Here is a 72,089-nt window from a genome sequence, read left to right on the forward strand (position 1 = left end):
GCATATGGAATAGATTAAAGAATGAAAAGGAACGAATGATGAATCTATCGTCCAGAAACCGTCCCAATCATAGTCCAAAATCATTTTCCCTTTGTAATTTTTCTTCACACCTTCAACTGGAATCAAAATCTTCTATTTGTAGAATGATCACAACATTGCAATGCTGCAAAGAGTGTTGTGATGCTCTTATCGAATCAGACCTCAAACGACGAAGGAGGGGCACAATGTTGATCTGATGATGTGTTGCGCACGTGCAGAAGCCACGTCCATTAAAGTTCGTAACATTATAACGTCCTGCTAAACGGCGCAACATTGCCCTGTTCGCTCACTTCTATTTGATAGCGTCGAGCTAAAGCATTGGCATGGCGTTGTGACGCTAACTGCTTGTCCCAAAATCGATACTTATTGACTGTAACGACCCAACTCCCTAGGATTCAAGCTAGGCCGTTACTATAAGCATGCATGCATGAAATTCAAAACGAGACATTTTCATAGCTTAACAAAAATCTAGTAAAAGGCGTAAATTAAATAATTTCATTAAAACTAAATAATTGAAATCCAAGTCATCACAAAATCATAAACCAATCTAGAAAACATCCTTAAAAGTAAAAAAAAATGCAAATAACAAAACTGTGAGTTTTAAATGTCAACACAAGAAACTAAAATATAGAAAAATCTTGAAAAACATAAGCGGAAGCATATGACTAGTCCCAATAGCTCGATCACGGTTTCGCTTGTCATTTGTCGGCGCATCTTTACCCTTGAAGAAAATCTTAATCGAGATCCAATGAGCGGAAGTGGATCGTTTCAAATCCCATTAAGAAATAATACAACAATTACAGTCCACACAGAAACGATTATGCATAATCAGAAATTATAGCATGCTACTTAATATAAAGATACAAGGGATAGAGTATGCAAACCTTTGAAGAACCATTCTTTAAGTGTCCCTCAATCGTTCAGCAAATCGTTCAATCAGCACAAACTTGAACTCAACAAATAGAACTCGATCTCAATGAACGTCTGTATGAACCTCAATCCCAATTGAGTCCAACTCGATTCTCGAACGGAACTAAAACACCACCATAATGGTTACCTTGGTATTCTCAGTATAAGAATCTAGGAGTTGTGGGCTCTATATGATTTTGGATTGAGGAAAGCAGGATGTAGACGATCGAGTAAGTGGGAGATGAACGTTGTCTATCGTATAGACGAAATACTCGATCGTTTAGTAAATGGAAGCCTATCGTATAAACTTTACTACTCAATTGTTTAGCAACAAGTAACTATCGTATAGTTAGCTCGATCGTGTATGCTCTCTATGCCATCACTTAGTAAAACCTTTTTACTTGATAGCCTTTTTGTGAGATTAATCCGAGTGAAAAATCAACTTACCAATTTTGGAAAACCAAAATCCTTTAATCTCACAGTTACCATAACTTCTAATAACCTCCCACTCAATTCGGTTATTAGAGAAAAAGAATAATTAATTATAATATAATTAATATGTTATAAATAAATATAATAACCAACTTATCATATTCTATTTATAACCTATAGTTTTAATATTTCATCATATGAAACATATAAACCATAGTTCTTTTTATATTGTATGATGTTTAATATAAATCATATTTATATTAATTTCTCGAATTAATGTATCTAATACATCATATCAATTATATCACGTATAATTGAATTTTCTCTTGTTAATTTGAACACTTCAAATTAACCCAAAATCTAATTCTCAACTTGAACTCATTAAGCTACCAAGGGGACCTTATGGACCTGTAGTTTGAAGCTCCAACGGTACGCGAATAGCTGACTAAACTCTTTAATCACGAGATCTACCATCTGTAAACTGTTGGTCACTCCACTAAAGACCGACAGCTGCACTCTTCGCACTACAGATATATTTCTGTGTCCATATAACCAATCAACTGTGCGATGACCCTTCACAAATCGCTCGTAAGTACAATTTGGCCAATTCACCATTTTGCCCTGTATAGTTACATCTAACTCCTTAAGTACCACTGATTCCTCTAATGAACAATAAGTCATAGTCCGACTATGACTAAGTTCTCTCGAGCCAAGAGAGGGTGTGACCACTATTTTTTAAGACCCGGAATCAGTTCTTAAGGGAGCAATATATCTACTTACCCCTAATTCGGGGAAGGAGTGAATTTCGTCTTGTGTAGCTGAGTTCCTACCTCCCCAATCAGAGGAATCCCCAAAATGGTAGACTTGTTGAGTTGGCAATTTGGCCACTCTCACCATACAAATCAAAGGACAACCCTCTTAGCCAGGAGTTTCCAACTCACTCAGGATTAAGGTTATGTCACCTATGGTTATTTTAGTTAAATGTAAGTCTCAATTATCAACAGCATTATATAAAGAGACTAGTGTTCTGATCTTATACAAACTCTTTGTATAGAATACCCACGCTCGCATGTCTCCACATGAATGGTCAGGATTAAAGCATTTGTAGCACTTTACAACACTTGTAACATGTACAAAGCAGGTCATATTCGTAGTGTCATCAAGATATGGTATCCCTCATTTATCCATCTACTACATACCATTTAGGTTATTACTTAAGGCATGATCCACTTGTATGTCTCACATACATGCTTAAGTTACATAAAATAACCACGGATGTTATTTTATTGGATTTGAGTAAATTCTTATAAAATAACATTTATTTTATTAATAACAATATGTTTTACAAAATGTTTACAAACTACGAGACTACTAGGAGAATTAGGACAACAATCCCAACAACCCTTACCTAAAAAATAAACATGAGAAAGGATGAGTATAAAATACTCAGTAAGTAACCCCATTAACGTAGTCAGGCTAGGCATTTATGTCCTCTAGATGCCATCCTCTATTGGGACGTACATAATCCTCTAGTTTTCGTGGAACATAAATAAATGAATATCTGAACTCAACCTACCATAGTTTAAAAGTACCCACAACCTCTAGCGAATCCCAAAGGAAACACAACCTCTAATGAATCCTAAAGGAAATACAACCTCTGATGAATCCTGAAGGAAATACCACCTCTAGTGAATCCTGAAGGAAACACAACCTCTGGTGAACTCTGAAGGAGGTCACCACCTCTAGTGTGTATCTAACTATCAGTAAAGATAACTAATACTATCGTAAACATCACATGCGTCATGACATAGTCCCATAACACGTAAATACCTCTCATCATACTCATAGGTCAATCAAAAGCTCATATAAATAACAATGTTGAAGTTCATGTTGGCATTCATAACATCTCACCATACTCATAGGTCAATCAAAAGCTCATATACATAACAATACTAAAGTTCATGCTAGCATTCATAACATCTCATCATACATAATCAAAACAACTTACTTACCCTCACGAAATTCCATACAACAACCTCAGAGTCTCGAATAAAAACTTAAATTTTGTTGCCTGGCACTTAGGTAGTTCCAGTAGTAAGATTACTTACCTCCAATCGCAAACTCTAGAAACTAGAAAGCTTAGCCTCTTCCTTGCCCAACAAAACCTTGAATCAAACCAAAGTAACAAACAAAAAAATATAACTTTTAATCTCTAAGCACAGTTTTAAAACCACTAATCTTAAACCAAAAGTTTCTCAACAACTCATTGAAAACCCACGAGATCACACTTAAATCACTCAAATGAAAGCACCAAGAAATCTCAAGATCCAAACATCAAGGAAATTTATATTGGGTTGCAGCCCTTGGTTCAGTCAAACTTAAACCGAGTAATCCATAAAACATACAACATACATAACAACCCAAACAAGTTTAGAGCCTTACCCTTCACAAAAATTCGTTGACTACACCTTTAATTGGCTAGACAACAACTTCAACAACCTGAAAATTTTGCCCTAACATCCAAAATTCGACGAGTACCAACAAATTAGGGCCAAGACTTTAATGATTGCTCAAAATCCTCAAGAAAACCCAATAAAAAATAATTAGAACTTACCTAAATACAAGATTCCGAGGAAACAGTGGCAAAAAAAAATCGTGGGGCAAATCGGCAGCAGTGAACAAGCGACGCGTGGGTCTGTAAAGCTGGGTGGATAAGCTTTAATACGGTGAGTACCAACAAATCAGGGCCAAGAATTTAGTGATTGTTAATGAAAGAGCACACTTAGCCAATAGTGCCTAAAACTCATCGATTTTACCTAGAGGGATAGCTTTCACACTCGACCGTCGGGAACCTAACCACTCTTTTCTTGCGGGCTCTAACTAGACACGCCACTATTATAGGCAAGCTAGCTTTTGCCTTTTTTTTTTTTCCAAATGATATATGTTTACATTATTTTTGCAACTCCTCTTTTCTTTTTCTTTAATAACACACTAGATCATTATTTTCTCATTGTCAAATTTAGCTCCCAGGCACTAAAAGTTACTTCAAATCTAAAAGTGAGCCTTTCGAGGTGACAACGAAAATCCAAGAGGGATAACACGTTTCTAAGACTCTTAGGATTTATAAAGAAGAATTTTTCGACCTAGGTTCATTATGCATGGGTTTTCATGAAAATATTGTTTAAAAAATAGCTCAAAATCATGAAAGATTTTCTTTTCTTGAAAGCATAAACTAATGCAAACACCAAACAATCTTTCAGCACAGAGGTTCTTATTCCATTTGACAGCAATAAATGAAAAATATTCATATCATAAAAAGCCAAGCTCGGATGCTCAAGTCTAACCAGAGATCACATGTATAAAAGAATCAATTCAATCTTCAAAAAGAATTCAGCAACTGTGCTTCAACTATACCAAGTATACCAAGTATTTAAATATCCCTAAAAAAACGTATATGATATACACAAAATCAGAAAATAAGAAACATGCTTCGCGCCCACCACAAACTTTAAAAATATGCATTGTCCTTGATATATTGCAAAGTTAAAATTCATGTAAAAGGAAAAAGAGAAGAAGTTAGGGGAATAGAAAACTCCCCTGGATTTGGACACGAGCATGAATTTCAGGAAAGCTTCACGATGAAGAGCCAAAAATAAAACTTCCTATAAAGAGAGAGAATTATCAACATTCTTTCAGTTATTGCTTTTGTTTTTTTCTTTTATTGTTCAAAAATAAAAGAAAGAAATAGAAGAATTAAAGAAAAAAAATGAAAGCAGATAAATTTGATGCTTGGCTGCCTCTAGGAATCGCAAATTTTTATCGTTGTTTGCTCGACGTTGGGTGAGGATGAGCTTAAATGAATGAGGGTGAAGTCAAAACCAAGCTCGAGAGAGCAAGTTTACTTCCCGTTCATTGAAAATCTTGAGACAGTGCCCATTCACCTTGAATTCGTTTCCGGTCTTCAAGCTTCTAATTTCAATTGCACCATAGGGAAAAAGATTAATAACTTTAAATGGACCAAGCCACTTGGACTTAAGCTTACCTGGCATGAGTTGGATGCACAAATTGAAAAGCAACACCTTTTAACCGACCTTTAAGTCCTTCCTCATGAGATTCTTATCATGAATCAGTTTGGTTTTTTCCTTGTACTGTCTAGAGTTCTCATAGGCTTCAAATTTTAACTCTTTCAACTCTTGCAAATCTAGAAGCCTTTCTTCATTGGTTTGGGCTAAACTCATGTTGCATTGTTTCACCGACCAGTAGGCTTTATGCTCGATCTCTAGTCGATGAATGGCACGCCTTGCCATAGACAAGCTCGAAGGGCATCGTCCAATGGGAGTTTTGTAAGCTGTCTTATACACACAAAGAGTATCATCGAGGCATGTGTTCTAATCTTTTCTTTTGGGGTTGATGATTTTTTCAAGGATGATCTTTACCTCTCGATTATATATCTCAACTTGGTCATTTTTCTACGGATGATAAGGAGAGGCAACTCGATGATGGACTCCATATTTCCTCAGAAGTGGGAACCTTGATCACTGATTATAGCGCATGGGATACCAAAACTTGGAAATATGTTAGCTTTCAAAAATCCTAATACAACAACAACATTGTTAGTTCTAGTGGGGATAACCTCAACCCACTTCGACAAATAATTGACGGCTAAAAAAATATACAAATATCCATAAGAAAAGGGAAAGGGCCCCATACAATCCATGCCCCATATGTCAAAAACCTCACAGACAATAATTGAGTTAAGTGTCATTTCATTCCTCCTAGAAAGAGACTCTGACCTCTGACATCTCTCACAAGATTTACACAATGCATAACAGTTAACAAATAAAGAGTTTTAGATCAAACCACTATCAAAGACCTTCCTAGTAGTTCTCTTAGGGCTAAAATGCCCACCACATGCCAGCTTATGACAGAATGTCAGCTCATGACGAGATGTTAACACTTTGTGGTCAGGTCTTATACAAACTCTTTGTATAGGACGCCCTCGCTCGCATGTCCCCAACACGAATGATCAGAATCAGACCATCTGTGACAAGTCACAACACTTGTGACCATTCCACAAAGCGGGCCGCATCCGTAGCGTTACCAGGATAAAGTTTCCCTCCTATATCCATATACTACAAACCATTTTGGTTATCATTCAAGACATGATCCACTTGTATGTCACCACATACATGCAGTCACATACAGATAACCAGGGATTTTATGCTTATTGGTTTGTGGTAAAGCAAATAAAACAAGTAACCAAGCAAAAATACAAGATGTGAAGTAAATATCATATATTAACAACACAAGTGTTCGTACAAACTGTTTACAAACTACAGGACACGAGACTTTAGGGCATTAACCCCAACACATCTTTTAAAATTTTTCTATTTATGCCCACGAATTTCCGCGAAAATAGGTGTCTTTTCCCAAAACTGAGTCAATCTGTCATCATTTATAAAATGTCAATTGTCATCTAAAGCCAAAATTATTGAAGTACGAAGAGTTTTTCACACAGAGAGAGTAAGTTAATTTTTTTTTTTTTACTTTAAAAAATCTAACTCATCAAATATGCAGACACACTGCAATTAAAGAAGATGAGGGAAATTGTAACTTCCCTCTCCACTCCCCTATAAAATGCAGGAGAGCTAACTTAATTTAATTTAATTTAAAAATATATATTTTAAATGACAAACTACTTAAAATATTTACAAATAATAGCAAAATATCACAGTCTATCTGTGATGGACCACGATAGACTACTATATATGTCTATCATGACACAGATTAGCACAGATAGTAGTCTTCACAAACTATCGCGATCTATCATAGATAGACAGTGAAATTTCGCTATATTTGTAAAAAAAAATTGATTCATTTTCCTATATTTGAAAACCTTAATTTAATGTAATTTAATCAATAAAATTAACTAATTAACTAAGTATTCGAATCATATTCAAATGAAAATTTCTCTCATAACCTATAGTTTTAGTATGAATCCAAATTATATTAATTTAATATTTGAATCTCATTCAAATATCAATACCCTCATATTATATAGTTTAAATTTGAATCTTATTCAAAAACAACTTTATAATATAAATTATATGTATACATTATATTAACTACATCATATACAATTAACATAAATTCCCTTAATCAATTTGAACATTGCAAATTATTTCAACATTAATGATCCTTGTTTTACCCATTGTGTGCTAGAAGGGGAACCTAATGAACCTTCAGTAATAAGCTACAATGATCCGAGATTAATTCATTAAACTCTTTAATTAAATTAATCGGTAGCCATTAACTATTATGAACTTCATTAAAGACCCATAGTTGCACTCTCATAAACTATACGATATTTTGTGTCGTTGATATAACAATTATAAGTAAGTCGATCCTTCACGAGTTGTTCGTAATTACAGTTGGGTCAAATTATTGTTTACCCATGTAATTACCTCTTGCTCCTTAAGTATCACTATCCTCTAATGACAATCTATTTATGGTTCAACCATAAACTAAGTCCCTTTCAGGTCAATGAGAGGGTGGGGCCCAATCTTTCAAGTCTGGAATTAGCACTTAAGCGAACAACTTATCCACTAAGCCTAGAGGCTAGAAGAAGTGAATTTCATCTTGTGTAGCTATGTTTCCTGATCTCCACTCAGTCTCGTCCCCAAAATGGTAGGCATATTGAGTCGGAAACTTGGGCTACTCTCACTCATACAAATCAAAGGATGATTCCTCATAGGCAGGAGCCTATAACTCACTCAATATTGAAATCGAGTTACATATGGTCATTATTTGAAATATTAATCTCTTCAGACAACGGTATTACAAAGAGAGATTATATATTTTGTGGTTCGATCTTATACAAACTCATTGTATAAGATACCCCTACTCGTATGTATTTACATGAACGATTTGGATCAAATCGATTGTAACATTTACAAAGTGGGTCATATTCATAGTGTTACCAAGATAAGATAAGGTACCAAACCCTATTTGTATATCATAGACCTTTTAGGTTATCACTTAAACATAATCCACTTGTATGTAAACCACATACTGTTCAAGTTACATTAAATAACCTTGGACCTTAATTTATTGGATTAAGTTATGCAAGTCTAAATGTCAAAGTAAATAACCCCTATAATTTATTTAAATAAATAGTTTGTTTACAAGTACAAACCACAAATTTATGGCACAAACCCCAACACAACTCAAAATTCATTAAAATATTTTTCTATAAGAATAATAAATTATATATTCTTGATTGTTACATGACCTAGGTAATTTGAAAAGTTCTCAAGTCTACAAATCTTCGATTTTTATAAAAAAAAAAAAATACTTTGGAACATCCTAACTTATCTTCATCTTTCAATTTTGTATTTAAAATGTCATCTACCTACTCAATTTAAAAATGTTGAATGTGAAGGAATCGATGAAGATTCAAAGCAAAAGCGGAGAATGGACCCAAATCCCAATTTTACAGAACGATACAAATTTACAAAATCATACAAAAACATTATGCACCAAAATAAAATTTTACAGCATACTAATTATGAATAAAGAAAAAGGAGAAGAACATACTAACCCTTGAAGATCAAATCTTCTCGTATGATTCCTCCTTTCCAAAAGGTCACGAACTCGAAACCCTAATTTGGCCACCACTATGAAAGCTTCCCCTGTATTCTCTAGGATTAGAATCCAAGGAGTTGTGGACTCTTGATATTATGGAAGAGAGGGATAGAGTTTGTGAGAGGAAGAGGGGAAGTACAGAGAACTAATTTCTCAGAGAATTTTTCTGTGAGTCTCTATAAAACTCAAGAAGAGGATGATTGTTACAACCTTCTGCACAACTCCCCACTTTCACATTCCAATTCATATAATTAATATTTGAATCATACTCAAATATTTATTTTCTCTCAAATAAACTTTATATTATGATGTATCAAATACATTATAGCAATTATATCATATATAATTAAATTAAATTAATTATATCACATATAATCAATTCCCTGAATTAATTTGAACAATTCAAATTAATCCAAAATCGATTCTCATTTAATCCCTATTGAGCTACAAAAGGAACCTCATGGATCTGTAGCTTGAAGTTCCAATGGTATTTGAATAATTAATTAAACACCTTTAATTATATCATTCAACATCCATTAACTATCGAGCACTCCACTAAAGATCGAGAGCTGCACTCTTCGCACTATATATATATTTCTATGTTTATTAGATATAATCAATCAACAGTGCGATGATACTTCACAAATTGATCGTAAGTACAGCTAGGCCAAAATTACCGTTTTGCCCCTATAGTTATATCTAACTCCTTAAGTACCACTGATCCCTCTAATGAACAATAAATCATAGTCCAACTATGACCAAACCCACCTCGGGCCAGAAGTGGGTGTGGCACCACATTGTTCAAGCCTTGAAATCAGCCCTTAAAGGAGCCATTTATTTACTTACCCCGAGATTGGGGAATGAGTGAATTCTGTCTTGTGTAATTGTGTTCCCAACTCTCCAATCAAACGAATCCCTAAAATGGTAAACTTATTGAGTTGGCTATCTGGCCACTCTCACCCATACAAATCAAAGGACCGCCTTCATAGGCAGGAGTTCACAACTCATTCAGAATCCAAGTTATGTCACTTATGGTCATTTGATGAAATGTAAGTCTCTATTATGAACGCGTTATATAATAAGACTAGTTATTTCGTTGTTCGATCTTATACAAACTCCTTTATATATAATACCCTCACTCACATGTCTCCACATGAATAATCAGTGTCATATTATTTGAAGTAATTTACTACAATTGTAACACCTACAAAGCGGGTCGTACTCGTAGTTTCACCAGGATAAGGTATCCAACCTTATCCATCTACAACAAACTATTTAGGTTATCACTTAAACATGATCCACTTGTATGTCTCTACATACATGTTTAAGCTACAAAAGATAATCTTGGATGTTAGTTTATTGATTTGTGGGTTTAATGCTACTAAATGTCAAATAAAACATCTCATATTTTATTAAATAAATAAAATGATTTTACAATACAATTACAAACTATAGAACTCTAAGAGATTTTGAGCACCAACCCCAACAATGAATATGCTAACAATTTAGTAGACACATAGAAAGTCCATATAACTATTAGACATTTTAAAAAAAAATGAAACATAACTTATTAAGCACAAAATTTTAGGCCTCGTTTGATAACATTTTCATTTTTCGTTTCTCATTTCTCATTTCTTGTTTTTTAAGAACTAGAAATAGAAATATGTTTGATAACTGTTTTTGTTTCTTGTTTCATGAAAAAAAAAAATAAACAAAATAAAAAACTAATTTGATAACTATTTTTTATTTCTCGTTTCTTGTATTTTTTTTCCTTACCTTCCTCTTATTTTATAGATTAAATATAATTTACTTATGTAACAAAAAAATATATAACGTGCATTAAAATATAAAAAAATAATTACAAAACATTTACATTATCTAATACAAATAAGTTTCAATGCGAAATTAACAACAATAATACAGTTATTGTTTTTATCTTTCAAATGTTGCTCAAATTTGATAGGCAATATTATTTTCACTCGAGTCATTCGTCTTAAATGATGTCGAGTCAAATCCAACTAATTATATTATTATGTAAACATCATGGTCGTAAAATATTAAATCTAAGCTAAATGGATGTGTCTTAGTCGGTAAAATTTCTATATTATAAAATTTTAAAAATATTAGAATTAAAATAATATACCAACATGTATATTGCAAAATTTAATACTCAAAATTTGAAATATGTAAAAATGAATATATATATTGAAAATTAAAATAATATATAAATCTAAATATTGGAAAATTTTAAAATTCAAAATTAAAATAATTATGCTATAATAGGAAAATTATTTTAGATAAAAAAAAATTTCTAGAAATGTTCACAAATAATAGTAAAATATAACAGTTTTACCTACGATAGACTGCGATGGACTATGATAAACTACTCTTTGTGTCTATCATGACACATTTAGACACAGATAGTAGTCTAACACGGTCTATCGCGGTCTATCACAGATAAAAATGAAAATTTGCTATATTTGTAAGTATTTTTGTTTGTTTTCCTATATTTGAAAACATCCCCTAATTTAATTTAATTTAATTAGTAAAATTAATTATCTAACTGATTTAATTAATTAAGCATTTTAATCATATTGAAATACACATTTCTCTTCTAATCTATAGTTTTAATATGAATCTCATCCATATTTATTATAACTTATAATTTTGATATTAATTTAATATTTGAATCTCATTCAAGTAATAATACTATCATATTATATAATCTAAATTTGAGTCTCTTTAAGAAAAAATAACTTTATATTTTAAAGTATCTCTATAAATTATATTAATTATATCAAATCATATACATTATATTAAGTATATATATACAATTATATATACCTCTTGGTTGGGTAGATATGTACATAGTTGGATACTTTTATTTTATTCTATTTTTGGTTTTATATTTATTTCCATCTTTTTTAATTTTTATTTATTTTCTTTATTGATTTTGCTATTTACAAAAATAATTCCGATATATATATCAAAAGAATTATCAATCACGCACCATAATTAATTAATTTTGAATATATTTGTTGTATATGTGGGCAGGATTTGACACTGGCTAAGGCCTTACTGAGGCCTCATCCTCTGCTTGGAAACAATAATTATGCAAATTTTGTGTTCACAAGACAAAGATATGGACTTGTGAAAAGAGCAATTACTTACAAATAATGCAAATAAAATTGATGTCATATAAACTATTGTCGTTAAGAAATCATTAAACTTAACAAAGCAAGTTTAAGATGATAAAAGATCAAATAGTAATCAAGTAGGACTGTAAAAATATGAATGAATAAAGGACATTCAAAATCCTAATCCAAAATTTTTAAATTGTATGTTTTTCGTCTCTAAAATTTTAAAAATATGTTTAAAAGCTCCCTCATACAATTTTTTGCAATTATTTTAACTTATTCTATAACATCATAAATTAGAAAATTAATTTTAAAAATTTATCTCTTCTTTCTGAAATTTTCTTTAAAAATATTTTTCCAATTTAAGTATCATATATATGATTATTTCCAAGAATTTAAAATCTATTCTTAAAAACTCAACGATTAAAAAAATACATCTTTAAAATTTAGAGACCAAATACACATATTCTTCAAAATTTGGAAACTAAAAGAATTTCGTTGATATTTTATGTCAATTGAATTATACTCATGTGAGTAATAATGATCTTATATTCAAATAAATTGATTTGGTTGAAAATTCAAGTCCATTTAATTTTCTTTAAAAAAAAGAAGAAGAAGAAACTCCTTTGGTATCTAATAATCTACAATTAAAAAGTCGTTTGATAATCAATTATACTTTCTATTTTTATTTTTAAAAAACGTTTTTAAAATTATGAGTAAATTTAAGGGAAAAAAAAAGTAGTTTTCGAAAACAGATTTTTGTTTTTCAAAAACTTATTTATCTTCTAACGCTCATATTTTCCCTATTTGATATCTTTCTAATAATTCTTTCCAACTTTTTCTCTCTCTAACCTTTCTCATTTATGTCACTCTTTTTACATTAATAAAGTTTCTCTCTCTCATTTTCCATCGCTTTTATTTATTTATTTATTTTGACAAAATTTACTTTTTGGTCTTTGAAATTTGAGATAAGCATCTATTTTATCTTTAATTTCAAAAAATAATATAAAATTTATGAAAATTTTTACCTCATTTAAAATGTGACAACAAAACATGTTACATCATTTTTTCGTTAGTCAACTAACAGTCAAATTAACTCAGCAACCATTGAAAAGTATTTTCAAAACCTCAACACGACTAAAGTAATCTTTTAAAATTTCAGAGACCAAATAGCTACTAACCGATGTAGATGTGTTTTGGTCTAATTTTTTTTTCTCTCTCTCTAAGGTACAAAAATTATATATTTTCCTAAATTATTGTCTCTCTAACTTGTTTATTTCTAACTTTTATCTATCTAGTAAACAAATCTCTTCTCTCTAAATTTTCTCTCACTATCAATTTTTTTTTATTTTTCTCATTCTGACCTATTTATCTAACGTATCATTTACTCCTAACTTGTCTCTCTCTAAAATTTCTCTGTTTTTAACTTTATTTCCCTAAAATTTATCTCTTTCCCTCAAACATTTTATTTGTTTCTCTAACTAAAATTTTTATATTTTTATGAAGTTCACTAATATTTTCTTTCAAAAACACGAATGTATCTAATATATATTCTTTCATGTCTCTAAATTTACAAATGTTTTATTTCTCTCTAAAACATTTATATATATGTCTCTAAATTTATATTTACATATCTTTACACATTTTTCTCTCTCTAAAACTTTAAAAAAACAAAAAAAATTAAAGACAAGAAAAACCAAACATCAGAAAATGAAATTAAATAGTTAAATAGTTATCAAAAGAAATTTATTAAGCCTGAAGGGTAAGAAAAGAGTTTACATCCTTCTTAACAAACAGAGGGAAAATCTGAATCCTAAAAACCATATAGGACTTTGTCTCTAACATGTTTGCAATACAATCCGCAAGCTCATTACAATTCCTACTAATATGTGCGAAAGATACATCATGAAAACTTTCGAGCTCCCTCAAAAATAATTTTGTTCATCTTTTTGATCAAATTGATGGCTTGCAAGCAGATTCTAAGGTTACTTTGCTATTAGGTAATGTATGTGAGGCCTAATCTTTAATTAGTTTATTGAACCCCTATTACACGACAGAGTTTAAAGAGCTTAAATTAATTTTGCAAGTTGCAATTAATCTTTTGCTTATTTATTGAGCAATAAAAGAATTCAATAAACTTTTACCATATCCGGAATTATCTCAACCATTGCATAGATTCTCATATTCTAGTAGTTGTTGCAACAAAATCAACACAACAATTAGAATAAAAGCTTTGGTCCAAAAGAAAAAGATTGAAAGAATTATGCCTTAAGAAAACCCTATCCCTATCTAAACGCCTATTCAATTCAATATTCATTCACAGAACCAATAACTACATACCATTTTAAATCACCATTACATCATACCCAACTATAATACTTCTTTTGTTACAACTTCTTATGGATCCAAAAATAAATATTTGCATAGTTATTAATTTAACTATCCAACTCATTTTTCATAGATTACAATGGTATGATATTCTCCACTTTACGTATAAAGTCCTTGTGAGTTTGTTTTTTTGTTTTACCTAAAATGTCTCATACCATTTAAGAGAATTGTATTTCCTTATAAACTCGTGATTTTTCCTTTATCTAAGCTAACGTGGAGTTGTGGTCACATACCCAACAATGAGGATAAGTAAGTTAATAAATATATTCTCACCAAAATTTGCGTTGAATTAAATAAATAAAATTTAGTTTAGTGCATTCCCTTTCAAGTACCAAACTCTTCATGACTTAAACCCTAATCTCCAAAGCTGTTAAGACTTAATTGTCCCCTTTTTAACAACCATTTACAACTCTAAGCAACAATCTAACTCCTTAAATCACATTAATTAAAGTATTAAAAAAATCATCCACACCCTTGGATCATGGATTAATCAGAGTTTTGACCGCGGTGATTTACCAATCATTTTCATCTTATCGTTAAATTTTATTTATATTCAAAAGCTTTCATCAACTCAAAATCACTTTATTCTTTTGTGGACTCTCATTTGCTTCATTTTCAATTGCATCATAAGTCAATCAGCTTCCTTGGGTAAGTATTGATGAGGATTTTGATGAATTGAGAGGACATTGTTCCTTTCATTTTATAATTTGAAATGATAGATTAAATTTAGGATAAATTTGATCAACTTTAATTAGTTCCTATCATTTTAGATTAGGTTAAGTTCGAATAACCCATTATTTGTAAGGTTAATCTGTACTTTATAGATGAAATTTTTTAGAATGTATAATGTAGAATCAGTTGAGATTTGAGTAAGAAAATCTAGTTAATTCTATTGATCATTCTAATTGATTTTATTGATTTGAATATATCTCAATATTTATTTTTCACAATCTTATTATTATTAGTTTGATGTTTACATTTTGGCATTTTGTTACTATATATTTTAATAAACTATTGCACCATAGAAAGTAAGAAACTATAAAACAAAATTGTCACAACGAAATAGGTATTGGTAACGAAGAAATCTGTGGTTTAAATTCCTCCAATCCAATTACATCCAAAACAAAATTCGAACAAAATTTTATTTGGACTCAAATTTATGACCTCATTGATTGGGATATAATCACTCAATTAGTTAAACTATGCTTATTTAATTTTTGTTTAAAAAGAAATAATACATGTGACAATTGAACTATGTTCATTTTGATAAAACTATGTTAAACTTAAACTTAATTAGATGAGAATGCACATAATTTAAAATGAAATTCAAATAACTATAGATCGACTAACGTAAAATTTGTACTATCGACTATAAAGTCAAATGTTTGATTTCCTTTCCTCACATATTATTTATTAAAAAATAATTTAAAAAACACTATATTCTCAAAAATAAAAAAGGAAAACTTGTAACACAAACACAGCTAAGAATGGACAAAAAGAAATCCCTCGGTTACGAGATTGGACAATCTTCAGTATTAAATTTTCTAAATTACTTTTTAAGTTTTATTCAAATATAACATAAAATAACTCACACAAAGCTGGTGATTTTATATAGAAATATTCCTAAGTTATATATATTTTATGAACCTGAATGATATTTCAATCAGAGATATGTTTCAATTAAATTAGATAGGTTAATTGAAGATTTGAATCCAACAAACTTATAGATTATATGATTTATGCTCTAAAATTTATATTTTATTATTATTGAACTTCATTTTCTTGTTCAAAATTATATCAGTATTCTTATTTTAAAGAAAAAAGTACAATGTGTGTTCAGACTTCATATCACAATAATAGAAGAAAAATTAATTGCAAATTAGTTAAAAAAAAACATATAAAAGTTGGATTCTTTCAGAGATAGAGATTAAATGACCTGCCTGTCACCCACAGCTAGTCACCATCCAATGGAATCTGCCTGCTTGTCAAGGTTCCCTGCCCTTGATAAATAAAAATTACTATTCCCAAAGTGAAATTAATAGTTTTATTTTAGCGCATACAAAAAATAGAAGATTTTAATTAATGGTTTTTTATATTGTTCGACTCAATAGTCATAGCAGATCTATCTTTTTACATAACTATCGAAGAGAATGAAGATAGGAATTTAAGCCACGTTTATCCGATCTAATATTAATAAATCAATGATAATTTAAAAAGTAAATCTTATTTGATTATATTTAGTGTTATTTGATACATGGCCTTACATCCAAATCTATAAATAAAAATACAAATCAATTGACGAGCGGCAGATGATGAATTTGATTGTGTCCAAAAGTTATTACCGTTATTGCTACAATTTATAGTTATGATTATAGTTACCATTATTGTTACTGTTTCAGAGAAAAACATATTTATTGTTACCATTATCATTAGTGTTACCATTACGGTTTGGCCTTCAAAGATAAAAGTAACCATAATGGTAATAGTAAATTTGAAAAAAATGATAATTTTAGGTACATGCGATCAAAGGTAATCCAATCACATTTGCGATTGTTGTCCATTACGATTGGTCTATAAATGAAATTTCGTTTAAATTACACAAATTTTCATTATGAATTAGTAAACGTGGCCTTAATGTGATTTTTTAAAATTGCAAATGACATAGTTGCCCATTCAACTATATTTACATTATTAAACTATAATATTTTAGTGTCTATATTTTTAATTGTTCAATTTTAGTCCATGTACTTTTAATAAATATTAAATTTACTTCTTTAAAGTTAATTTTTACTTAAATTTATTAAGTATTAATTTTAATTTCAATGCAAACAAATATAATCTGTAACTTTGTTTTCAAAATTTATATTAAAAATACTAATATATAAGTTTAAAAAATTGAAAAACAAAAAACAAAAATAGAGTAAGATTAGAACTAAAATTAAGATTTATTAAATAGAAATATAAGTATTAAAATTGAATAAAACTTTCAAATTATAGAAACCGAAAATAATATTCTAAGTTTCCAATAAATAGATATTTGTTTCTTCTCTTGGATGCTTTCTTGAAATGTCGGCAAAAAATATATTTCCAGCTTAGCTGTCATCGGAAAACAATCTAAGTGACTGGTTGACGTGGCAAACTTTTATTGGATGTGGGAACTTTCCAGTCAGCTTCCCCGGAAGTCTGACCAACACGACAGTTCTCCGGCAGTATAAAACCCTCCACTTCCATTCCAATCAACAACTTACACTCTGTTTTTTGTCGGCACAAAAATCCACTCCACTCCCTCCCATTTCACTCATCACATTATTCATTTTTTCCCTCTTCTTAAACCAACAAATCCCACTTTCAAAATTCCTCCCAAACGAAAAAAGAAAAAACCGCCATCGCCGCCGTCCGTGGAGGCCGGAAAATGATGAAGAGAAGGTCCAATCACAATCACAATGTGCTATATGGTAAAGCCACCGACACCTCCTCCTCAACCACGTCGTCTTGTTCTTCTTCCTCCACCCCCGCTGGCGATGAGCCAGTGGAATGGGAAATGAGGCCCGGCGGAATGCTGGTTCAGAAGCGGACAGATGTATCAGAGTCTCCGGCGCCGGTTCTCCTTCTTCGAGTCGCATTTGGGGCCGTCCGATTAGAGATCTCCATCAGCTCCAAAGCCACATTCGGTAAATCAAAGTTCAAAAAAAAAATGTGGTTTATGATTATTTTGGTAAAAAGAAAAAATCTTGCTTTAAATTAACACGAAATAACAAGTGGGGTCGAACAAAGATGGGTAAATTTGGTTGTTTTTGGGTACAGGGGAGCTGAAGAGGGTGTTGACGGCGGAGACAGGGCTGGAGGTGGCGGCACAGAAGGTGATATACAGAGGAAGAGAAAGGGAAAACGGGGAGTATTTGGAGGGATGTGGAGTGAAAAACAGATCGAAAATGGAGTTGGTTGAGGATCCGGCCAGCATTGAAAGAAGATACATTGAGACCAAAAGAAACGCTAAAATACAGACCGCACATCGCGCCATTTCCGACGTCTCCATGGACATTGATAAGCTCGCCGATCAGGTCAGTCCCACTTTTCTTTTCTTCCCACAATTATAAATCTTTACTTAGAGTAGAAATCCACCCGTCGTATGGAAATTAGAAACTCAGTATACCAAGAAGTAGAGTTGTTTAACCTATAGTGTATTGAGTTTTTCTTTTCTTTTCTTTTCTTTTTTTTTTTTTTTTTTTTTTGATAAAAATCAATTCATTGATTCAAATGCAAAAGCCCAATTTCATCCTTACCTCTTAATTAGGGGTGTTTAAATAACTCGACAACCCGAACAATTCAAATTACTCAACCCAAAACATAAAGGTTGGGTTTGGTTAATTTTGTTTTTGGGTTGGTTAGAGTTAAACTTTTTTTATTTTTGTTGGATTCGAATTGGGTTGTGAGTTGACTAAAAAAATTTGGGTTTATCCAATCTAACTCAAATTTTATATATATTTCTCTTAGTTTAAATTTGATTATTAATTTTTGAATCTTAAATATTTTTCTTTTAAAATTGTTATGATATTTGTCTTTATTTAAAGTCTGCAATAAATATCTTAGATATTTGGTATTTAACATTTGAATTTTATGAGATTTTAGTTATTAGTTATGTGTTATATATAAATTTATATATTTTTTATTAAAAAAAAATCAGTTATAACCGACAACCCAACCCAACCCAACCCAACTCGAATTTTAAGGGTTGGGTTAATTCATGGTGGGTTGAATTGGGTTAAAGATTTTATTTGGGTTCTTTAGGTTATCAAACCAATCAACCTGAATTTTCGGATTAGTCCAAAAAATACCCTCAACCCATGTACACCACTACTTCCAACAAGACGGTCAAACCAAGATGGAAAGAAATGTGTCCATCTACAAGAAACCAGCGTGTTAGGCTACCCTATTACAACATCTAGAGGCAAATATGAATCTTTAAAATTGATTTTTTTAGTCGTGAGCTTTATAAACTATTTGGACTAAATAAGGGTGGACTGTAGAGTTAGTAACACCACTCTCTGAACTCCTACTCCTTGGGCGCTCAATTTTGGTTAAATTTAGTGTTAGTTTATATATAATTCCTACTTCATTTTAACTTTAATGGGTTTTATATAAAATTTATTTATGGGGGAATAAATCAAATTTTAAAATAAAATATATTTTATATACTAAATCATTTGAACAATATTCAAAGTAAACCTTTTCAGAGTTAATTTGGTCTTACTTTTAAAAGTTTTTATCTTTATTATTGACCATGCTATTCGAACTACTAAATATTTTGGTTGCAACTTTAAAGTGAGATAAATTGAGAACTTCCTTTTTTACTATTAAAATTATTTTTAAAAATAATCTAAACTTTAGGCTTGTCAAACTCTAATTTATACTATTTGAATATCTATTATATAATAGAATGAATGTTGTTAAAGTATTGATATAATTAAATTTACCCTAATTTAATAATCAAAGCTTTAGATTCATCGATAAAATCAACAAATATGGATTCATTTCAAACATTGATAATAGTTTGTCATGGTATGTTTTTGTTACCTCATCTCACTAAGCAACATAAATGTTAGGTTAGCTAATTAAATGATGGAGACCATAATTATGAAAGGAAAAAAGTTAGGGGAAAAAGACCTTGGGACCTTGTAAACATATAAATGAAAAGGATATGAAAAACTAAAGCATGGGTTCAATCAAACAATAGTGGCCATATAGCTATAGTTATAATGTCAACTGTGATGAAACAGTTGACTCATGAAATTAGTTGAAATAATATGATAACGAATTGAATTGTGAACAGGTTTCTGTTATGGAAGAATCAATCTCAAATGGAATCAAGGTTCCTGACATTCAAATCACCACACTGATTGAGATGTTGATGATGCAAGCCGTCAAGCTTGACAACATTGTTGCTGAAGGAGATGCTTCTACTCAGAAAATTTTGCAGGTAAACTCTCTCTCTTTCCCGAATCCAACGTCCAGAGTCCGCCTTGTTCTATAGGAATGAAAAGGGATTATTACCAACCCCGAGTTGTCATAAAATGATGCCTACCATTAACTTAACCCAATCATTCAACCGAACGATGTTTCACCAATCTCACATATGACCAATCTTTTAACCCTTTTGGTGCCTCTGCAATCTGTATTATCTGATATTTTCTTTGATCATAAACTGATTTTTTCCTCTATTTGTGGACGTATGTTAACACATCATTAGTAAACCACGTAAATCTCTGTATCAATCTTTATTGTTTATGTGTTCTTGTTTTCTTTATTCGTTGATTTCATAACACATGTATTTTTTTATTTTTTATTTTTTTTTTTTTTTTTGTTCTATGATTGTAGGGGAAGAGAGTGCAGAAATGTGTTGAAATACTTGATGTGTTGAAGGTTACAAATGCAAGAGTGAAAGTTGCAAAGCCTGTCATTGTTACAACCAAATGGGAGACTTTTGATCCTCATCCTTCCACCAACAATCACTGGACCTCTCTCATTGATCTTTAATACTTTTTTCCTCTCTCATTCTCATCATATTTGTATGTAAAAATAGCTTGGAGGACAAAATTGAGCTACTCTTCTTTTCATGCCATTATACTTCCTTTGGAGTTCTTTCTACTCTGATATAATTGGTTTCCAAAATTACATGAACCATGATGTCTTCTTTCGAGTTTTTGGCATGTAACGTGACAATGTTTGGTTTGTCGTCGAATCACTTTGAAATTGGTTGTGGTGTTTTTGTAAGATAGAAGAAAAAGTGAATGAAGGGAAGTAGTTTAATTAGAAGTTCCTGCTGAATTATTGAATAGTACAAGGTTCAAACAGTACATTAAAACTAGAGCAACTGAGCTAGTACATTTGAACAGTACATGATCACAACAAAACAAGGTGTCAATGTACCATCACTAATCAATTACTTCTATTTTCTCAACTCTCAAGGCCATCCGCATTGTTGTTCCAAACAAAAAAGTAGGTTTGGACTAGGAATTATTATGGCTGCGAGCTGATGTTTCTATAATAATCTCAAGCAGGAAGTAGTCACTTGTCGGCATTGATACGGTCAGGTTTATATTCAACGGGGTGCTTCTTGATCTTGACATGTTTGGATATCTCAAAGTCGAAGCATTTGAACATCTGCTCCAATGCAGAGATCTCATGTTCAATGTCAATCTGTTTTTCATCATCTGTTTGAGTGATCATCATTTCTTTGAAGCTATGAATCCTATTGAGTCCAGCTCGTACTTGGAGTCCCATTTCTTCCATTCTTGCATTAGCCCCATTCCTTTTCTCTTGATATTCTTTTAGCTTCCGTTTCAAGGATCGGTACGCGTCGAGCGACTTGAGAAGTTGTTCTGTCAACACTTTGTTTCTCTTTTGGAGGGCTTCAATGTTGCCTTGTGCATCAGGTACATTGTTTTTCTTCACTCTATGTTCTGCAACACAAGCTTGAACTTTGCACATCAGCATTTCATTTTGTGCTTTGAGATCATTGACATGTTCTTCCATTCCATGCAATTGTTGAACTGTCCTCGCTAATTCCTTGGCGATGATCTCCTTCTCCTTTCCGATGCTCGAACATATGCTTTCGAGGCTTTTCCGTGCAGCCACACTTGCATTCAGCTCTCTCCTCAACCTCTCCTTCTCATCGGTTATTATCGGTTCATTCGTAGTCTTTTTGTCCTTTGGAAGGTTTCGCCTAAGATCCGTATTGCATCTTCTAAGCTCAGCTTCCATTCTCTTACCAGTAGATTGAGATTTTTGGATTTGGGATTTCACTTCATCAAGTATAAGCATCATTTCAGATATCCTTTGATCTTTGCTTCCATTATTTCCTTTCATGGAAGCCTCTTTGTACTCATGGATTAATTTCAATAAAAGCCTCACATTGGTAGATACTCCTAGACATTCAAACAATGCCAATCAAAAAACCACGTTCCCAAAAACACAAAAAAGGAAATCGAGAAAGAAGAAATCGACAACGACGTACCGACAAAGTTTTGATCGACATGTTGCCGTGGACTTATCAAGGCATTTGCTAATTCAGGAGAAGACAAAGCTCGAACGCGGTTGGGGTCGGCAGATTCCATGAGGAAAAGAATTCGCAAGCAAAAACAGGTAATTAGCCAAATGAAAAGAGTTTTTATATGGGAAAGATGCAAAGAAACATCAAATGCCTATGAAAAACAGAACAAACAAAAGAATGATAGAGGAAATAGAAATGTTGAGAATTATTGCAAATATTTGGGGAAAAAGAAAGAAAAGATTCAAAAACTAGAAATAGTTGAAGAAAAAGAGAGACTGGTTTTTGGCTCAATCTCTCCTTTCCCTCTTCTTCTTTGTGTTTGCAAAAACTACTTTTCTTATGTTTGTTAATGTTTGATTTCAACAAATATTCTACGTTTTGTTGGTGCAACCATGTCTGAAAATGGTCGGTTTTGGCTGTGATGCTGCGCAATTATTGGCCATCCATTGACTTTTTCATTGGTCTTCACTATTTTTTCTTCTTTTTTTAATTTCGAATTTCATTTTTTGGTGGTCTTTTTCCCTATTTAATTGGATTCTTTTATTGTGACTATGTCATTTTTTATTATTTTTAAACATCCTCTATGCTATCAACTTTCTTAACCTTTATTTTCGTCTGTAAACCCATAAATAAAAAACAAAAACATCAAGGTACATGTTTAGTTGCTCCTTAACTTTCAACCTTTTGTTATATTCTTAAATTTTCAATTTTTGTTCAGATGTATTATAGGTATTTAAATCTTCAAAATAAAAACATAAAAACAGCTCATAAAAATTTAGAAAATGTGATATTAGTTGTAAATATTTTTATTTATTTTTCTATATTTGAAAATAGCTCAAGATAAAAACATATTTTTTTTGTCCTCATCTTTTTCTTCTAATTAATTGTTTAAACAAATAAATGTCTTGACTTTAAATATTTATATTAATCGGCTTCTTCAATAGACTTGGGCCTTCACTTTTTGGGATTGGATTGAGCTAGGTTGACCCAATAATGAGGGTGATTATTAATATACAGACTTATAACTAAAACATATAATGACTCATTAAACTAAATACATTAACTGGTAACTAACTCACTCCTTTTCACTCCTACATCCAAGACTAATGAGTTGTTTTAACATTCTACCACTTTCGTATTCATTTGATTATTCACATTGTGAATGTTGACCTATCTTCTCTACTTTTTGTGGATGATTTTTAAAACCAAGCAAACTTTAGAAAGTAATTTTTAATATATTGTTTCTATTTTCCAAATTTGATTGAGAATTGAAATATTTTTTAAATAAAATGAAAATCTATATCGTCTGAGTCTAGAATTCAAAACCTAATGGCCTTGGCATTTTCCTAACAACCTCACCTTACCGTACTATCTAATTGTCTTAAACAACTTTTGAGAGTGAAGATCATATCTCTACATAACAACGAAAGTTCTTTCAATATGTTTTGTCTTTACTTACATTCTTCCTAGAAAATTTCCTCAAAAGGTCACTCAACATAAGATTGACTCAAATTTAGAGATGTTCATTTACCCCACAAAATCATGACTCATTCCAAAAGAGGTGGGGAATCTCCCATCGGGAAATGGGGAGGGAGCGGGGAGAAGTTTCTCCTCATTGACTAAACAAGGATGGGGATCGGATTACATTCCTCGTCCCCAACCCCGCCTCGATTTTTCATCATGCTTGATGGAAAAAAAATATGCATATATATTATTTTCATATAATGAAATATATATAAAATCTCACTATGAGTTTATATGAGTTTAAACTCACTCATGATATTTGTAAGTCAAATGTCATGAGTTTATTTATATACGCATTCATTTATAATACTTTAACATCTTCAACAGTTAGATTTTTTCTAATTTTCATATCAATGTTATTATACTTCCATACATTCATTTTTAATATTTAAGACTTTATTACTTTTAAGATCATAAGTGTTATAATGTTTGAGTTGAATGGTTGGACTTGTAGTATTTAAATTTTAATTTGTAAAAGTTATGAGATTAAATATTTAAATTATATCTTTACATATAAAATATTATTATTTTTATTAAAAAATTTATAGTATTTTTTAATTAAAAAATATATTGAAAATGATTCATTTAATATATAAAATTTTATCAAGGTTGAGAATAAAATAAAAAAATTTAAAAATGAATAAGTTTTTTTAAAAAAAAAAACAAACAAACAAGGATTTTTTTCTCACGAAGAATCTCCGTCCCTGCCCTACCCCAGGGACATCTCTACTTAAGTTGTCAAGTATGTTTAACTTTGAAGTTTGAAATTTCTATGATTGAGTCAAAAAAAAATGTGCAATTTATTGGTATAAGTATAATTATCAACTCATTTAAGTTTATATGTGTACCTACTTACATAGCTTCATGATTTCTTTGTCATTTGGATGTGGATTGATCATTCATGTACTTCTCTAATCAGGTGTCACAAAAGCAAGAAACAAACATAAATTTTAATAACAGAAGATTAAAATTGAAATAGTTATCAAATAAGGCTAAAATAAACCATGATGCATATTTCCATTTTTAATGATTTTTGCATTGTTCTGCCTTTCTTAAGCTTCATGATCGTGCTTTCTTTTTTAATGATATGACAACAACTCACAAAATTTTATTATAGGTAAAGTTCATAATGTTCAAATAGGTTCACCCAACTCAATTTTTAAGGTTTTAGACTAAGAATATAATAAATTTGAAATTTTAGAAATGGTTAATTGAATATCACCCAAAGATTTGTATGATAATGAAAATAAGTAAATTGGGTATTGTTTTATTAAAATGATAGAGGAATCCACATTAAAAAGATACAGAAACTTCATATTTTTATATAAGATATATGGGTTACTTTTCTTATTATCAATTAGTTTTGAGATAAAAAATATATATTTATCTAATCGAAATCTTTGTAATGTTTATTGTGGAAGACGTCTCACAAGAACATTAAATAGATAATTTTGGACCTAAAGAGCAAATCTAAAAAGGAAAAGTAGTGCAAAAGGGCAAAATCAAAGCAGGAACAACCCAATACTGTGTTTGATATTACTAAAAAAACATAGATACGTGTAACATAGTAATATCGATGAAGTTTTCTAAAATCAAAATAAAGCTCTATACAACATAAAATAAATTGATCTATAGACCAAAACATGAAAATTAAAAAGAATCAAGTTGTGTATAGATGCGTATCGATAGACAACAATATATAGATGCAAATATTGGTTTTCTTTAATTAGTATTTCTAACAATTTAACATTGATGCGACTCTTATAAAAATATATTGATTTAACTATAAGATCATTGTTTCGAAAATATGAAAACCTCCAATTTTTTCTCGCAAAAACCGTGCCTCCATCATTTCATGATACTATTTCTCTCTCTCCTCTTAATTTGGTTTGGTTTCACTTTAGTATCACGAAAAGTCTCATTTCTTTAGTGAATTCATTACATTTCTTTGAATTAATATAGTAAAACAAATACACTCATAAAGCACTTTTTCAAGATTATTATAATCTAAATTCTATAAAATAGGTACCATGATAATCTCATTCAAATATAGTTCCATACATAAGACAATCATTTAAAGAAAAAATTTATCTCCAACCTTACAATTCAAGTGGAAAAAAATTATACATGGTTGTTTGAATTCATTATATTCAATGTTGGATCTTACTTTTTGCTTCAATTTTCAATAGGAATGGCTCAATGAAAGTGACAAATAAGAAATATTCGTATATAGATTGGACCGGAATTAAGTTTGTAGTACACAAATTATACAAGTCCAGCCCAACACTAACTAGATTTATTAACATGAACAACACCCACATTTTTATAAAAGGTCCATTTAAACTTTTAAAATAGTATTTAATTATCTAAAAAACAAACCTTCGTCCCAACTCTCTAAAAAAATTCTTCCAAACCTTCGTCCCAATTTTTTGTCACCAAAATATTTACTTTTTCTTTATAAATTTTTTTCCTTTAGCATTTTCTGAACTCTATTTTATAAATTTACTTACAATTTTATAAAGGAATTCAAAAACTCAATTCTTATATGTTCTACTATTTTTTTAAAAAAAAAATTATTATACCTTCTAAGTTTTATCTCTTTAAAATTTTTATTATTTTCTCTAATTTGGATCATATTAAATCATTATTTTAGATCGTAAACAAACACATATTTTTTTATTACACGTATATCTCACTCCGCAATTGAAAGAATATACATGTTCGTTATGTAACCACCTCCACCTAAATAGTCGCAACCCATTGATATCAATTATATGTATTGGATTTAACAAATACATATATATTTGAAGAATGAAGAATCATGCTCCTTCTTGAAGAGTTGCATCTCGTTGACATCAATTGTACTCATTAAACTCAATAAGCATTTACACCTAAAGATTATATCCCATCTAGAAAGGGTATAATAGAGATTTACTTATTTAAAAAATAAAGGAATAAGTTGAAAATTTCTACGTTCAATGAAGATACATGAAATTTATACTTGTCAATGAAGAGGTAACATTATTATCTTCAAATTTTGAAAATTTAAATCGAGAGTTAGATAAATTTTGTCAAATATGGTATAATGGAATAAGCCCAATACGAGCATTCAAATCAAAAATAAAAAATTTTGGATCCAATTCAAAAATGATGAATCCAAAGAAAAACCATCTTAAAAATACATGTTGAGAATCTCGTATTATTAATACAATAAATCTTTAAATTAAACACTTAAATTTTTTATCGTTGGGAGTTGTTAAACTTCTATATAATTTAACCTAACTATTTATTGAGAATTTTGCCTATTCAAATTTAAGTAAGTCAACATATGGTAGTTGTGTAAATAATTCTATTTAATTAACAACACTTGAGCAATTAAAAATTGAAGAGGAAAAAAAAATACCAGTTAACTACTTCACCTAATAATACTTTTCAGTATATTATTAGACATTTCATAGGTGTGAAAATTAAATATTTTCACTGAAATTATTTTTACAGTACATCCATAATTGAAAATTTTCTGAAAAAAGAAAAAAAAGGGTTGGTAATTAATTAAAAGCAGTCTTCTCTTTCATTCTGAGTTATAATGCTGGACAAGCAAAAAGCTTCATCTAATTTATCAATAAATGTAAAATTATTATTAAGTAAATAGTCACATTAGCCCCTAATGAATAATAAAATAATGTCAAATTCAAACGAGGGTCAGAATAGGAAAACGAAATGTGTCAGTCAGGAAGCGTCTAGGGTGACGGAGGTACGTGGTCGTGAATGACCAATGAAAAACAGACACGTGGTTATCACGAACAGTGACTTCTTGTGGACCCCACGCTTTTCTCTATTCTATCAATGGAAACAGTACAACCCTACGCCTGTCACAACAGCAGGCCTATTCTTCTCCTCTCCTTTCTCACCGAATTATTTTCAAATTATTATTTCTTTTTTTTCTTTTTTTTAAAACAATATTTTTATTTATTTACTTAAATCCATAGAAATAGACCGCGAACGCTACAGACTAGCTCTTATTTACTCTCTCTCTAGGCACAAGTTACGGTGCATGCCCACCTCACGTGACCCCCTCCCCACAATAAATGTATTTTGCTTTTTAAATAAATTCTTTTTTTTCTAGTTAATACTGTCTTCTACTTTTTTTTTTTTTTTCATATTTTATTTTGGTTTAATACTTTCTTTCTTTGACTTTCATATTTAATAATAGTTTAGGTGTGTTGCATGTGCACTTACAATGAGTTTTTTTAAGGTTGTATTACGTTTTTTTATTTTTTTAAAAAAAAACCTAGTTTTACTCCATAAATTTTATAAAAATAACAATTTAGTCCCTAAATTTTGATGAATAACAATTTAAACTTTAAACTTTAGTATGCAATAATTTAGTTATTGTATTTTCGAATTTGTAATAATTTAGTTCCTAACGTAAAAAAAATTATCAAAATTTAATGTCAATTTTTATTATTCAATTATGTAAATTTTGTTTTTTAATAAAAATATTTAGATTCTAATTAGTTTATCGATTTATTTACGTATGAAATCTCATTAAATCTTAACATTAATTTCTAAGATAGAGACTAAATTGTTAAAAAATTGAAAGTATAAAGACTAAATTTGTTACATAGTGACGTTAAATGACTAAATTGTTATAAAATTGAAAATTCGTGAACTAAATATTACAAATCAAAATTCAATTACTAAATTGTTACTTAAAAAAGAATTAAAAGTGATTTTTAACTCATTATGATTTTTAGAAGTTTTGTAAATAATAATAATATAAAATGAATAATTTTGTTATTATATATTTAATTGAAGTCTTTTCATTTGATACTTATAGAGAATGTCTCATTGCAATTATTTTATTTTGAAAAATGATTTTTTTTTTTTTTTTTGGTTTAAATGGAAAAGTGTAAGTTACAAACTTTTAAAAATTAAATTTGAACCAAAGTCTAAATTAATATTTTTTTTTTAAATTACTTAAATTATGAAAGGGCATCCCAGTGTTTTTTCTCATGGAAATTTAAATTCCCAAATTTTAGAATAATTCAAATTTGATAAATAAATTTTCTGACAAATAAAAAACGCATGAAAAACCATAATTAAAATATTTTATTATTTAAAGGATCATTATAATTGGTAACGCTCTTATGCTTGATAATTAAGTGTATACCAACGATTTATTATAGCAAAATCTATCGGTAGACTTTTAGAGATAATCTATATACTCGATGATCTATATCAAAATTTTGTTATATTTGTAAATCTTTTTGCATTATTATATCTTCTAATACTTTGTGTATTATTACTATATTTGAAATAATATGACAAATAAGTCCTTAATAAGGTTTTAAAATAGAATGCGTGTACATATAATAAAGGATAACATCGGTATGTAAAAAATTATCCGTTATATGTCCTTTTATACATAGTAAAATATGTGTACACGCCAGATCATTATGTTATGGTATGAATTTTTTATTTATTTAGTTTTTTTGTTTGCAAAATATGGTATAACTTTTTATGTGATATATTCTTATTCATTTAATTCTTTTGTAATTCATCGACTTTTGAATAATTCAATTGGTTCAAATAACATTTTTAAAAATATTTATACACATTTTTGTTTGGTCTTTTAAGATATTACATTTAGAGTCTTTTATGTTTTGAGTTTGATTTCAATTTAGTATTTAAGTTTTAAAATGTTTCAATTTTATTCTTAATATTTGAGTTTTGTTTCAATTTGATTCCGATTTCAATATTTACACTTTTAACTTCATTTCTTTTGGATTCTAACTCCTTGTTATTATTGTCTATTGATTAAATTGAAGATAATTATGAAATATAAAATTTTAATTCATTTCAATAGCAATGTGAAACTTAATTCTTTTAAACTAATCAACGAACATTAAACTGAAAAACAAAGCGAGTATTTAATGATAAATTCATGTCAAAAGTGTAGAACTTAAAATCTAGATATCAAACTTAAACAAAACTCAAGTCTCGATGGTAAAAATGTAAAATTTTGAAATTTAATGGTTAAATTGAAATCAAACTCAAACCTTAATAACTAAAAACGTGATGTTTTGAAACTTAAAAGACCAAATAGAAAAATAAACCTAAAACTTATGGATCAAAAAAGTTTTTTTTTTTTATATACTTGTTTTAATTCTTAAAAACTAAAAAATATAGATTTTTTAAATTAAAAAAAAAGGCAAAATTTAACATTACACGACAATTTTATCCATCCCTCACAACATGTTGAAATGAACATATCAAATTGTGTAAAAACAAACCAATTTCAAGTATAGTATAGTATAATTAAAAAAATGGAATGATTAAATTCAATCACTTTCATTCCTCACGTAAATGTTAATGAAAAGAAGAAAAAAAAAAGTTTTATATGTATAAAGAACAATAATTAAAAAGAAGAAAAATTATTGGGAAAGAAATTAAAACAATTTAGGGTCAGAGTGTGGGGGAAGCTCATATTAGAATAGTATATAGTATAGGTCTGCGACGCCGTTTTTGCAATGAAGAAGTAATGGAGAGTTAATTGACAGTGGGGGACCCAACCCAAATGGGTTTAAATTCTGACGCAATTCTGATGTATTGTCCTTCTAATAATAATATTAATAATAATATCAAATTCAATTATTTTTATTTACCTTTTTTACAGTTTTACATTTACTGGGTTGGTACTTGTCTGGTTGACTTACTTAACGTTGCATTTCTACCACGTTCTAATTATTGCTGTCTTTTGTTTCTTAATTAACTCTGTCTAATCTCACATCATTTGCTCTTAATTTTGTCCCTAAATATTTTCTCGCATTCATTAATCTTTATTATTATTATTATTGTTGTTGAACTTTTGAGTAAGATTGAAGGTTAATTTATTGTAATTTCAATTAAATGTCATTTTCTTTTTCTTCTTAGAATTCTGTGACGCACACATGTTTGTATATTATATGACTTCAAGTTTTCTTTTTTCTTTTTCTTCTTTTTTAACTTTTTACCTAAACCTACTTTTACATTGGTATATGCAAAAAGTTGGTAGCTAGCATTGACAAAAATGTGAGTGTTTTATTATTTTTTAATTACATTGGAAATATCTGTTTATAATCCAATTTTTTTTTTTTTACTAGTATCATACAACTAAGGACTTATGTGTTTTGTTGAAATGAGATAGGTTTAAATGAAACGTAATAAAAAAATACATGTGCTAGATTGAGTATTTTGGATCTAATTTGTAATATTAAACTCATTTCGTTATCACAATTTTCAACCAAATCTTTTTTTCATCGTTTTCACGGTCTCATTTTTGTTCCACCCTCAATATATCATACATTCGAATATTTCTTTACAGTAATCCTGATTATATTTCAATCTTCCAAATAGCTCAAAACTGTATACTTTTATAAATGTACTAATTTACACCTTTTTTTTTCAAATTTTGTTTGAAAATATCAATTAAATTCCTAAAATTTTATAAGTCAATCAAATTTACATCATTCATTATAATTAGCTTCTAAAATTGTTACTGCATCCTTTTTATATGTGTACAAGCTTCTTCAAATATTGATTTTATAGAGTGGACGATTAGAGTTGTACATGAATGATTCCCAATGGATTTCCAATTGAAAATTTTAATTGATTCACTTGCAAAACTTAGGAATTTAATTTACATAATTATAAACTTTATATGATACTTGTCAAAACAAAATGTAATAGAGAGTATAAATTGATACATTTCCAAAAGTTAAAGTGTTGTTTTTAAATATAAAAAAATAAATCAAAATAATTACAAAGCAAATTTTAGAACTATCAATGTTAGACGCTGGTAGATACTGGAAGATATTGATAGAAGTTTATCAGTGATATTGATAGACATTGATAGAAGTTTATCAGTGATATTGATAAACATTGATAGAAATCTATCAGTATCTATCATTGATGGTTCTAAAATTTTGCTATATCTTGTAAATATATTAAACAGTTTTATTATTTGAAATAATTTTCTAAAGTTAAATGATTAAATTAATAAAATTATTAATTTATTGATACAACTCCCAAAATTTAAAGTTAAATAATATACGTAGATATATGATGAGAAAATGAATGGAATTGAATATGTGATGTCTGAATTAATCATTCATGAATAAATACATATGTTTCATATTCATAATGATAATGGTGCTATTGATATTTTTAGATTTTATAATTTTGTGACTGTGAATCATAAATTACTCGTCATCTTTTGTAGTTGGTTCAATTTTTTTATATTCTTAGAATCTTTGGAGATGAAAAAAAAAAACAGAAAATATCATATTAAGTTATGGATAAAAATCACATTTACTCCCGAAATTTTCATAGAAGTAATAATCTAATCTCCAAATTTTGGTTTGTAACAGTTTAGTTCTTGTATTTTTAATTTTGTATCAATTTTAGTCTTTACACTTTTAAAATTTGTAACGATTTAGTCTTTACTCTAGACATTAAAGTTAAGGTTTGATGAATTTTTTTGCATAAATAAAATGATAAACTAATTAAAAACTCAATATTTTTTACAAAATACAAAGTCTACATCCTAAAAATTGATATTTTGATTTTAATGTTTTTTTTATGTTAAGGATTAAATTATTACAATTTTGAATATACAAAGATTAAATTGTTACATATAAAAGTTCAAGTACTAAATTGTTACAAAATTGAAAGTAAAAGACTAAATCGTTACAAACCAAAGTACAAAGACTAAATTGATAATTTCATGAAAGTTTGGGAGTCAAAATTATTTTTTATTTAAGTTATATTAAACTAAATATTGAAGGCATCTAAATCTCGATTTTAAAAAATAATAAATGGGTTTGTTTGATTTATAAAACATAATATTGACTATTGAGAATTAGGAAGAGAATTTGAAATTTTATAAAATAAATAAATAAATAAACAAATATTTTGTACTCTAAGGGACGTTTGGGTAAGGAGTTGGTTGTTATAATCCTCGGTTATTCTAGTTGGATTATAATAGTTTGTGTTTGAGATGTAGATTATTTTAGTTTTGGTTATAATAGTATTTGTTAGAGGTGTAAATTATTTTAGTTTGAAAAGTAAATAATAAACATGGTAACAAATAATTAAAAAAACGGTAAATGTAAAATAGTAAAAACTATAGTAAACAGCGGTTTTGAAATACGATTAACTATAGTTAATTATTTCAAGATAGTCATTACTTCAAATACCTATTAAGTAACTAAAATTAGGAAGATTTTGTTGGTACATTGGAAAGGGAAATGAGCAGGTGAGCAAAGTTAGGGGGTTATTTTTCATATTTCATGTTATATTGAACATCAAAGTCAACACCAATGTCTTTAGAGAATCTTAACTTAGTTGGCTTTGTTCAACTACGACCATTTTAAAGCCTCCAAACAATTTTCCTTTTTCTATCTATTTTAAACTTTTATATGAAGTTAAATTTATTCCCTCGACTTCAAAAATTGTGTATATATGACCTCTAATTCGTCAAAATTATAAATAATTTAGTCCTTTTAACACTTTTTTGAAATTTTTAAAACTAACGGCCTTACTAGACATAGAATTGAAAATATAAAATTTCATATCAAATAATTTTTAACAATTTAAATTCTCTAGAGACTTATTCAACACAAAATTGAAAATTCAAAGATCTATAAATCTAAAGTTACAAGTTTAGAGACACTTTTGAAAGTTCCATGACAAAAAAAGACACAAACTTCAAAGTTTTGTGACTGAATTTGTAATTGAACTTATTTATTTATTTCTTTATTTAAACTTTTCGATATTCAATCGACCGACAAATTCCAAATGATTTAAGCATTTATTCTAAAATTTAAATCTCTTCTTACCCTACCTATGCCTATCAGGAAAGAAAATACTATTTTATATTCTTACATGGTACATTCACTTCAAATTAATTAAGATCCCATTTAGTAATCATTTCTTTTTTTTACCATGATTTGCATCTTTCTTAAGAGTAATGGTTGAATATTTAACGAAATTCTGTTTTTAAATGCTACTTTTTTTTATCATTAAAAAGTTACTTAGTTTTAAATCATTGATAAAAAGTAGATATCAAACCAAAAAAATTAGAGGTAGAAGTGGTGTCAATAGACTTAAAATAATAAAACAAAAAATTAAATAATTGCCAAACCGATCATCATACCAAAAAGAATATCTAGATTGTGATTCTAATTACTAACAACATTACAAATGTGAGAATGGAAAAATTCTCAATATCTTAATTATGGAGATAACAATATTACTAAATAATTATACCAAATTTAGTTTACAATTGGTAGAATGAAAATCAATATGGATGCATGAAGTAAAAAAAATTATTTCAACGGTAAGAAATAGGATTTTTTTTTTTTTTAAAAGGCAACGTGGCAAAAAGTGATTGGTGAGTTGGGACAGGTAAGGAATTGTCTTGTTTGGGTACTGTGTTAAGACAAGAAGGGGGACAGTGCTTTAAAGATGGCTGTTTGAGCTGCCTGGTTGGCAGGTGATCACAAGGACACTCCATGTGTTGTCAAAACGGTCCCGTCTTGATACTTCTCCTCACAAAACAACTCTCGCACATTCCCCGTATTCTCCACGCGCTTTACTTTCTTTCCTTTCCATCTAGCGCGTGCTTCTTCAAACTCCCTCCTTCTAGTGCCTGGGATCTTTTTCTATTTACAACCTCGACTTATGAAATTTTATTTTTTCAATTCTTATTGGTTGAAAATTATTTTATAAAGAAAAAGAATCTTTTATTTAGCTTTCTTTTATTTTATTATTACATGGTATGTTTTGCTTTGGCTTTACCTCTAAACTCAAATGCTATAATTGTTGTAATGATTTAAATCTTTAGTTTTTCCTTTTATATATATGTTGATAATGGTGTGAAATTAAAGGAATTTTTTTTAAAAAGGAAAAATAAAGCTTGATGGGAGAATCTTAGCCGTTGATGCTTTGGTTTTGCCCCACTTATTCCCCACATGATTCTATTATCTCACATGATGAATATCTTCAATGTCTAAGCATTGTCATTTGTGAGAGACCCTTTTTTATAAAGTAAATAAGATTATGTAGAGCATCTCCCTTATGGTTTATCTTTATAAATATATATTGATTTGTTGTTTCCAATTTCTATTTTGACATTTTTTTTTATAATGATAATACAAATATTTAGTCATTAAAATTATACTTCTAAATTATGATTTATATATGGTGATATGCATTTGAGTAATTAAGATTCTCCGTGACAAATAATCAAATAAAATTTTAAAAAAAATAGTTTATAAAATACTGTTTTAAATAGATCAGTTTCATTCTTCTCTCTTAAAATTGGAGGTGTACAAGATTATTGCACTAAAAAAATTAATTCATTAGATTAGAAAAGAAACTTAGGTCAAATCGATTGAGAAAAAGGAACTATTAGCAAAATCTTTGGGATTTGTAGTGAAAAGGAGACCGAAATTTGGGGGAAAAGGTTTTGTTTTGTTAATGCATCCTTTTTAGGTAACTTTAAATTACTTCACATGCATAATTAATTTCCTTTAAGTATTATTCCCTCTCTTTAACACACATCATTTAAATATTTGTCTTAATTTTTCCTTTTACTAAATTGAGCGGATATAATGCAAGGATTTGATTGACTTGCTTACAATAAACAACTCGCTTATGCTCATATGATATTGAAAATCAACCATAACTCACAAAAAATAATAAATAATAAATCTATTTTTTGTGTGAGATTTTTATTTTAGCTGTAAATATCTTTAAAAAAATATTTATAGAAAACTAATTAATTTTAAAATGTTTTTTTTTTTGGAAGAATATATGAATAATAATTTCAGAATTTTTATATTCCTCTACTTGATTTTTTTTTTTTTTGCCTGAAGTTATAAATCGCAATATAATATAATATCACGACGAGGTCACTTAAACATACGTCAAAGTCGACGCGGAGAGGTGGAAAATAGGAGCAGATCGAATATACACGTTCCACTGTCATCTGCCAGTCTCAAAATCCGGCAGTTTGGGTTCGCCACGTGGCGTTCGTAACAACCGTCGATGTAATTCAGAAGTAATCGAAACCGGTCGATTGACCGGACTTGTCCTTGGTTTTGGCCACCGGAGCTGGCGTCGGCTTCCGCCGTCGTACGCCGGGTACTTCCGGCGGAGTGAGCGACCGAATTAAGGCGAAGTTGAGGCCTTTGAAGAACGGATGCTTCTTGATGTCGGCGGACCCGCGTTTCGACCCAAGTCTCCGGGTCGGGTCTTTGTTAAGCAATCCGGATATGAGGTCCCGCGCGTGGTGCTCAAGCGCGCCAGACGGAACGGCAGTCGGAAACGTCAACGGCTTCTTTATGATGTTCCTTAGCGTTGTCTCGTTCGACGAAGCCGCGAACGGCGTCCGGCCGTAGATCAACTCGTAGAGGAATACTCCAAATGCCCACCAGTCGACGGCGTTACCGTGAGACCCACCGGCGGCAACTTCCGGTGAGACGTACTCGTGGGTACCGACGAAAGAGCAGGACCGGGCGGAGACTGGCTCTGCGACAAAGAGCCAGTTGGGGGTCATAGTTTGGACCTTCCGCGAACGGAAAAGCCGGTTGTAGAGGCAGGAAAAAGGAGTTGTGGAGGCCGCAGAAACGGCGGCGTTGGTTCTGGGGTACGCCGTTGCGTCGGGAAATGCCGTGTTCGGGGAGGAGTTCGGCGATTCAACGGCTGGGGTGGCGTCGGAACAGAGTGATAAATCGAAATCCGATAACATAATGTGACCGTCTGATCGGACGAGAACATTCTCCGGTTTAAGGTCTCTGTAAATGATTCCAAGCATATGAAGATACTCCAAAGCAACAAGAACTTCAGCTGCATAAAACCTGAAAATTATGAAGAAAATCAATTTAGCTTTACATTTCAAAATTTCCCGGAAACCAACGAGATATTGTGCGTAGTAAATTTTTGCACAAGAATGGAAGTAAAATTCCTGATCAAGAAAATGAACAGGGTAAGAAAAAACCAGAGGACAAATGAACCCCACTTCATGAAAATGGTAGTTTTAAATAATAGCATTAATGCGGTAAAGTCAGAAGATATCCAAGCCAATCTCGGCTGCAGAACAGAGAGGCATAAAAATTATAATTAAAAGTTAAATTCCCAGAGAAAGAAATTGAATAATTTCCATTGAAGGAGACATCACAGAAAGCTAAAGCAGACAAGATTGTAACATCTCAGGTTTTCACACCACAAGCAAACAAAAAACGTACTGAAAACTGTGAATTCAATTTTATATAAATATGAATTTTCAATTTAACACAGTGAATGGATGATGATTATTGTTTATTATTTCCAATCGTTCCAGAAGAGTATCTCAGTGTTTTATTTCTTATCTTTTCCTAATCGATAAAAGAAAGTAAGGATGATCTGTTTATGTACCTTGCGGAAGTAAGAGAGAAGCGTTTCCGCGGCTGTTTATGGCGGAGAGAATGCAAATCACCACCGGAACAGAACTCCATAACGATACAAGAGAAATGGGAAGCTTCAAACTCAGCGTAAAGTGTAGGCAAAAACGGATGATCCAACATCTTCAGTATTTTCCTCTCCATTTCCGCCCTCTGCACTTTCTTCTTCAATTCCAACGCTTCTTTATCCACAACTTTCATCGCATACAAACACGGATCATCATCATCATCTTCATCCTCATAACACCCTTCACTCAACTTCCTCAACTGACATAAATAAACCGTCCCAATGTCGCCAGCACCAATCCGACGGAGAAGTCGAAAATCACGAAACGTAAGCTTAGATTTCCGGCGACGAATAGCGGAATAAGCAAAATCAGACGATCGATGCGGCTTTAAATCGAGACACTCCGGTGAAGATCGGGAAGTAGGTAAATCAATAGCAGCATCAAATGAAAGACGACTGAAACTACTACAACTCTCACTGCTCATAGAATTCTGACTAGAAGTAGAATTAACAGCCGGTTCGTAACCAGGGTCGCCGTCTGATTCTCGGGCGAGGTGTTCTAACATCTTAAAAGAACGGCAAGGAAGAGAAACGAATCTAGAAAGAGGAAGAATGAACGGAAGGTGGCATTGGAATCAGATACGGGAAAAACCAGAGGAAGAGGGATTAGGATTTTGGTTAGCAGAGGAATGGGAAGAATGGGTTTTGTCGTGGAGTGGGATCAGAGATTTGCAGGCTTCAATGGTGGGGAGCTGAAAATTAGGGTTTAGAGAAATCTGTAATGAGTGCAAGAGAAGGGAGAAGATGAAGAAGAAAGGAGATTTGTAATGTAATTTTAGAGAGAAATAAAAAGAAACTGAAAAAGAGAGATGGAAGCGCGAGAAGTGGTTGTGGGGGTATTTATGCTTGGGTGTACGGAGGTTTTTTTTTAATTCCCAATCTTGGTTAAATATCAAAATTCCACTTTTAACCATTCTTTCTTTCTCAATTTACCTTCCCAAATAACCTTATCATTTTTACTCTCCACATAATTGAAAGTTTAGTTTTTTAGTAATATAAAATTCTATTTTATATCTATTAGATCAATTAAACTTTACTAATTTTGAATACGTTGTCTGGGATTTATTTTTATGCAAATTAAATGTCAAGGGATTTGTTTGATATTTTTATAGTTCAAGGATTTATAAGATGCGAAATTAAAGGTTAGAAGGCCTATTAGACACTTTTTAAATTCAGGGATTGAATACACATAAACTTATTTATGAGCTAAACATCTCATTTAACTATTTTTTAAGTTTGTTTTTTTTCAATGATGTCATTGCCTAAATTTAAACTTTTTACATTTAATTAGATAGTAGAACAATAGTACAAAATTAGTCTCGTGATTAATATTTTCCTTTTTTCAAGGATATGTAAGGTGGAAAGTTTAAATGTCAAATTTTTTTGTCCATAGCACATATTTTCTATGTGACTTAAGTTATGCCCGTGTATATTGATCTCAAAGTTAAATATTCAAATTCTTCTCATATTCGAGAAGTTAGAGAAAAGAAAGAACGCTTCACACTTTATATATGTTGACCAAATCCATATTTGATCAAATTTAAAATAAGTTTAGAACTTCACAAATTAAGCTTGTAATTTAGCAAATCATTTAATATGTATGTAAGAATTGAATTCATTTATTATTTATTTTACAAGAATATTGGATATTTATTTATTTTTTATCTTGGAAAAGGAATATATGTATGTATATATATAAATATATATATATATAGTACAATGGTACTCAAATTTTTGTCGTAATTTAATGGAATTAATTGAGATGTGATGTCTATTTATTGTGTCATAAATATTAAACGTAATAAATAAATAAAATAAGGCGGTAAAGACCTCGGAGTTGGTATGCGTAGGACTATAGCATTTGTAATTATACAGTCAATAGTTGTTGGCCGATTTGTATGCTCGTTAAAAATAAATAAATATGTTTTTCTCAAAAATAAATAAATAACCTGTAATGAACACGTGTATGAAATGTTGAAGTTTTAATTTAAATTTAAAACAGTATTTAATTATCTAAAGCAAAATTTACAATCCAAATATTTGATATAGCATAAACAAATGCTATATATATATTTTTTAATGACTACAGTACAATAAGCAACGCAAAAATATAAACTCATAAATAAACAAATGCTTTCCTCAGTGCTATATTTATAGCATAGTACTGAGGAAAGCATATAAGCAAGTATTTACAAGTGTAAGAAAGTTATTTATGCTATAAGTATAAGAAACATTATTACATCGAACTCAATAAACACACCTATACTCGAGAAGTTATCTTTGTCGGTAAAATGTGAATAAGTATTAAAAAAAAAGAGATGATTTTTTTTTTTGTTTCATTATTTTTTAGTATTTTATTTTCATGGGAAAATTATAGAAATGAGATTCATAATAAATATTTTTCATATGTGGTTAAAGTAAGATTTAAAAAAAAACACACACACACAAGAATTAAAAGATGTCATAAAAAGTTTTTACCTGCTTTTAATTTAGAAAATACCAATAAAATCAAACACACAAATAGACATAGTAACGTTTTGTTTTGGCTCAACTTTTAAGTACTTTCACTTGTTTCGTTTTGCCCAATACACTCTTGTGAAATTGCTATATTTGTAGTTCCTAGTATGTTTGAATAACTTTCTAAAAAAATCTATAAGTACCTTTTTGTTAATTAATGAAGAAAAAATAGTTTATTATAACTTATTTTAAATGATAGATGATCATTTAAAAAAAAAAAAAAAATCTTAAGGTACCATATTTGATAATTATTCATATTTTTATTTTTTAAAAATAAAATATAATTTGATAATTATTTGGATTTTAACTTTTGATTTTTTTTAAATTAAGCTTATAAATATTGTGCGCCTATTGATATATGTATTTTGTGTTCTACATTTTAGGAGTGCTTTTGAAATCTAAATTAAAATTTGAAAATTAAAAATATAATTTTTAAAAACCTATTTTTGTTTTTAAAATTGAACTAAGAATTTAATTGTTATTTAAGAAAGAGATCAAAGCCATGATCGAGAAATTGTGAGAAAACCAATATAATCTTTATAACTAGAAGAAAACTAATATTAAATAAAAGTAGAAATATTATAACATCGAAACCACATGATTTTAGGTACCTTCACACTATTCAAATTAGGGGCATCTGGATGAGACCATCCAATAACTATTGCTTTCCAAGTTCTTTTTATCAATGGATTTGAGGAACTAGAGGACTAGATATCCACCTTCTTTAATAGTATCCATCTTGGTGGAAAGATCAACTTGGAACCGTTACAAGCAAAAGTTAGGAGCTCGTTTTGATACCAATTAAAAGAATAAAGTGGATCTAATGACACGTAATACAAATATCAAATATGATATTGTAACATGATTGCTAACAAACATAATAACTTCATATCTCATAATAACAACAGAGATAGTGAGACACATAGATTGATAACCCAATTCGATGCAATATCACCTATATTTGGGGGAGTTGTGTGCCCGATAGAAAGAAACTTCAATATATAAAGAGTTTAGCAATTACAACGAAGTACTTATCCGAATGACTTTCTTTTCAGTGACTCGCATATAACTTACTTTTTAGTTTCAACTTAAGTTTGAGATCCCCTCACTTTCACAATAATACTTTTCAAAGTTCTCTATGAGATATCCTTAAGACAATGTCCTCCCAGTGTGAGATCTCTTCACCTTTATCTATTAGTAAACTTTTCACAAGATTTAATGAAGGTCCCCTCAATAAAACTTTAGAAACTCATCTCGAGTTCTCATGTACTTCTTTAGTTATTTGCTACAATCACAACAATTCAACCAAGTCTCATTGACGATTGGAACAAATCTCAAATCGGAAAAGGTAAAGTTTTTTTTTTTTTAATCACAATACATGAAAGCTAAGATTTTAACAATCCCCATACTCAAAGCTCTTAATACATACACTTTTTTCAATAAGAAGGTTATATAAATATAGTTAGTTTTGAGAAAATCTTCACAGAAGGAATAAATCATCTTTGTAGAAAAAATGAAGGCATGCTACGAAACCTACAAAAATAAAGCTGACATATAAGAAAAAAATATAATACAAAATCAGCTGTCTGTCATACAATAATATCATAAGACATGTTCCAGACATAATTAAAGACATGTTTTAAAATATGTTGCTCATATTTTAGCTTTAATAAAATCAGTCAATCATACCACAGTAATATATTTATTGTTTGAAACACTTAGATTCAATTCTTATATTTAATAAGAATAACTATTGTTATCAAATGAGCAACCACCTACTCTTTTAGATGGATGGTTCTTCTTGATACTTGTTAGATGATATATTATGAGTTGGATGGAAGGAGAGTGATCATCATGGTGGTATGAAATAGATTATAAGATATCATTCTTATAATTACATTGGAATTAGACAGCCAAGTTGTAATGCTCATACCACCACGATTATAGCAAATATTATAATGCTCTACTCTCTAGGGATGTAGGTGTTCTAAACGGAGCTCTATATGATTTTTTTGATTTTACGTCCTCAAATATTATTGAATGGGATAGTGAATGAGTCATTATGTTATTAAAGATAGAGAGAGAGAACAAGAGTCTTTCATCCATTAAGTTTTTGACAAACGAGGTCTTTTAGTCGTCATCTCTTAAGACTATTTGATGTGTTCAAGCATATCAAGCGTTTATAGAAGTGTGCTATGTTGATGCATTAGCAAATTCAAGGTTTCAAGAGTTTAGATCTTAGACTTCGACTTTTAATTTTTCCAGATTAGTTAAGCAAAAAATTCTTGATGTGAAAACATGAAGACAAAAAATTAATCTTTAAATAGGAAAAAAAAAGTTGATTTACGACCTATTAAATTAAAAAGGTTGTCTTAAACCATAGGAATCAGAGGTGTAGTAGAAGGAGATGACTTGTGGGTGACTCGTTTCAAGCCTTCCTTTTGCTTTTTATTTATTTATTTTCATTTTTTAATTTCTACTTCTTAGAAGGAAAAAAAAAAAAAAGGAGAGAAATTTAGAAAAGAAACTATGTCTGGTAGAGTAAGTGATGAAACATTCTCTCTCTCTCCAAAATTTTTATAAATATTTTGCTTTTCTTATTTTAGATGGATTACTCGCCTAATTTCTACCCAACATACATACATAAACTATCTTTGTTCTAAACAAATAGTAGTGACTGTTTTTTTTTTTCTTCAAAAAAGAAAAAAGAGACAAATAAACGTGAAGGACGAAAACCTATGTTTAGGTTTTTTTTTTTTTTGGAAAAATTGGCACGTGACTACAGGAGGGGATGGGGTAAGGGTAAGGTTTGACACGTGGGAGGAAAGTTGCATAGATAGAATAGTATAGGCTGGCGTTAATTAAAGCCGAACGGAGAGACGAAGGCAGAGGAATGGCAATACTAATAGGTCGTTTTTAGGTGCAGATGACGTAATCAATTTGGCACGTGCAAGGAGGTTGTTACTTGTTTCTGCTGTTTCTCACGTGCCATACCTTGCTTCATCATCTTATTTTCTTTCTCAATATTATTATTATTATAATAATAATAATATGAAAGCGCGTGAAATATGTAGGCGCGTGGAATATATCCGTGAACAGTAAAAGAATTTGGCAGTTCTTTTCTCCTTCATTGGTTAATGACATCCAACCTTTTTTAAAATAATACTACAAATATTATTCTTTCTCTAAGTTCCACCTTTTTCTTTCTTCTTCTCAATTTTGAGTTTAGTTTTTCATTTCAATCCTTAAATTTAAGAATATTACGATTTTATCTCCTAAATTTTGAGTTCCATTATTATTATTATTACTTTTAAAGAAGTTTCATTTCCATTTATTTTTAAATTTCACAATGCTACCCTTTCACTTTTAAAGTTTTTTTTTTTTTTTTTATATATGTTTTTAATCTCTACGTTTCTAATTAGTTTTTATTCTTCTAATTATTTAAAATAATTTAAAGACCATTAAAAACTAAAAGTAAATATCTTGGGAAAAAATAAAGTTAAAATAAATTTGAAATTTAAAAACCAAATTGAAACAAAATTTAATTATCAAAAGATAAAAATGTAGCATTTGGAAATTTGAGAATCAAATATAAATTAAACTTGAAACTCAAAGGTAAAAATGTAAAATTTGAAATTTCTTACTAAATGGATATTACACCAAAAATATAGGGACCAATCAGATATTTCTCTTTTTTATTATAAAATTATTATTATTATTTTTACATTTTACTTACAATGTATAAATGCTATTAGTATTTCATTTTTTAAAATTTACATATATGAATTTCAAATTACATTTATAAATTTTAGGTCAAAATACCATTTTTCTTTTTTGAAATTTTGATACAAATTAATTTTAGGAGATTAAACTCAAGATTTATTGAAAGTATACGTACTAATTTTTTAAAAAAGAATTTTCTTTAATACATATATTAAAACCAAACAATACAACATCAATTTTTTTTATAATATATTTAGATTTTTATTTATGATTCTATTTAATCTATATCGATGACTTGACACGATCATAATTTAGTTGTTTTTCTTTTCAAATATCAATTTGGAAAGATGATTACAATAGTTTAAACTTCTATTCTTATATAAAACGTGGTTTTATCTAATTAAGAAAGAGTATGTATTTGGTTTGGTATCTCAAATAGCAAAGTCACCATTTTTGTAATATATCAGCTTTAAAAGAAATTAAAATAAAAAAACTTGTGGCACCTAAGAAATTATAAATGGAAGTTTTGGACTTATATGGAAAATAAAATACTTAATACTCTTTAATCTTTACCACATTTAAATTGAAAATCCAAAAGATGGCCCTCATGAATCATACGAGCTTCCATTAAATACACGATTTGATATGTATCACAAGTCATTTTGAACATGTTAATGAAATTAATGCATTTTGACTTTTGTTTTAGGTATAATTTAAATGGTAGTGGAAAAATATCAATTTATATTCGTAAATTTTAGAATTTTGTATAATTTAAATTCTGAATTAAAGATTGTATCAATTATTTATATCATCCATTACGTTATGTTCGTATAAACATGGTGTGAAACTTATAATTCTATTGATTCATCCACTTAAACTTTCACAAGCGAATCAATTTAGACTCTCTATTAAGATTTTTCTTTTTAAAATTGACCATGTATTAATTCTAATCGTCTAATTTATTAATTCAACTTATGAAAAAATCTACACGCATGTAAAAATTGAATGCATAGGCAGATTTCAAACATAATCTTAATAAAGAGTCTAAATTGATTCACTTATAATAATTTAAAAGTTTAATTGAAACAATTATATGTTTCACATGATATTTTTCATACTAAATCTGAATGAGGGTGTTAATTGATACATGCATGAAAGTTAAAATTTAAATTGATATAATTTTTAACGTTTAGGGATGTAAATTGAATTTTTATCTAAATTATTTTTTTTTTCATGTAGTTCAGTTGTATTTTCCATAGCATTTTGAGAATTTAGAAAAAAAAAACTATTCAATCATTTGAAAAATATTCTTTCACATAGTGTCACGTATTTGTAATATTAATAATATCTTCTAGAAAAAAAATGTATCATTAAAAGACAGAATCAAACTTTTCATTATATTTGCATAACTTTAGAAAAACAATAACTTATTTGGTAAGGTCAAGTATTTGAAATATTGTAACTACATGGAAAGCAGATTAAAAAATTTAAGAACTAAAGTGAAACATTATGATATATAAAGATCAAATAGAAACTAAACTCAAAGTATATAGACTAAAAAGATATATTTTTTTTCTTATAAAATGAAAAGAAAATATTAATTTATATTTTTAAATTCTTGAAATGGTTTGTGTTACAATTCTAAATTAATGATTGTATTAATTAAAATCATAAACTTTTATAGGTGAACCAATTAGGACTCTTTAAGTTTCTATTTTCAAAATCATAGATGTGTAATTTTCATATATGTACAGACTTCATTTTCTCGTCTTTAGAATTTCACAAGAAGAATATATTGTTACTTTTTTAGTCTTACATCAGTGCCTTCGATAACGTATTTGGTTAGCTTATGAAAACATTATGCATGTGCATTTATTCCTTAACAAAATTACATGGTTTAAACTAAAAATTGGAAAATGATTAAAAATAATTAAGGTAGGGACAGAAGAAACATGTCATAGAGAGAAGGGTTGTAGGGGACAATAGTGGAACTAATAATATTGGATCTCACACCCTAATTAAGCCTTGAACCTTCTTGGAAGTTAAGTGGACCGTTTGGTAACAGGGCTAAGTGTATCCCAACTTAGTAACATGGACAAGAGGTGGTAGGGGCAAATGTTTTCTTTCTTAGCTAGCCCTTTTCTTTTAACACACCCAAATAATAACAAAATAACGACAACACTAATAACATTTTTATTTTTATTTAAAAAACAAAATTATTTGCACCACGACAAATTTTAATTGGGTAACTAGTGGACTATAAAAAGATAGATGGAAAAATTTCCTATACTATCATATAGTATTATGGACAATGTTCATACTATACTATTTATTGCGTGTCACATCAATGCATTTTTTAAAATTAGATAGGACCCACCGATATCAATATAGAATCTACCAATATTTATGAAAACAAATTTATATTGTGAACCTGGAAGTATGGTATTACAGAAATACTATAAATTTTTTTAGATAGATGCAACCCAGTTAACACTAAGTATTTTTTTTCCTCCTCATCTCATTTTAATGTACTTTTTAGATAATTATACTTAAATTACAAAATTAGTCCTAGCACTTTTGAATTTTTTAAATTTTACTAATATCTTAGACACAAAAATGGGAAGTTAAGAATTTCTTAGATAAAAGATTTAGACATCTAATACAACAATGAATTATCTTTTGAATTTGTTTGATACAAAATTTAAAGTTTAAAAAATTATTAAATATTCAAGAAGTAATTATAAATACCCACCTCAAACCATTAACTTAAAAGTGATTTATTGGTATAAATTCAAACCATGAATGAGGAATGAAGATGTCCCTATGTTTGTTTAGGCAAATATCTATTTATACTCCTGAATTTTGAGATTGTATCAATTTAAATCATATATTAATAATCCGATCAATTTAAATTAAAAACTTTCATAAATGTATCAATGAAAATTAATGTTTTTTTGTTTTTGGTTTTTGAAAATTAAATTTATTTCCTCTCCATTTCTTACAATGATTTGTATCTTTCTTGAATACATTGATCGAATTCTTAACCAAATTCTAAATTTTAAAATCAAGTTTTTAAAAGCTATTTTTTTTAGTTTTCAAATTTTGGCTTGGTTTTTAAATCATTGGTAAAAAAATAGATAACAAATGAAGAAATTTGGAGGTGGAAGTAGTGTGTATAGACTTAATTTTAAAAAACCAAAAACCAAAAACCAAGTCCCGTTTGGTAATCATTTAGGTCCTGTTTAATAATCATTTTGTATTTTTTTTTAATTTTTGAAAATTAAGGCTATAGTATCTACATTTCTTACCATGATTTGTATCTTTCTTAAGTACAATGATTCAATTCTTAGTCAAATTCCAAAAACAAAAACAACTTTTTGAAAGCTATTTTTTTTTTAAAAAAAAAAATTGACTTTGTTTTTTAAACTATTATTGAAAAGTAGATAACGAAGGAAGAAATTTGGAGGTGGAAGTAGTGTCCATAGGCTTAATTTTCAAAAAAAAAAAAAAAAAAAAAATACCAAATAGGGCCTTAGTTTTTTGTTTTTGTTTTTGAAAATTAAGTTTATTTCATCCACATTTTTACAATGATTTGCATATTTCTTAAATACAATGATTGAATTCTTAGCCAAATTCCAAAGATAAAAATAACTTTTTGAAAGTTAGTTTTTTACGTTATCAAAATTTGACTTATTTTTTAAATTATTGATAAAAAGTAGATAACAAAAGAAGAAACTTGGATGTAGAAATAGTGTCTACAGATTTAATTTTAAAAAACAAAATTAATATCAAATGGGACCAAATGATTACTAAACATGGTCTTTTTGTATTGAAGCTAATTTGTTTATAAATATAGTATAATGTGATGGATATATTTGGTAGGTTTAATTATTGATTAATTGTTTTGATTTTTTTTTTTTTTTTTTTTTTAAAATGTTTCACTTACGATTGGGTTGGGTGAGTTTCTATTAAAAATTTTAAAATGTCAATTGGTTTTTGTTGGTTCATTTTAGTTCGAGAGTCATTTCAATTGTTTAAGTCGTTTTAGGTTTTTTTAAAAACAAATAATAATAAAAAAAAGAGAAATAAATTTAATTAGGTCTTTTTTTTTCCATTTTTCTTAATTGAAAGTCGATTTAATACTTGATTTCATCGTATCTCAATTTTTTTTTGACAGAATATCTGTTTGGGTTTCATAAACTTTAATACTTATATTAGATAAATAAAGATATTGAGCTCAAAACCAATTGATAATAAAAGAAAACTCATATATTTTATATAGATTGTGAGGTCTCATTCACTCTTGTAAATGTGGGATCCTCGATAGAGTTGATATGCTCATATCTCTATTATTTATAAATTAAACTAAATCTATTAAAGATTTATGTACTCTTATTTATAAGAAAATATATTACCTCAAATTATTGTAATTATATTTAATGCAATGATTATTGGATGAATATTCAAATAATTATAAATACATAATAATGAGAAACCCATTCCTCTACTTGAATTATTTTCAAAGATCTATATATATATATATGAAGAGAGGGGAATCTTTTCAAGAGCCATTTGATTGACAAAATTTCTTTATATCATGATTAACATTAATTTTGACCTAAAATAGAATAATTATGAAAAACCATAAGTTTGCTAAGCTGTCGTATTAGCATATTTGGTGATTGAATAAAGCAAATTTTATTATTATTTTCTAAAAATAATTCTCAATTGATGTTTATTTTAATTCGTTTTTGTTTCATTTTTTATTACAAATCAAATGCAAGAGTGAAGTTTTAAAACTACAGTTGTGTGGTATAATAAGAACATTATAATAACAAAATAAGAATAAAAGAAGCAAATTAGAGTGGAAAGTAAAGAGAAGAAAGTAGAGAGAACAATTGAACTCAATTGTAGTGAGTATTATAAATATACTATTTTTTTAATTTTTTTTTTAGATTTTAGGTTTTTCTTCGATAAATTTCAATTTTTAAGTTTCTTAAATTTATTTTTATATTTAATTTTTAGTTTGATATCTAAGTAAATGTTAGATCTAAGATTTAAATTGTTTGTTATTTTTAAGCTTTTGTTATGTGAGTTTCTCTTTTTAATATTTTTTTAAATTGTAAGTTAGTAGTATTAGTTAGGTTCATATTCTTGTCCTATATAAGGGTGAGCTACCATGTATTGAGTATCACAATTTTGTATACCACATTTTGAGTATCACAATTTTATGTATCACATTTATTGTACCACATTTTTTATACAACATTTTGTGTATCACCGATTTGGTTTTTCTACTTCAATAAGAAGTTTAAATTTCACTTTCATTTTCATTTTTTCTTCTATTTGTTTAGCAAACATTGAGATATTGATTTGCTTATGTAACATTTATTTTTTCCATCAATTTCAATTTCATTTTTTCTTCTATTTGTTTAGCAAACATTGAGATATTGATTCGGTTTGGTAATCAGATCGCAATCTAATTGTTCATTAGAGGATCTGTGGGACTTAAGGAACAAGAAGTAACCTCGGGGGTAAAACAACCTTTTGACCCAGCCGTTATTACGAACAACCTGTGAAGGGTTAACCTACGAATCATGGTTATATCGAGTGGACACAATTGTTGGGGTTGATGCCCTAAATCACATAGGGTCCTATAGTTTGTAAACATTATCGAACAAACTCATTTTGTATTAAATAAAATATATGATATTTTATTCATTGTCTATAAAATATGACGACGGCAGTTACCGACCTAGGTGCTGGCACTTACTGCTAACTTAAGTGAACCTGCTTAAACCTGAATATGCAACGACTTGGTACAAATACATCCATGCAATTAAACAGTGCAAGTCTTAATCATAATTCCAAAACAAATAGACATATGTCCAACGATAATAAGATGACCAAAATAACATGTGTCCCAAAATAGAATAAGTTTCACAAGTCCCCGACTCCTTTCCAAAAGTGTGTACATTAAAACAAGTTTAACCTAAGCTTCTTCCTAAGTTCAAGCTTTGGGTGGCAAGCTACAGGGGATTCAACTGCGAGGGAACTGACCACTACCTGGAAAAAAGGGAAAACATTTGAAAACAGTGAGCTGGTTGCCTAGTGAGTGACACATAGAAATATATTTCTTCTCCTTTCATATGCTTTAATGTTAAATAAATAACATGCTGGAAAATAACATCAAGCAACTTGCATAGTATCAAACAATAATCATAGTGTTATAATCAATCATGCTAGCAAACCTTAGTTGAGAACAAGCATTCATAGTTCAAGCTCCCAACGTCCATTCAACGCTGTGAGACCCATACTTCGATCCCTTAATGAAGACTATGGCCAGGAGACCTATACTTCGATCTCTCATAAAGAACTACCTACGTGCATGTGGAGTATACTAAGTACCGTCAACACCTTAGGTACTTCCTCGGATACCTTTTGTACCTGTGGTATTCGGTACATTAGAAACATAACATCCATGGAAAATTCTAGCATCATTATCAGTCACATGCATGCTTCACAATTAATGACATATAGTTGCATTTCTTTTCATACATTCTTAACATACGCTAGGATTAACAAAACTCAGTTAAAATACAAATATAACTTTAGTTGCTTGGAAAACCATAAACATTAATATGAAATTCATTTAAACCGTATGTCCCTTTTGTGGATATATTTGAAAACATTTAGCCGCTCATAAATCCTTAGGCTTGGTTCTTCCTAAGCTTTGTAGGCCTCTCCAATGGACGTATAACTGCTATTTGACCTCCCTTTTGAGACTACTCTTTTAACTAAGCTCATGCTTGACAATGAATTGCCCAATTGTCCAACATTTTCCAGATTCAACTTCTAACGTAAACTAAGTTCCTTCTCCAAACATGTTCGGAATTTTGTTACCAATGTTACCTAAAAGTTTCAGCGTGAAACTCCTTGAGGTTTAACTCGGGCCCTCGAATCTTTCCCGATAGCCCTAACCGCAACTTCCTGCTTGAGTAAAGATTCTAGGGTTACTTCCCAAAATATATAACTCAAACCATAGACCTTTTCTTGCCAAGGTTCATTCTACAAATTTTCTTGGAAAGGTGTCTACGAGAATACCTTAGAGTTTCGGCTCGAAAATTCAAGCGGTTCGGTCTAGATTTAGTTTCTTCGTCGAATGCCTGAAAATACCCGAAAATGAACCTTCGACTCTTCCTTCCTTCTTCAGCCTTCTTTCCGATGAGATCTCCCTTCTAAAGGCTTGATTTAAACAATTAGACTCGAAGAGATTTCCAATGGTACCAAGTTATCTTGGTTTGCTCGAGCAAAACGTCCAAAACGAGCCCTTGAGTTTCCCTTCCATTTTATACTACTGTCTAGCCCTTCACCTGAAATCTTCTTATGCCATCTCACCCATTAAGGGAGATCAAGGGTCGAGATTAAACCATCTATCCAGATAACTAAAAAAGAAGTCTAAAATTGAGCATTAAATCTGAGTGTTTCAAGAAACTCGTTTCTCGCTAAGGAAACTCGATGGGGAGATGTTCTTACTTGATAGACAATTCTAGGACTCTCTGTCAAATACTCGATGGGAGGACTCGCTACTCGATGGTGAACTCGATGTTGGGAGCTTGCTCAACACGTGCCCGTGCTCAATGCTCGAACTCGACATGCAAGCCTTCCTTGCTCACCCTCGACACTTGCCTCCTTCCTTACTCACATATACTCGACACTCGACTACATCTATTCGATGTTCTACCCTTCTTGATCACTTATACTCGACGCTTGCCTCATTCCTCGCTCACTTATCCTTGATGCTCAGCAACATCTACTTGATGCTCGCTTGACGCTTACTCGATGTTCAAGCATCCTTCAGTACGATCAACACTTAGCCAAAACTTCCCTTGTCAAGCCAGGATGATGTGAACGAGGGCTAAGCTTCCTTATTTAACCATTTTCTCTAGTTTCAAACTCATCTTTTACTTCGGGATGTACAAATCCAATCTAACTTAGATACTTAACCCAACATTTTGCTTAACTTAACAGTAAACATAGTTAAAAAAGAAAAAGTAAGGTGCGGGTCTTACAGGGTACCTTATCCTGGTGACACTATGAGTATGGCCCACTTTGTAGGTGTTACAATTGTTGTAAAGTGCTACAAATGATCTGATCCTAATCATTCATGTATAGACATGCGAGCGGGGATATTCTATACAAAGAAGTTTATATAAGACTGGACCACGAAATGTTTAGTCTCATTATATAACATTGTTCATAATAGAGACTTACATTTCACTAGGATGACCATAGGTAACATGACCTGAATCCTGAGTGAGTTGTGAACTCCTGCCTATAAGGGTGGTCTTTTGATTTGTATAGGTGAGAGTGGCCAGATCGCCGACTCAACAAACCTACCATTTTGGCTATTCGTCTAATTGGGGAACCGAGAACACAATTACACAAGATGGAATTCACTTCTTCCCCGAGGTAGGGGTAAGTAGATAAATTACTCCTTTAAGAGCTGATTTTGTGTCTTGAACAATGTGGCGCCACACCCTCTCTTGGTCCGAGAGGGGTTTAGTCATAGTTTGACTATGATCTATTGTTCATTAAAGGGATCAATGGTACTTAAGAAGTTAGATGTAATTACAGGGACAAAACGGTAATTTGGCATAATTGTACTTACGAGCAATTTGTGAAGGGTCATCGTATTGTTGATTGGTTATATCCAGTGGACATAGAAATATATATGTAGTGCGAAGAGTGCAGCTATTGGTCTTTAGTGGAGTGCCCGACAGTTAATGGATGGTGAATAATGTAATTAAAGAGTTTAATAAATTATTCATGTACCGTTGGAGATTCAAGCTATAAGTCCATGAGGTCCCTTTGGTAGCTCAATAGGATTAATTGAGAATCAGTTTTTGGATTAATTTGAATTTCTCAAATTAATAGAGGGATTTAATTATATATGATATAATTAAGTTGTTTCAATTATATGTGATATAATTGTCATAATTTATTTGATACATTATAGCTTAATGAGAGGAAATAAATATTTGAATGAGATTCAAATATAGTTTCTATGAATTGGATTCATAGTTGTTAAATTTAATATAAATATGATTTATATTAAATATCATATAATAGAGAATTGAAACTATAGCTTATATTGTGTGATACAATATTAAAACTATAGGTTATATGTAATATTTGATATAACATATAATTTAATATATATATATATATATAATATGATAAGTTAGCTATCATATTTATATTTATATTATTATTATTTTAATAATAAGGAAGGGAGTTACAACTCCCTTCCCCTTCTCTTTTCTCCACCCACATAAGTGGGTGGTGGTTATTCTTGGCAAGTAGAAAAGAAAAAGTTTCTTCTTCTTGCTAAGACTTGCTGGTCGAATTTGATAGTAAAAAAGAGAAAACAACAGAAGAGTTCTATTTGTTTGAGTTTTTTGAGAGAGTTCTCAATTTTTACTCATCTTCATTAAGTTTTCCCTCACAACCAAAATAGCCAGAGGCCACCACTTCTGGGTTCTCACATTGAGAATACCAAGGAAACATTCGTGGTAGTGTTCAATCTTGTTCGAGGTTTTTCTTGGAGAAAGTCTTCAAGAGGGTCTTGGTGCTATTCGAGGGAAATCGTGAAGAAAAGGTCTTCAAAGGTGAGGTTTCTTGAAACCCTTTCTAAAGCATGCTATAATTTATAATTAAATGCATATCTTGTTTATTGTTTACTGTAAAAATTTATATTCAATGAAAATGGAATTTGGTCGATCCGCTTCCGCTCAAGGTTCTCTCCCTTCAGAGTTCCTTCATTTGGTATCAGAGCCTCGTTTTATAGTAATGGTGGGTTTTATAATCTGCATTCTGTTTCATGTGATGAATGTGTTGAGGATGATGCCCTAAAGTCTCGTATCCTGTAGTTTGTAAACATATTTTGTACGAACGCTTGTGATGTATAATATATGATATTTTCTTCACTACTTGACTTTGCACATTAGATGTTTTATTTGCTTTACCACAAACCAATAAACTAAAATCCCTATTTGTCATTATGTAACTTAAGCATGTATGCGGTGACATACAAGTGGATCATGTCTTAAGTGATAACCAAAATAGTCTGTAGTATATGGATATAGGAGGGAAATCTTATCCTGGTAACGCTACGGATGTAGCCCACTTTGTGGAATAGTTACAAGTGTTGTGACTTGCCATAGATGTTTTGATCCTGATCATTCGTGTGAGGACATACGAGCGGGGGCATCCTATACAAAGAGTTTGTATAAGACCTAACCACAAAGTGTTAATGTCTCGTTATATAACGCCGTTCATGAAAAAGACTTCACTTCACTAGGATTACCATAGGTAACATGACCTCAATCCTGAGTGAGTTGGGAACTCCAACCATTGAGGGCGGTCCTTTGATTTGCATGAGTTTGAGTGGCCAGGTCGACGACTCAAACCTACCACTTGGGGATTCGTATGATTTAGGAGCTGGAAACTTAGCTACACAAGATGAAGTTCACTCCTTCCCTGAAGTAGGGGTAAGTAGATAGATTGCTCCTTTAAGGGCTGATCCCAAGGCTTGAACGATATGGCGCCATACACTTTTTCATGACCTGAGAGGTGTCCACACATAGTAGAACTATGATGTATTGTTTATTAGAGGGATCAGTGGTACTTAAGAAGTGAGATGTAACTACAAAGGAAAAACGGTAAATTGGTCCAACTGTACTTTAGCATCTGTGAAGGGTTATTGTACTGATGATTGGTTATATCCGATGGACACTGAAATATATTTATGGTAAGAAGAGTTCAGTTGTCGGTCTTTATTGGAATGTCTGGTAGTTAACGGATGGTGGATCTCATGGCTAAAAAGTTTAGTCAGCTATTCACGAGCTTCATGCCATAGGTCCATAAGGTCCTCATTGGTAGCTTGGATACAAGTTGAGAATAAGTTTTTGGGTCAGTTTGAAATGTTCAAATTGACAAGAGGGAGTTCGATTTTATATGATATGATTGAACTAGTTAATTATATATGATATAATTGACTAAATGTATGAAATGCATTATTTGGAGGAAATTGGATATAAATGTGATTTATATCTAGTGGAGGAGAAAATACTATGGTTGATATACGATATTAAACTATAAGTTAATGAATATAATATGATTATATTTATTATTTATTAATTTGACCAATTATGAGATAATTGGTCACCGTTTTCTCCGTAACTATGCGTTAGTGGGAAGTTTCAATTTGATTTTCGTAACTAAAGAATAAAAAGAAAATTGTTTTCATTTTGCAAGAAGTGCGCTTATTTTGCTCAACGAAATGTTTTGCCCATTGCTTAGTGGATTGAGAGCCGATATGATAGCAGCTCACTTTTACTAAATGATCGTTCACCCGGGCGCGTTTCTTCTAAACGATTGCCCACATTTTACTAAATGATCGCTTAGCGCCTGAGCTTTACTAAGCGATCATATAGACGATCGCCTAGCTTTTCCTACACGATCGTGTACCTCGCCTAAACCATCAAGCATCTTGTCTATACGATAGATGCTGCCTACTCCCACTTGCTTGATCGTTGTATACGATCTCTTTTCCTTCTCACCTTTACCAAATCCGAATAGAGCTCACTCTTTGGATTCTCACTCCAAGAATACTAAGGGCTCCAAGTGGTGGTGTGTCCCTATCTTCCTACTGTTCACCTGAAGTCGTTCGTGGTAGACGACCAGGGTGTTGCTGATCAAAAGCTTGCTGTTCTAGCAAGAGCGCAAGGAGTCCGTTTTTTGTGGAGAGAGCGAGATTTGCCGAGAAGAAAGTCTTCAACTGGTAAGTTCCTTGTTCTCTCGTTTAATTTATCTGAAAGCATGCCAATAATTTAGTAGTTTGATGCATATCTATTTGTATGAATGTAAATGTAGAAATTCTGTTACAATGGTTTGGAAAGATCCGCTTCCGCTCAGAGGTACTCTTGTATAAGAGTTTCTTCAGAATGGTTATGAATGTGGATTTGTTGATGGATGTTTCGGGGTAGAACTCTCTATTTTGAGGATTTCTTAATTTACAAATTTTGGTTTGTAAAGGCCCTTGCATTTTTGGGCATTAATCTTGCTATTGAGTCTGTAATTTGTAAGTTTGAGTCGCTCGTGCTATTCCCGGAAAGCTTCAAAAAAAGGTTGCGAAGCACTGTTTCGATGGAGAAGACGAAGCATAAATTCCAGATCGTGTAGTTGTGGCTCTTGTTATGCAATCTTGTAGCATTTGCTACACGATCGTGTAGCATTTGCTAAACGATCGTGTAGTTAATGCTACAAGATCATGTAGACTTTGCTACACGATCGTGTAACATTTGTTACAAGATTGCACAAATGCTTGCTACACAATCGTGCAGTCTTTCCTACAAGATCGTCCAATTGTTTGCTACACGATAAGTTGCAAGATGATTCATTGAAGGGTGGTTCAATTCGAGTGGCTCAAGGCCTTGTTCTCCTATTTCGAACTCGTTGATTCAGGTTTTGTAACAGATAGCCTTTTACTGTTTTTTCTTAGGTCCTATCTCGGTCCATCAACTGTTAGTATAAATATACTTGCGATGTATGTTTTATATTATATGTCACATAGAACTAAAATTCACCATAGGTTATCCATTTATATTCATGCATAATTTTATATTATGTGTTACAATATGTGAATATGCATGATTTAAATTACACTAAGCATGCTCATGCATCATATAGTATAAATATTATAGTATATGTATGCATGCATTATAGCATATCCATGCATCATTTATATTATAGTTGTTATAATATATGGTTGAATGAATGCATGAAAAGTATGTTATAGCATGATTCATTATTTAGTTATATAATTGTTATATATTAGTAATGAATGAAGATGGCATGAAACATGACATTACCTTAGGTTAATTTATAAATGCTATAATAAACTAAAGTATGTCTAGCATGCAATGGTTGTTTTTAATTGTTTTATTTATTTATAATTGTTATAACTGAATGAAATTAGAATTAAAATCAATAATAAAGAGTTGTATGCAAACCTTAGGCTATAATCATTTTTAATTTTTTTTTTAAATATGATCGAGATAGACCTAAGATCACATTTCTAATGAGATTATAAATCTAAGTTTAATCTTTTAATCGGTTTAATAAGATTAAATTAATCCTTAATAAAAGATTAAATATGTAACAAATGTATCTATAAGGGACCTTTTGCCTAAGGCGGATTATGGCTAGGCTAGGGTACTTAAGTCGATGGAAACGTTGCATCCCTACCTGGAAACTTACCTGGAAAGGTGAATTAGATAGTTTTGTTATATGTATGCAAGTTTGATCAAAGTCTATTAAAGATTTTAATGAGACTTCAATCAAAATTGTTTAATCATCAAAGATAAGAGATGCTTTTGAGCAAAACAATTTTTTTTTTTTTTTTGGAGATACTTACATTTTGTTGGAAAATGTATATTATGTATCTGACATAAAAAGGAACTTAATATCAATCTCCTATTTATTAGAACATATGTATAAAGTTACTTTTGATGTCAATGAAGTGTTCATTAGTTTAAGAGGAGTTTAAATATATTATGCTAAACTTGAAAATAACTTATATGTGTTAAAACCAATTGAGGCAAAAGCTATTTTAAATATAGAGATGTTCAAAACAGCTGAAACTCAAAATAAGAAACGAAACATTTCTTCTAACACCTATCTTTGGCACTTAAGACTTGGACACATAAATCTCAATAGGATTGAGAGATTAGTAAACAATGAACTTTTAAATCAGTTAGAAGATAATTCTCTACCTCCATATGAATCATGTATTGAGAGAAAAATGACTAAGAGATCTTTTACAGGAAAATGTTTAAGAGCCAAAGAACCTCTAAAACTTATACATTTAGATCTCCATGGTTCGATGAATGTTAGAGCTCGAGGAGGATCTGAATATTTTATCAGTTTTATTGATGACTATTCAAGATATGATTATGTTTACTTGATGCATCATAAGTCCGAAACTCTTGAAAAGTTCAAAGAGTACAAAGCAAAGGTTGAGAACTTATTAGATAAAAAGACTAAAACACTTCGATCAGATCGATGTGATGAGTTCATGGATTTCAAATTCTAGAACTATTTGATAGAACATGGAATTCAATCCTAACTTACTACATCTGGTACACCACAACAACATGGTGTAGTAGAAAGGAGAAATAGAACCCTATTAGACATGACTCATTTGATGATGAGTTACGCCCAGTTACCTCAATCTTTTTGGGGATATGCAGTACACAGTGCAACATATATTTTGAAAATGGTTCCCTCGAAAAGTGTTTCAGAAACACTGTATGAATTATGGAGAGGGCGTAAAAGTAGTTTACGTCACTTCAGAATTTGGGGATGCTCAGCACATATGTTGGTGCAAAAGCCAAAGAAATTGGAACGACGTTCTAAAGTTGCCTACTTTTAGGATACCCCAAAGAAAGAAAAGGTGGTCTGTTTTATGATCCTCACGATAATAAAGTGCTTGTATCGACAAACTACATTCTTAGAGGAAAACCATATAAGAAACCATCAACCTCCAGTAAAGTAGTACTAAAAGAGATGTCCAGAGAAACTATAAATCAATCAATAAAAGTTGTTGATTAAGTTGGTTCTTCAATAAGAATTGTTGATGAAACCGATCCATCACATCCTTCTTAAGAATTGATAATGCCCCAACATAATAGGAGGGTTGTTCAATAGCTTGACCGATACATAAGTTTAAGAAAAACTCAAATCATCTTACCTGATGATGGCTTAGAGGATCCATTGACCCTCAAACAGGCAATGGAGGATGTAAATCAAGACCAATAGATAAAAACCATGAACCTTGAAATGGAGTCTATTTACTTTAGTTCAGTCTGAGAACTTGTAAATCAACTAGATGGGGTAAAACTTATTGGTTGTAAGTGGATCTACAAAAGAAAACGAGATCAAGCTAGTAAGGTACAGACCTACAAAGGTAGACTCGTGGTAAAAGGATTTACCAAAGAAAGGGGGTAGACTTTGAAGAAACCTTCTCTTCTGTTGCCATGATCAAATTAGAATACTTTTATCCATCGCCGCCTTTTATGATTATGAAATATGGCAAATAGATGTCAAGACAACCTTTCTAAATGACTATCTTGAAGAAAGTATCTACATATCTCAACCAGAAAGGTTCATTGAACAAGGTTAAGAGCAAAATATTTGCAAGCTTAAAGATCCATTTATGGGTTAAAGCAAGCATCTTGATCCTAGAATATCGATTTGATACTGTGATTAAATCTTATGGCTTTGAACAAAAAATTGATGAATCTTGTGTTACAAGAAAATTGTCAATAAAACTGTAGCTTTTCTGGTACTATATGTTGATGATATCCTACTTATTGGGAATTAGTAGGATTCCTGACTGACGTCAAGAGATGGCTAGCATCACAATTTCAAATGAAAGATTTAGTATATGCATAGTATGTTCTTGATATCCAAATAGTTCGGAATCGCAAGAAAAAAATGCTATCACTATCTCAAGCATCTTATATTGACAAGATGTTGTCTAGATATAAAATGCAAAATTCCAAAAAAGGTGTATTACCTTTTAGACATGAAATTCATCTGTCTAAGGAACAATGTTCTATGTGTCGGGATTGGTGTCCTAATTCTCCCGGAGTCTCGTTGTTTTGTAAAGATACACATTGTTTAATGAATAAAATAAGTGTTATTTAATTCTGGCGTTTACTCATATCCAATAAATAAAGCTCCTTGGTTATCTTATGTGAACTTAAGCATGTAAATGTGATATACAAGTGGATCATGCCTTAAATGATAACCTAAATAGGTCTGTAGTATAAGGATTAAGGTTGGATACCTGATCCTGGTGACACTACGGATGCGGCCCGCTTTGTAGATGTTTGCAAGTGTTGTAAACTACTACAGATGGCAGATCCTGACCATTCATGTAGAGACGTGTGAGTGAGGGTATCCTATATAAAGAGTTTGTATAAGACCTGGACTACGAGATGACTAGAATATGTATATAACGCTGTTGATACTGGAGACTTACATCTCACCTAAACGACCATAGGTGACATAACCTCAATCCTAAGTGTTTTGGAAACTCCTACCTTTGAGGGCGGTTCTTTGATTATATGGGTGAGAGTGGCAGATTGCCAACTCAATATGCCTATCTTTTTGGGGACTTGTCAGATATGGGAGCTGGGAACTCAATCCACAAGATGGAATTCACTTCTTTCTCGAAGCAGGGATACGTAAAGAGATTGCTCCCTTAAGGGCTGATTCTGGGGCTTGAACATAGTGGCTACAACTTCTCTTTGGAAAAGACGACTCAGTCATAGTAGGACTATGACTTATCTTCATTAGAGGGATCAGTGGTACTTAAAGAGTTAGATGTACCTACAGGAGCATAACGTTTATTGGCCCTGCTATACTTACGAGCGATCTGTGAAGGGTTGTCGCACTACTGATTAGTTAAAATGGACACATAATATATTTGTGGTAAGGAAAGTTCAGCTGTCGAACTTCAGTGGAGTGCCTGGCAGTTAACGGATGGCGGATCCTGTGACTATAGAGTTTAGTCAGTTATTCACGTACCGTTGGAGCTTCGTGCTACAGGTCCATAAGGTCACCTTAGTAGCTTAATGGATTCAGTTGAGGATCAGTTCTTGGTGTTGATTTGAAATGTTCAAATTGACAAAAGGTATTTTAATTATATATGATATAATTGGTATGATGTATGAGATACATCTAGTGGAGAATTGATGTAAATGAGATTTACATTAAGTACCATGGAATAGAAAAAGGTTTATGGTTTATATGTTTCATGATATGAAATATTAAAACTATAGATTATAAATATAGTATGATAAGTTGGTTATCATTTATATTTATTATAATATTAATTATTGGATAATTAATTCTTTTTCTCTAAAAACGAATTGAGTGGGAGGTTATTGGTGGTTCATGGCAACCGTGAGATAAAAGGAAAATTGTTTTCCTAATTTTAGTAATTTTTTTTTTACAAAAGGTTGAAAATTGATTTTGAGGATTTTCTCTCTCGCAAAAGAAAAACTCACGGAAGTTGTCAAGTAAATACCGATTTACTAAGCGACAACTTGAGCGAAATAAACGATCGTGTAGTGTTTTGTAGGTGACAGACACTGAGCTAAACGATTGGCATCGACTTATGCGATAGGTTTCTGTCTTCTTGCACTTGCCTAATCGTGTACACGATTGTTCATTCCTTCTTCATCTACCTTAAACCAACTCCGAACAGAGCCCACCCTTTAGATTCTCACACTGAGAATACCAAGGTAACCTTATTGGTGGTTTCATACTCAACTCGACACCGTAGAGGTTCTGTGGAGGCCGTTCGTGTTCTTATTGGGGATTTCGTGACCAAGGTGATCACTGAGGATGAGCACAAAGTGTTTTTGCAATGTTGCGGTCATGGTGTTCGAGTGTTCGGGGTTGCTGTGCTCGAACGTTCATGAGCAAGGAATGTGGAGACGAGTCTACAAATGTTTGTAGCTTTCGCCTTGTTCATTTGTAGTGTTCATGTTGTAATTTTTGTAACAATTGCATAACTGTATGTTTTGTGTACGATTGTAATTGTAATGTTCATTCATGATTGTAATTTGGAATGATCTATATTCCGCTGCTCATGGAAATCTCGAATTTGATTTCCTTCAATTGGTATCAGAGTCAGGTTGTTCTGATATTCCAAATTACAATTCTGTTTTGAACTTATTTTACAATCGCGGTGGGTTTCTGCATTTGTGGTTAATCATTTTCTGCATACGTGGTTAAGTTGATGAATGTTTCGGGTTTAATTGCCTTTAGTTAAAGCTTGTTGTATTACAAAGTGTTCATTTATAAGGGCCCCTGTGTTTTTTGACATAATTAATTTTGCAATCGAGTCTGTAACTCAAAAAGTTTGAGTTCGTCGAGTTGTTCGTGATGGAGCTTCAAAGCATGGAGATACGGTTTTCAACAAAGAAGAAGACCAAGCGTTGGTCGTATTATGTAGCATCAGGTATACATCGTTGGGATTTAACTAAGTGATCGTTTAGATTTTTCTAGGCGATCGTGTAGTATTTTCTAAACGATCGTTTAGCTAATGCTAAATGATGAGGTAAATCGTTTACACTATCGCGTAGTGTTAGTTTCCCAATAGTGTAGGCGCTAAAGGTAGATGATCGTAGTGGGAGCATGTGATAATCATCGCATAGTAAAAGGTGCGTGCTAGACGATCGTGTAGCTAGCAAGCCTCATCACTTAGTTACTAAGCGATCACTTAGGCGGTGGTGCTTCGCGGCATCGTGGTCATTTAGATGATCGCGGAAGGCAGACGTTGTGCGGAGTGCACTAAGCGATCGTGTACTTCAGGCTTCATTGGTTTGTAAAGGTACATGATCGTGTAATAATAGCTAAACGATCGTTTAGATTTTTCTAAATGATCATGTAGTAAATGCTAAACGATCGTTTAACTCCGGGAGCGCTAGTAAGCGATAGAGCAAAGCGTTTGTTTTATCGTGTAGATGATTGCGGGGTGCTTAGTACATGATGGTTGGAGATGCGATGCTTTTCCCGAGCGGTTCAAGACCTAGTTCGCCTGTTTGAACTGGAGACTTCTTGTCTTTGTAATAATTAGCTTTATTTTTGTGTTTTTTAAGGCAATTTCACCCGGTTCATGAACATTGGTTTCTTATACATGTGATGTATGGTGTATATGCCAAAGTGTTTGACATATAGTTCAAAACCCACCTTAGGTTGTGCAATTATTCATACATCATGTATTATAATTGTTATAAAATTGCATGATGAAATTACTTGAACGCATGCGCATGCATCATGAAATATTAGAGTTATATTTTGCATGCAGTGAGCATTATCATGCATCATCCTTTTCTTATAAGTGTTATAGTCTAAGGGTGAATGGATGCATGTTTTGCTTGTTTCATTGTTGTTTTGTATAAGGGTTATATAAAATGAAGTAGTAATGGATGGACAATGCATTGAGTATGACACTTAGGCTGTTTATAAGCGTTATGAATGCCTTGCATGTGTTAGCTTCACATTGTGGTGTTGTTTCCGTTTATAAGTGTTATAAAGGAAATTAAACCTAAAATCAATAATTAAAAGCTTCATGTGGACTTAGGGTGAACTCAAGTTTTTACAAAGGGTTTTAAAATTGGATGAGATAGACCTAAGTTCAAGTGGTTCTAAAAAGTTTAGTAACCTAGATTAATTTTAAAATCGGTTTAATAGGACTAAATTGGTTGGAATAAAAGATTAAAATTGTTGTAAACCTATCTTTAAGGGACCTTTTGTCTAAGGCGGGTTCTGGCTAGGCTGAGATTCTTAAGTTGACGGAAACATAACACCCATACCTGGGAATCTACCTAAAAAGGTGAATTAGATAGATTTTCAACAAGCATGCGGCGATTTATTCAAAGATTCTGTTAAAGAGTTTAATGGATGATGATCAAAAGTTGTTCAACTATCCAAGGTAAATGATACTCTTGGGAAAACCTAAAAGTCGCTTAATTAAAATCCTTAGCAGTGTTTTACTAAGTAAGCTAAACCCTAGGTTATGAAATACTCAGTGGGAGGAAGAGGCGTATCTGATATATCTATAATTCCACTCACACTTCTCCATGTATGTTCACACTGTGAGATTCATGCTTGGCATTGTGATGCCCTAGATGCATCCCCCTTCGAATAGTGTTTGCATAAGTCAATATCAAGGTGAACGGAGAGAGTGTTTATAGTAAGTGGGTGAAGGGTGTGTGTCAACACATCCTATGGCCTCTGTCATTGGTTCATACCGTGAGATCATTCTGTACTCCCTCGTGTCGCCTTTGTGCATCCTCCTTCGGATGGGTTTTGTGTAGTTGGTCAAGATCAAGGTGAACACCATAAATGGATAGGGTCGCTTTAGGTTTTACCCCAATCGGATTTTTTTTCCTTCAGATCGACTTTTTGGGACAGACCTCTAGGGCTTAAAATGGCGGGTCACACTTATAGGAGATTGTTAAGTAAATTAATGATCTCTTGAGCAAATCAATGATGGCTAGTCGTTATAGGAACAAGAGTTGTTCTGGTATTAATGACTGGTTCAGAACTTCTCAATTCAGATGCGGGATAACTGACCTCCTTTCGGCGGCTTTTGTCCTAAACCTTTGAAGCATTTTTGCGAAACTAGATGTCACATGAGGTTCATGTTAGTTTTGTTAAAACCTTATTGGATGTTGTTTTGTTTACAACAGGTATTTTCTTCAAACCTAACGTAGGTCAATGTGTTTTTCTTTTTAGTAACTTGTTAGTATTTCTGTTTAAAGCTTTTAAAATGACTGATTATTTACAGTGGAAAGAATCGTGTGAAACGAATTTTGTGGCAAACGACCTCGATCCCACTACTCTCCACAAGAGGAGACAAGACAGTAAATATGATTTATTGGTCTTGGAGACATGTCTGGTAGAGAATGATGATTCTGTCGGGATCCTTGTTTCAGGTCTACCAATCATTTCAGTTTTCTCTTACTAAGGATTCAGTTCCTGGCAATCGTTGCCACAGGGAGAGATGACTCTTCGAGTCGGTACTGGTAAGGTTATTTCAGCTGTTGCTGTAGGCAGAATGAAGTTATTTGTTGACAAGAAACGTTATCTGTTATAGGATAATGTTTTTGTAGTTCCTCATTTGAAGAGGAACTTGATCTCGGTTTCTTGTCTCATTGAACAAAGCTATACTGTCTCCTTTTTTTAGAATAAAATATTCATTTTCAAGAATGGAATGGATATTGGTTATGGTTAAATGGAAAACAACTTATATGTAAAGTCGTTAGTCATAAAAATCTTGTTTAACACTGAAATGTTCAGTACGACAACAACAGCTAAAAGACCAAAGATTTCTCCTAAGGAAAATGACCATCTTTGGCATATGAGGTTAGGTCACATCAACCTCAATAGGATTGAGAAGTTGGTGAAAAGTGGACTTCTAAAGAGTTTAGAAGAAAACTCCTTACCGGTATGTGAATCATGCCTCGAAGGTAAGATGACCAAACTATCTTTTACTGGAAAAGGTTACAGAGCCAAGGAAGCCTTGGAGCTTGTACGTTCAGACCTTTGTGGTCCGATGAATGTTAGAGCTCGAGGTGGGTATGAATATTTCATCTCTTTCATAAATGATTATTCAAGGTTTGGGTATCTTTTCCTAATGCAACATAAATCTGAAGCCCCTTAACAAGTTAAAGGAATATAAGGCTGAAGTTGAAAACTTATTATGTAAGAAGATAAAAATGCTACGATCTGATCGTGGTGGAGAGTATATGGACCTCCAATTCAAGAACTATATGATAGAACATGGGATTGCGTCCCAACTCTCAGCCCCTGGTATACTTCAGCAAAATGGTGTATCAGAAAGGAGAAACATAACCTTGTTGGACATGGTTCGGTCTATGATGAGTTATGCTCATCTTCCATACTCGTTTTGGGGTTATTGAGTGCAGACTGCATGTTATATCCTGAATAAAGCTCTCTCGAAAGGTGTTTCTAAAACACCTTTTGAGTTATGGAGAGGCCGTAAAGGTAGTTTAAGCCACTTCAGGATTTGGGGCTGTCCAGCACATGTGTTAGCAACAAACCCAAAGAAGTTGGAACCGCATATGAAGGTTTGCCTCTTTGTAGGCTACCCCAAAGAAATGAGAGGTGGATACTTCTATGATCTGAGTGAGAACAAAGTGTTTGTTTCCACAAATGCTATCTTCTTGGAAGAAGACCACATGAGAGATCATAAGCCACAGTAAGCTTGTTTTACGTGAGATCTCAAGTGAGACTGAGACTGCTGAGGGTTTAACAGGAGTTGTTGAACATGCCGACAGATCAACAAGAGTTGTTGAGGTCGGAACGTCTAGTCAACCAGCTCATGAGTTGAGACTGCCTTGACGTAGTGGGAGGGTTATGAACCCACCGAATCACTACATGGGTTTGACTGAAGCCTAAAACATCATTACGAATGATGGGGTCGAGGATCTGTTGTCTTTTAAGAAAATAATGGAGGATGTTGACAAAGATGAATGGGTTAAAGCCATAAACCAGGAAATGGAGTCTATGTACTTCAATAATGGCTGGGAACTTGTTGATCCACCTAATGGGGTAAAACCTATTGGGTGTAAATGGATCTATAAGCTAAAGAGAGATGTAGATGGAAATGTGCAAACTTTTAAGGCTAGACTCGTGGCAAAGAGTTATACCCAGGTTGAGGGAGTTGACTATGAGGAAACTTTCTCACCTGTTGTCATGCTCAAGTCTATCAGGATTCTCCTGTCCATAGCCACATTTTATGATTATGAAATATGGAAAATGGACGTTAAGACTACATTTCTTAATGGTAATCTTGAGGAGACCATCTATATGACTCAACCAGAGGGGTTTGTAGTTCCAGACCAAGAGAAAAGAGTTTGCAAGCTTAATAGGTCCATTTATGGGTTAAAACAAGCATCTAGATCTTGGAACATAAAATTTGACACTGCTGTCAAGTCATTTGGCTTTGAACAGAACGTTGATGAGCCTTGTGTTTACAAGAAGATCATCAACAACTCAGTAGCTTTCTTGGTACTGTATGTGGATGATATCCTACTCATTGGGAATGATGTAGGGTATCTGATTGACATTAAGAATTGGCTAGCTGCCTAGCTCCAGATGAAAAATTTGGGTGAGGCACAATATGTTCTAGGAATCTAGATTATTCGGGATAGCAAGAACAAACGGTTAGCTCTATCTCAGGCATCGTATGTTGATAAATGTTGATCAGGTATAGGATGCAGGATTCCAAGAGGGGTTTGTTACCCTTCAGGCATGGAATTGTTCTGTCTAAGGATCAATGTCCTAAAACACCTCAAGAGGTTGAGAAGATGAGACGGATTCCCTATGCTTCTGCTGTAGGAAGCTTGATGTATGCAATGTTGTATACTAGACCCAACATTTGCTATGTAGTAGGAATTGTCAGTCGGTATCAGTCCAAACCAGGATTTGATCATTGGACGGCGGTCAAGACAATCCTCAAGTATCTTCGGAGAACAAGGAACTACATACTTGTGTATGAAGATAAGGATCTGATCCTTACAGGATACACGGACTCTGACTTTCAGACCGATAGAGATTCTCGCAAATCAACATTGGGGTCAGTGTTTACTCTAAATGGAGGGGCTGTACTCTGGTGAAACATCAAGCAAGGATGCATCGTGGACTCCACTTTGGATGCGGAATACATAGCGGCTTGTAAAGCAGCTAAGAAGGCTGTTTGGCTGAGGAAATTTCTTTCAGATTTAAAAGTTGTTCCAAATATGGATTTGCCTATCACCCTCTATTGTCATAACAGTGGGGCTGTGGCAAAGTGGAAGGAGCTTCGGAGTCATCGTTGGGGTAAGCACATAGAACGAAAATATCACCTAATTAGGGAGATAGTGCATCGCGGTGATATGATAGTCATGAAGATCGCATCGAAACACAATGTTGCTGATCCCTTTACAAAGGTCCTAACGGCTAAAGTGTTCGAGGGTCACCTAGAGAGTCTGGGTCTGCGGGACATGCAACATCTTGTCAAGGGCAAGTGGGAGATGATACTATGGTATGCCCTAGTTTATTGTATATTGTACATTTTTAGGTTGTATTGTACATTAGTCTCCCGAGTCATTAGGACAAGTGGGAGATTGTTGGGATTGGTGTCCTAATTCTCCTGGAGTCTCGTTGTTTTGTAAAGATACACATTTTTGATGAATAAAATAATTGTTATTTAATTTTGGCATTTACTCATATCCAATAAACAAAGCTCCTTGGTTATCTTATGTGAACTTAAACATGTATATGTGATATACAAGTGAATCATGTCTTAAGTGATAACCTAAATAGGTCTGTAGTATAAGGATTAAGGTGGGATACCTGATCCTGGTGACACTACGAATACGGCCTGCTTTGTAAAGGTTTGCAAGTATTGTAAACTACTACAGATGGTAGATCCTGACCATTCATGTAGAGACGTGCGAGCGGGGGTGTCCTATACAAAGAGTTTGTATAAGACCTGGACCACGAGATGACTAGACTTTGTATATAACACCATTGATACTAGAGACTTACATCTCACCTAAACGACCATAAGTTACACGACCTCAATCCTGAGTGTTTTGGGAACTTCTGCCTTTGAGGGCGATTCTTTGATTAGTATGGGTGAGAGTGGCCAGATTGCCAACTCAACATGCCTATTTTTTTTGGGGACTTGTCTGATCTGAGAGCTGGGAACTCAATCCACAAGATGGAATTCACTCCTTTCCCGAAGTAAGGATAAGTAGAGAGATCGATCATTTAAGGGATGATTCCGGGGCTTGAACATAGTGGCTACAACTTCTCTTTGGAAGAGAGGACTCAGTCATAGTAGGACTATGACTTATGTTCATTAGAGGGATCAGTGGTACTTAAAGAGTTAGATATAACTACAGGGGCATAACATTTATTGGCCCAGCTATACTTACAAGCGATCTATGAAGGGTTGTCGCACTACTGATTGGTTAAGATGGACACATAATATATCTATGGTAAGGAAAGTTTAGCTGTCGATCTTTAGTGGAGTGCCTGGTAGTTAACGGATGGTGGATCCCGTGACTATAGAGTTTAGTTAGTTATTCACGTACCGTTAGAGCTTCGTGGTACAGGTCCATAAGGTCCCCTTGGTAGCTCAATGGGTTCAGCTGAGGATCAATTCTTGGTGTTGATTTGAAATGTTCAAATTGACAAGAGGTATTTTGATTATATATGATATAATCGGTATGATGTATGAGATACATCTAGTGGAGAATTGATATAAATGAGATTTACATTAAGTACCATAGAATAGAAAAAGGTCTATGGTTTATATGTTTCATGAGATGAAATATTAAAACTATAGGTTATAAATATAGTATGATAAGTTGGTTATCATTTATATTTATATTAATATTAATTATTGGATAATTAATTCTTTTTCTTTAATAACGAATTAAGTGAGAGGTTACTGATGGTTCATGGTAACCATGAGATAAAAGAAAAATTGTTTTCCTAATTTTAGTAAGTTTTTTTTTACAAAAGGTTGAAAATTGATTTTGAGTTTTTTCTCTCTCGTAAAAGAAAAACTCACAAAAGTTGTCAAGTAAATACCGATTTACGAAGCGAATGCTTGAGTGAAGCAAACGATCGTGTAGTATTTTGGAGGCGACAGACATTGAGCTAAACGATGAGCTAAATGATCGCTTAGCTTTTGCTAGACGATCACTCAACTTTAGCTAAACGATTGGGCATCGACCTATATGATAGGTTTCTGTCTTCTCGCACTTGCCCAATCGTGTACAGATTGTTCATTCCTTCTTCGTCTGCCTCAAACCAAGTCCGAACAGAGCTTACCCTTTGGATTCTCACATCGAGAATACCAAGGTAACCTTCTTGGTGGTGTCATACTCAACTCGACACCGTCGAGGTTCTATGGAGGCCGTTCGTGTTCTTGTTGGGGAGTTTGTGATCGAGGTGATCGTCGTGGACAAGTGTGAAGTGTTCGTACATTGTTGCGGTCGTGGTGTTCAAGCATTTGAGGTTGTTGTGTTCGAGTGTTCGTGAGCAAGGAGCGTGGAAACGAGTCTATAAATGTTTGTAGGTTTTGCCCTGTTCATTTGTAGTGTTCATGCTGTAATTTCTTTAACAATTGCATAACTGTATGTTTTGTTTACGACTGTAATTGTAATGTTCATTAATGATTGTAATTTGGAATGATCTATATTCCACTGCTCATGGAAATCTCGAATTTGATTTCCTTCAATAGACACCTCAAGATATTGAAGACATGAAAAACATTCCATATGCATTAGCAGCCGATGTTTAATGTATAATATGTTGTGTACACGTTTAGAAATTTTCTTTGATATTGAAATAGTCAATAGATTTAAGTCCAATCCTAGATATAGTCATTAGACTGTCATTAATAACATCCTCTAGTATCTTCGGAGAATGAGGGACTATATGCTCGTGTATGACTCTAAGAATTTGATTCTTATTGGATATACTGATTCTGATTTTCAGACCGATGTGAATTCTAGGAAATCTACTTTAGGATCAGTATTCACTCTGAATGGAGAAGTTATAGTCTAGAGGAGTATTAAGCAAAGTTATATTGCTGACACCACCATGGAAGTAGAATATGTTGCTGCATGTGAAACAACCAAAGAAGTAGTATGGCTTAGAAAGTTCTTTACCAATTTGGAAGTGGTTCCAAATATGCATATGCTAATCACCCTCTATTGTGATAACAGTGGAATAGTTGCCAACTCAAAACAACCAAGAAACCATAACCGCGGAAAGCATATCAAGCACATGTAGCATTTCATTCGAGAGATAGTACACCGAGGAGACGTGATCGTCACGCAGATAGCTTCAGAAGACAATTTAGCTGATCTGTTTATGAAGGCCCTCATGGCTAAAGTGTTCGAGGGTCACTTAATCGGACTAGGACTATGAGCTTTATAAATCTAGGGCGAGTGGGAGAATTCATGGGTATATAGATGTCCTAGTTTACATTGTATATTTGTATATATTTAGACCCACTAAAGTTTTAGCCTAAGTGAGAATTTATTGAGAAATGTCCTAAAACTCACCGTTTATAAACTTTTTACATATTCTATTCACAATAAAGATGTTGCTAAGTTTTTTCCATAAAGTTATTATTTGCATTTATAGATTTCTAAATCCAATAAACTAATGAACCCATGGCTATAACATGAATACTTAAACTTTATGTAGAGATATAATAGAGGATCAAGTTTGAGTATATAGCCAAAACGGTCTATAAGTATATGGATAGGGTTAGGTACCTTATCTTCGGGACACTATAGATGCGGCCCGCATTGTATATTGATACAAACTATGTGATCCCAAAGCCATTCATATGGAGATATCCTATGCAAAATATGTTTGCATAAGGATGGACCACGAAATAGTCAATTTTCTTTATAATGACAATTTACTGTCAAAACTGACTATTTCAAATGTGATGACCTAAGGTAACTTGATCTCAATCCTAAGTTAACTATGAAATCCTGTTTATTCAGGATTATCCCTTAATCTGCATGGGTGAGAGTGACTCAACATCGCTGCTCAATAAGCCTCCCGTTTTAGGGGTAAGACCAGATGGATAGCTAAGGACATAGTACTGTAAGATGAAATTCACTCTTACCCATCTTAGGATTAGCAGATAGGTTGTTCCCTTAAGTACTGATTCCTGATCCTGAGCAAAAGGGCCCCACCCTCTCTATGGAAGAGAGAGCCTTAATTTATTGATTGGATCATAAACCAATTGTTCATTAGAGGATCAGTAGAAACTTACTGATTATGGTTAAATCAAGTGGAAAGAAATATATCTATAGTGAGGAGAGTACAACTACTGAGCTATAGTGAAGTGTCTTAGTAGTTAAGGACCATTGATTAATTCAGTTTAAAGAGTTTAACCAATTAATCTCAAATCATTGGAGCTCATGATCTGTAGGTCCATTAGGCCTCTCTACTAACTCACAAAAGGATTAAACCTTAGAAATGTGTGTTGAGAGAATTTGAAATGTTCAAATTCGGTTTAGGGTTTGGATTATTATATTTGATATAATTAAACGTTTAATTAATGAATTAAACGACTTTAGAGATTTGAAATCTTTGAATGAGATTTAAATATTTTTTCATGAATAAGGATTCATGTTTTGGATTAGGTATTTAATTAATTTAACATTTGATATTAAATTATTTATTTAATTAATTATTTAAAATAAAGAATTTTAAATAAATTTGAATTTGAAAATATCAAATTCAGAAATAATTTTTCTTTTAAATTTAATTTAATTTTATTAAAAAATTAAATTAATTAAAAGAAAAATTGTTTAAAAATGGAAAGTGGGATTTTCCCACGTTTTCCATTTAATCTACATCTATCCACTAAATTAGTAGAAGTTTGAGTGTCAACTTCCCTTCTTATCTATTTTGCATGTATAATTTGCATAAATACAAGCTTAATCAAAAGAAATTCGGGCATGCAAAACTAGAGT

At 31.4% G+C, this 72,089-nt stretch overlaps 3 protein-coding genes across 3 annotated transcripts; 1 reads left to right on the plus strand and 2 right to left on the minus strand.

Moving 5' to 3' along the window:
* The first annotated feature begins 17,653 nt into the window (after positions 1 to 17,653).
* Positions 17,654 to 21,227, plus strand: LOC120083864 (BAG family molecular chaperone regulator 3-like). The gene is made up of 4 exons (XM_039039764.2): positions 17,654 to 18,220; positions 18,354 to 18,610; positions 20,380 to 20,526; positions 20,925 to 21,227. Exons 1-4 carry the CDS (start codon positions 17,962 to 17,964, stop codon positions 21,081 to 21,083), a joined length of 822 nt encoding a protein of 273 aa, XP_038895692.1. The 5' UTR covers positions 17,654 to 17,961; the 3' UTR covers positions 21,084 to 21,227.
* A 107-nt stretch (positions 21,228 to 21,334) lies between these two features.
* On the minus strand, positions 21,335 to 22,993 carry LOC120083863 (myosin heavy chain-like protein). Its single transcript, XM_039039763.2, has 2 exons — positions 22,564 to 22,993; positions 21,335 to 22,474 (listed from the first exon to the last, which is right to left on the minus strand). Exons 1-2 carry the CDS (start codon positions 22,661 to 22,663, stop codon positions 21,615 to 21,617), a joined length of 960 nt encoding a protein of 319 aa, XP_038895691.1. The 5' UTR covers positions 22,664 to 22,993; the 3' UTR covers positions 21,335 to 21,614.
* A 12,990-nt stretch (positions 22,994 to 35,983) lies between these two features.
* On the minus strand, positions 35,984 to 38,507 carry PID (Protein kinase superfamily protein). Its single transcript, XM_039037861.2, has 2 exons — positions 37,585 to 38,507; positions 35,984 to 37,028 (listed from the first exon to the last, which is right to left on the minus strand). The coding sequence occupies exons 1-2, from the start codon at positions 38,181 to 38,183 to the stop codon at positions 36,224 to 36,226; spliced, it is 1,404 nt and encodes a 467-aa protein (XP_038893789.1). The 5' UTR covers positions 38,184 to 38,507; the 3' UTR covers positions 35,984 to 36,223.
* Between the last annotated feature and the right edge of the window lie 33,582 nt (positions 38,508 to 72,089).

The sequence above is a fragment of the Benincasa hispida genome, chromosome 8 (assembly GCF_027475165.1).
Source record: "Benincasa hispida cultivar pf3 chromosome 8, pf3_genome.v1.1, whole genome shotgun sequence".
NCBI lineage: Eukaryota > Viridiplantae > Streptophyta > Magnoliopsida > Cucurbitales > Cucurbitaceae > Benincasa > Benincasa hispida.

Bases quoted from the DNA above. Each gene is read 5' to 3' on its own strand.
- LOC120083864 (XM_039039764.2), top strand. From the start codon at position 17,962: ATGATGAAGAGAAGGTCCAATCACAATCACAATGTGCTATATGGTAAA. The intron at 18,221-18,353 runs GTAAATCAAAGT...TTTTGGGTACAG, and splicing joins CAGCTCCAAAGCCACATTCG to GGGAGCTGAAGAGGGTGTTG. The intron at 20,527-20,924 runs GTAAACTCTCTC...CTATGATTGTAG, and splicing joins CTACTCAGAAAATTTTGCAG to GGGAAGAGAGTGCAGAAATG.
- LOC120083863 (XM_039039763.2), bottom strand. From the start codon at position 22,663: ATGGAATCTGCCGACCCCAACCGCGTTCGAGCTTTGTCTTCTCCTGAA. The intron at 22,475-22,563 runs GTACGTCGTTGT...TTGAATGTCTAG, and splicing joins TGTCGATCAAAACTTTGTCG to GAGTATCTACCAATGTGAGG.
- PID (XM_039037861.2), bottom strand. From the start codon at position 38,183: ATGTTAGAACACCTCGCCCGAGAATCAGACGGCGACCCTGGTTACGAA. The intron at 37,029-37,584 runs GTACATAAACAG...CATAATTTTCAG, and splicing joins TTCTCTCTTACTTCCGCAAG to GTTTTATGCAGCTGAAGTTC.